Here is a 72,089-nt window from a genome sequence, read left to right on the forward strand (position 1 = left end):
CTGGGGTATTTTGTGATGGCAATTCTAGACCACTATTATATAATGTATACAATAATTATTTTTATATTTAATTGTGCAAAATTCTTCTGTGGAAAGAAAGGTGGCATGAATGTACCACTACTGTTCTCACTACCCTAAGCATATGCAAACATTTAATGACAACTTATGGTTCTGGGGCAGGGAGTATGACCTATAGGGAGAGCACATAAGATTTCTCTCATTTATAAAGCCAAGAATCATCAATGTTGTGTGTTAGAACGTTTTTTCAAGGAGTAGCTGTCTTATTTATTAATAATTATTAATGAAGAATTGATGCTTTTGAACTGTGGTGTTGGAGAAGACTCTTGAGAGTCCCTTGGACTGCAAGGAGATCCAACCAGTCCATCCTAAAAGAGATCAGTCCTTGGTGTTCATTGGAAGGACTGATGTTGAAGCTGAAACTCCAATACTTTGGGCACCTGATGCAAAGAGCTGGCTCATTTGAAAAGACCCTGATGCTGAAGGGATTGGGGGCAGGAGGAGAAGGGGACGACAGAGGATGAGATGGTTGGATGGCATCACTGACTCAATGGACATGGGTTTGGGTGGACTCCGGGAGTTAGCGATGGACAGGGAAGCCTGGCGTGCTGCGATTCATGGGGTTGCAAAGAGTCGGACACAACTGAGCGACTGAACTGAGCTAAACTGAAGAATCTTTATATTTATTAAATGAACATACACTAGAGGGAAGATTGATAATCCAAAAAAAAAAAAAAAAGAGCAAAAACAAAAACCTCACATCTGAATATGACTTCCCAAATAAAGGAAATTAGGAAAGTAAAAAGTTTGAAAACTTTAAGGCCAAGTTAGTGAAAAATCATTTTACATTGTGGAGCAAGCATTTTCATCAGAATAGGAGCTACTGGTGTGTGTATATACATGTGTGTGTGACTGTGTTTTGGATGGGCTATCGCAGTAAAATATAAAAGCATTATATGACACTGAATAACTCATTTTGAGGAATTTACAACATAATTTGAAAAGAAGAACAATAAAAATTAAACCTTTGCCTATATATTAAGTGGTTTGAGCAGAAAACCCCAAATATTTTGTATCTTCTCAGAACATAGCACAAAATCATTCTTCTCACATACCTAAAAAGAGAGTTCAGGGTTAGTGAGTGATCCAGGAAGCCTTCCCTGTGTGTCCTTTGAGAGTCAGAACTCTGTCATATACTTCCTTTTGCTTAACATAACATGTGAAAGTGTTAAGTCGCTCAGTTGTGTCCAACTTTTTGCAACCTCATGGACTGTAGCCTACTAGGCTCCTCTGTCTATAGAATTCTCCAGAAAAGAATATTGGAGTGGGCATCCAAGCCCCTCTCCAGAAAGTGAAAGTGATGTTCACTCATTTGTGTCCGACTCTTCCTGACCCCATGGACTATACAGTCTATGGCATTCTCCATGCCAGAATACTGGAGCAGGTAACCTTTCCCTTCTCCAGGGGATCTTCCCGACCCAGGGAATGAACCCAGGTCTCTCACATTGCAGGCGGATTCTTTACCAGTCAAATGGATTATACTGAATTAGGGTGGAGAAATCCAATGCCTACTCTGATAGTTTTGCTGTCCTGTCTCTTCCCACAGTGGAAGAGCATTTTCCCACAGACCAGACTTGTTAGATTGAAATAAATGGCAACACTATTTCTCATAGCCATTGTCAAGAGTGTATACTATAGGAAATACTTGAGCTGTGAGCATGATAATCAATCTAGAGTAAATGTAAACAAAGCTTATGTGGCTCTTAGGGCTTTGGCATGTCCTTTGAACCCAGCATTTCTCATGCTCTTATTCAAATTTACAAATATGCTCAAATGCATGAAAATTCCAAAATGATGTTTGGTAGAGAAAGGTAAACGTGAGGTGATAGAATGTGCTCATTAATTTAAATAGTTAGTAGATCTTTAAATTTAAATTGCTAAGATTGTCTCTATAAATTATTTTCTGATTCTAGAGGGCTGAGTCTGGCCTTTACCCATTCCTTTTTGATATTATCTGAATGAAAAAATGTCCTGTGTTTGTGTGTTCTGATAAACATAATACCTCAATAAGCAGGTTATGCCACTGCTTGTAAAGCAAAGTTTTCCTTTTTCTTATTGTCTGAATTTCAATGACATCAAAATCAAGAATGTAAGCCTTGAAATGGATAAATATTTAATTTGACATTTCCTTAGAAAATAGCAGTTCACTGCAAAAAGGGGGATCATAACTCTTTCAAGGATAATACATTTGTTATTTTTTCCCACTCAGCATTAGCTTCAGTTCATCATTCTCATTTGCTTCATGAAGATCATAACTTTAATAAAATAGGTAAATGTCTAGAATCAGCACTATTATGGAATTGGTTATTGATTTTATTAGAATGAATGACTCTAAAGAATGGAAAAATGCAATTATGTTGTCGAGGTCTAAAAATTTTTGATATAAGAAAGAAACTTACATTATATTGAGTGACTTTAGTTTGTTACTACCAAAAAAAAAAAAAAGAGCGGGGGAAGCTTTCAAATGAATGATCTGTTGGAATGGAAAACATGACTTTTCCCTTGAAGTATTTTTGTGCCCCATAGTGTGAATTGTTAGCATCTTTCTCTTGGCCTGTATAATCACCCTCAGGTCAGTCAAGGCTCCACCAGATCTGCAGCTACACTCAGCAGAGCCTTTTCCTTGCTTCGGCCCTCCCTAAATCCACGAATGTTCTGGTGTGGAAATTAAACATATAATTTTAATTCATTCATATGAGTGGAAAGCATTACATATTATGATGTATGATAATGTAATCAGTAATTTATTAGTGGATATGTCATTTTTTCCTAATTCCCACTTGAAATGAATAATAGCCTTGCCTCTTCTGCTTTTACATTTTTGTAGAATAGATTTCTGCTTGTCTTCTGTGTTAAAGAGTATTGGTTATTTGTGAAACAATTTGAGATTTAGAGACAAATTGATGTAGAGAACAAAGAACTTAGATTAAGTTGCTGAAATGATGTCCCTATATCCCCATATACTTTAACTGTATTTCCTACAAATAAGGTCATTCTATGACATAACCAAAATACAACTATTAGCATCAAGAAGCTAATGCTCATTCATACTACTATTTAATCCTGATTAAACTTTTACCACATGCCACATTAATGTCCTTTGTATCAGAAAGATTCAATTCAGAATCATGTTCTAAATTTAGATACCATGTTTCTTTGGTCTTCAGTTTTGAATAAGTCTTAATTCATTTCTTATTATTTGTGAATATTTCTGCATAAACTCAGCAATATTGGATGCTAGCATTCAAAACACTTTTTTTTCCACAAGAAAATACAAAGCAGTATCTCTGTTATTTTATATGCATTTTATTTACAGCTAATAAGGTTGAGCCATTTTTTAAAGTTTTTGGTTTTTTGCATTTTCTCTTATCTATTTTTTATCACACTACTATTATTTTCATATCTTGCAGGTACTTTAGAAAATAAATCATATATTTTGCAAGAATTGTCTTTCTATGTTTTTCTCTAAACTTTGTTTACAGCATGATAATTACAAGTATTTCAGGGGTCAAAACCATCAGTCTTCCTTCCTGGATTCAGTATCTTGCTAAAGGATTCTTTTCTTCCAAAGTTTTACAAATATTCTCTTACGCTTATTTTAACATTTTTATTATTTTTTAAACTTAGATTTAAGTCTTTCTAGGAATTATTTGTATATGGTATAAAACATAGGGTATATGTTTTTATTTATTTTAAATGAATAGCTGATTATGTTAGTATTGTTTATTAGAGAAAAGATCTGCTTCTTTCTAAATTAAAATGGCACTTCTATCAGATACTATGTTTTCTATATCTAGCAAATCTATTTCTGGACTCTAGTTTTATGTCATGACCTATTTGCCAAACTGTATTTATATTTTTATTATGGTAACTTTATAATATATTTTAATGATTTCTTTTTTTTTTTAATTTCAATGATCTTGTATGGCAAGTCATCCTTTATGATTCTCTTTTTTTCCCTCAGATGATTTTGGTAATTTTTACTCATTCAGTTTTCCATGTTAATTTTAGAATATTGTTAATAACAGCAATAGAAGTTACAGCATTTGGTTTTTAATTAGAATTACATTAAATCTATACATTATTTTTGGAAAGATTTTATTTTATTATTTTTTTTTTATTTTTAAACTTTACATAACTGTGTTAGTTTTGCCAAATATCAAAATGAATCCGCCACAGGTATACATGTGTTCCCCATCCTGAACCCTCCTCCCTCCTCCCTCCCCATTCCATCCCTCTGGGTCGTCCCAGTGCACCAGCCCCAAGCATCCAGTATCGTGCATCGAACCTGGACTGGCAACTCGTTTCATACATGATATTTTACATGTTTCAATGCCATTCTCCCAAATCTTCCCACCCTCTCCCTCTCTCACAGAGTCCATAAGACTGTTAAAGATATTGTCTATGTTTTGATTTGTACTCTTAGCTTTGAATAACATTTTACCTGATATTAATATGACTCATCTATTTTTTCCTGTTATATATTTGCACAGCAGTTTATTTTCCACTTTTCTTTTAATTTCTTTAAATATACTTCTTGTACAAATCTAGTAGCTGGATTTTGTTTTATAAGCCAATGTTGCCATTAGTCATGTTAAACAGTGTTTTTGGTTTTAATTAAAACCATCCCAATAATTCCAAATTTTACATCCAGATGGCCGGCAAATTAAATTATCATTATTATAATTATGTAAAATTAAATTTTATTCTCTTCCTGTTAATGTGGAAATCAGAAATCAGGGTACTTGCAGAAAGTTCAATGGGAGTGCCAGAAGGAGACAGCTGATCTTTCTGCCTGATTTTTGTCCACAGTGGATTATTTGCCTATTTCTTGAGATCTTAGATTAAAACCCTTTCAATTTGCATCTTTTAAGTTTGTAAATATCAAGATACTTTTTATGGTGTTGGCTTTTGAGAATCCCCTCTTTGTCTATTGTGATTCTTCCTCTCATAGTCTTTTGTACCCCAATGCCAATTCCTCATTCCAAATAGAGCTAGCATTCAGGGCTCATTAAGTAATAATAAAGATTGAATTATTTCTGCTAAAGGGTATTAAGTAGACTTGATAATGGCATAGGACAAATACTATTGTGAGATTAATACTCTGATTACTAGTTTTAATTGATGACAGACCTCATTTGGGAAAAGAAAATGTTCATTCCAGACTGCCTAGTTCAGACTAAATACATATTTAAGAAAAGAAATAATGTCATCCTTTATGATTATCTATACAATTACTTCTGGCTTCAGTACAGAATACTCCTACAAAGAAAAAGAAGTGCTCATGAATGCAGAAAGATTTATGAGCTTCCACTAGAGAAGGACTTTTAAAATAATGATTACTTGTGGTAATACATTTTTTAAATTTTGCATGTAAAATGAATTCTATTATCTCATTGTTCTTGGATTCATGAGAATTATGCAGTATGGAATAAAGATAGGTGCATATGAAAGATTTCAGATTCTAATTGGCATGGATCTTATATTTGCAAAGAATAGGAAAGGATTCAGAAATGTCTCTTGTCCATTTGTTTCCTAAAGCAACTCTTTTCTTAAATATCCTGTGTAATCGATAACGTTCTACATTAAGTTCAGATGTATCATTACACTTCTGCTTTGTATTCTAGAAAAGATCAACACTCAACAGAGTTTTCCCAATAAGACTGTTAGGATATCTGCCATACCATCAGCACTTTGGAAGCATTGATCCCTGGCAGATAGGTCTGATTTATACAGATTATCAGGGCTTAGTTCTGAACTGCATTAATCTGTAGGCTTGCCTCATTTCTAAGAGAAGTATTTAAGGCTACGGAACTTCTTTAAACTGCATTAGCTGCATCCTGCAAACTCTGATATTTCATCCAGCTAAAAATATACATTTTAAAATCTTCTATTTCTTTTCTAACTTTTTAACAGTTTTTAAATCTCATTACTTCAATTCCAATAGTTATGATTTTTTTACTTAACTATATGTTATTTGATGTCTAGCTTAATCAGCAAATACCTCAAAGGAAAAGCAGTGTCCAAAAAACTGGGCTGAACTTAATTATCTTTTCTTCTCTCCAGGGACTGTCAGCCCTTTAAATCCTGATTGCTCTAGCCCATGTGACACCTATAGGCAGCTTTTTTTTTTTTTTTTAAATTGCCTTTTCTAGTTACTCTTGATAGAAGGTATCTTTCTCCTACAAGCTATTTCATTGTAAATCAGAGGTGGAAGACTTACTGGATACATTTCTAAAAACTTTTTCATTGTTAACTTTAATACAAATATATAAAAATAAAACACCTAACACATATGCAGCTTAATTAATTACTGTAATCTGACCACACATTAACATTCTCCCATACCCATGCAGGATAGACTTTTGTAGCCAATTGTTATGTAAGCCTTCCATATGCTCCCTACAATTCTCTCCCTTTAAGAGTGGTCACTACAATAACTTTTATGGTAAATACTTCTTTGCTTTTCTTTACAATTTTATCACTAAGTATGCAGCTCTAAATATCATGGTTTAGTTTGCCCTTCCTCTCATTTTCATTTTTCTCTTCTAACTTATTTCTTGAAGAAATGGGGGCATGCGTCATGTCAGTTTTCTCATGGTCTGGACTTGGGATTGTGTTCATATGGTATAGTTTAAACTGTTCCTTGGTATTTTCTATTTAAAGGGTATAACTTAGAGGCTTATTTGTTGACAAGACTATTGTGAAGCCTGATTGTTTCCTGGTTGCAAAGTTAGCAAGCACTGATGATCATTATTAAGACTTGCAAAATGGTGATATCTTAATTGACCATTTCTTCTTGACTTATTTGTTCGAATGCTGATCTGAAGAGAGATGCCACTTTACTATTTTGTTACATAGAGCTGTAATTTGTGTAGGAAAAATGTGATAAATGTTTCATTCTCTACTTTGTTTTCTAGTTTTCAAAGAGTTATTTCCTACATAAAGGAGTGGAGTATTTTTGGTGTCATTATACACTCTTGTATTTAAACATATTAAGTGTGTTTTGCTGCAGCATAGTTATTACCTTTACTAACGTTCACACTATCTCATCTTGGCCATTGGGAACCTCTTCTACTTGGTTCCTAAGTCCTTCTAAATATCCTCCTAGTTTTTTATTTTTTTAAATGAATTTAATTTTTATTGAAGGATAATTGCTTTACAGAATTTTCTGTTTTCTGACAAACCTCAACATGAATCAGCCATAGGTACACATATATCCCCTCCTTTTTGACACTCCCTCTCATCTCCATCCCCATCCCACCCCTCTAAGTTGTAAACATCCTTCTAGTTTTTAAAAGCTTTCTTGACATCTGACATGAGACACTGCTAAAGCCTTATCATGCACATTTTCCACCTCAAATCTTAGAAGTAGTCACAGATGACCAGAAGTAGTCACAGATGATCACAGAAATACCTGTGAACGTAGCTGGGACCAGAAGCACTGTCCAGATGACCCACAGGCTTGGGAGCAGAAATAACTGTTGTTTTAAGCCACTGAGCTTAGAGTGGTTAGTTGCACAGTCAATAGCTACTGACATAGAAGACAGAAAAAAAGATAGCAAATGAGAGCGAAAAAGTAAAGCCATCTGGCAAATAAATCCAGAAACAGTGAATTGTATCTAACATGATGTTTAAGAGAATAGTGACCATAAGGGGTAAGGCTCATTTAAGATCTAACAGATGTAAGATCTTCATCTAATGTTAAAATCTAACATATTTGCCTGGGCTATAATACATGTTTTTAAATGGAAAAACTAATATAAACTTCATTTAATGTAATAACAGCATCATAGATACAAAGAGAAAAATCCTGTAAGATATCAGAGAAGAAAAAGAGAAACTGCACAGAAATAAGTATGAGAGTGACATTAGACATCTCTTCAGCAGCATTGGCTATTAGGATAGAATTGAGCAAATTTCTATATTCAGTGTGTGTGTGTGTGTGAGTGTGTGTATGTGCATGCACGCATGTGCATATGTATGTGAGAAAGAGAGAGGTTGAATGGTAAGGATGTCAAAGTCTTTAGTTCCTTCTGGGATGCACAGGGAAATATTGTCAGTTATCTCCCAGCTTTAGAGACCAGGATAACTGTATTTGGTCTACTTGGTTTCTCCCTGGTCTCTTGGGAGCCAGGAAGAACCAGCACATCATAGGAAGCTAGTGACCTTCTCAGGAATTCAGAATTCTCTGAAGTCCAAGCTCTTCCCAGAATTTCACATTAATCCAAAACTTAGTTTGGGGTTCTTCTGCTCATGTCAGAGAAATTATCATACCAGTTTTCCCTACTAAGACTTTAACTGAGCCTGTGGACTTATTGGCAGCCAGCTGCTTATATATTCAAGAAGCTCTTTAACTCAGAAAAGTCAGGTATATTGAAGTTAATATTAGAAAAGAAGAGGAAGATAATAAGTCATGTTCCAAATTCCTTCATCAGTTCAGTTAGTTCAGTCACTCAGTTGTGTCTGACTCTTTGCGGCCCCATGAATGGCAGCACACCAGGTCCCGCTGTTTATCACCAACTCCCAGAGTTCACTCAGACTCACGTCCATCAGGTCAGTGATGCCATCCAGCCATCTCATCCTCTGGCATCCCCTTCTTCTCCTGCCCCTAATCCCTTCCAGCATCAGAGTCTTTTCCAATGAGTCAACACTTCCCATGAGGTGGCCAAAGTACTGGAGTTTCAGCTTTAGCATTATTCTTTCCAAAGAAATCCCAGAGCTGATCTCCTTCAGAATGGACTGGTTGGATATCCTTGCAGTCCAAGGGACTCTCAAGAGTCTTCTCCAACACCACAGTTCAAAAGCATCAATTCTTCGGCGCTCAGCCTTCTTCACAGTCCAACTCTCACATCCATACATGACCACTGGAAAAACCATAGCCCTGACTAGATGGACCTTTGTTGGCAAAGTAATGTCTCTGCTTTTCAATATGCTATTTAGGTTGGTCATAACTTTCCTTCCAAGGAGTAAGCGTCTTTTAATTTCATGGCTGCAGTCACCACCTGCAGTGATTTTGGAGCCCAGAAAAATAAAGTCTGACACAGTTTCCACTGTTTCCCCATCTATTTCCCATGAAGTGATGGGACCAGATGCCATGAACTTCATTTTCTGAATGTTGAGTTTTAAGTCAACTTTTTCACTCTCCTCTTTCACTTTCATCAAGAGGCTTTTTAGTTCCTCTTCACTTTCTGCCATAAGGGTGGTGTCATCTGCATATCGGAGGTTATTGATATTTCTCCCAGCAATTTTGATTCCAGCTTGTGCTTCTTCCAGTCCAGCATTTCTCATGATGTACTTTGCATATAAGTTAAATAACCAGGGTGACAATATACAGCCTTGACGTACTTCTTTTCCTATTTGGAACCAGTCTGTTGTTCCATGTCCAGTTCTAACTGTTGCTTCCTGACCTGCATACAGATTTCTCAAGAGGCAGGTCAGGTGGTCTGGTATTCCCATCTCTTTCAGAATTTTCTACAGTTTATTGTGATCCATACAGTGAAAGGCTTTGGCATAGTCAATAAAGCAGAAGTAGATGTTTTTCTGGAACTCTCTTGCTTTTTTGATGATCCAGAGGATGTTAGCAATTTGGTCTCTGGTTCCTCTGCCTTTTCTAAAACCAGCTTGAACAACGGGAAGTTCACGGTTCACGTATTGCTGAAGCCTGGCTTGGAGAATTTTGAGCGTTACTTTACTAGCATATGAGATGAGTGCAATTGTGCGGTAGTTTGAGCATTTTTTGGCATTGCCTTTCTTTGGAAATGGAATGAAAACTGACCTTTTCTAGTCCTGTGGCCACTGCTGAGTTTTCCAAATTTGCTGGCACTTTCACAGCATCATCTTTTAGGATTTGAAATAGCTCAACTGGAATTCCATCACCTCCACTAGCTTTGTTTGTAGTGATGCTTTCTAAGCCCCACTTGACTTAATTCCAGGATGTCTGGCTCTAGGTCAGTGATCACACCATCGTGATTATCTGGGTCATGAAGATCTTTTTTGTACAATTCTCTGTGTATTCTTGCCACCTCTTCTTGATATCTTCTGCTTCAGTTAGGTCCATACCATTTCTGTCCTTTATCAAGCCCATCTTTTTATGAAATGTTCCCTTGGTATCTCTCATTTTCTTGAAGAGATCTCTAGTCTTTCCCATTCTGTTGTTTTCCTCTATTTCTTTGCATTTATCGCTGAAGAAGGCTTTCTTATCTCTTCTTGCTATTCTTTGGAACTCTGCATTCAGATGCTTATATCTGTCCTTTTCTCCTTTGCTTTTCACTTCTCTTCTTTTCACAGCTATTTGTAAGGCCTCCCCAGACAGCCATTTTGCTTTTTTGCATTTCTTTTCCATGGGGATGATCTTGATCCCTGTCTCCTGTACAATGTCAAACCTCAGTCCATAGTTCATCAGGCACTCTATCTATCAGATCTAGGCCCTTAAATCTATTTCTCCCTTCCACTGTATAATCATAAGGGATTTGATTTAGGTCATACCTGAATGGTCTAGTGGTTTTCCCTACTTTCTTCAATTTCAGTCTGAACTTGGCAATAAGGAGTTCATGATCTGAGCCACAGTCAGCTCCTGGTCTTGTTTTTGTTGCCTGTATAGTTCTTCTCCATCTTTGGCTGTAAGAATATAATCAATCTGATTTCGGTGTTGACCATCTAGTGATGTCCATGTGTAGAGTCTTCTCTTGTGTTGTTGGAAGAGGGAGTTTGCTATGACCAGTGCATTTTCTTGGCAAAAGTCTATTAGTCTTTGCCCTGCTTCATTCCGTATTCCAAGGCCAAATTTGCCTGTTACTCCAGGTGAACCTGTTAATAAGGGGAAATTTTTTGATAAAATTTAGGTTTTTCTTTATTTTGCTTTTAAATTTATTTTTGTTTCTCAATCTAGAAAGTTGTATAGATTATCTCTATACACTGCAAATGGTCTCTGAGACCCCTTTCAGGACTTGGTCATCCTGATATCTCCCTTCATATTAATAGAGGACTTGATAGAATAAGATCCACAGGTAGCTGGCCTTAAACAGCTGGTCTTGTCTTTAGGTTAGAAATAGAAGGTGTGCTGGCCCAATTCTCTTCTGTCTAGCGCCAAAACAAAAAATGTTTTCTGCCCACCTTGAAACGTGATCCTCTCTTGGATTCTGCTTATTCTGGTTTTCTTTCTGTCCTTGTATCAGCTTCTTCCTACCTTCTTTCCTGGCTCTGTCCAAATGCTGCCTGCTCGTGCTTCTTAGCTATAAGGCCCAGGATTCTACTCCTCTCTCTTAGATCACAGGTAATCTCAACCTTTACCTGTAAAAAAAAAAAATGTTAATTGTCTCCTCAGAGAACGCTTCCTTTTGTGTCTTGCCTATATCTGCAATGTCTCTCACATTCATCCAGTTAACTGCTCAGGCCAGAAACCTAACATTGTTCCTTTTCTTTCATATCCCAAACATAATTCCATAACAGATCCTTTCATTTCTAGACCCCTTTGCTCTCGTTTAGTGCTACCCATTTAGCTCAGCTCATCATGATATTTTTCTCTGATTTCTGCAGTACTATCAAGCTGGTGTTCCTTTATTCCATTCTTCATACATCCATAAAAGTCATCTTAACATATATAAGATCATCCTATATCTCTTTATCTTGCATTTCAACAACTTCTCACATGTTTATTTAATAACATTTCAATTTTCTATGATAAAATTTAACATTTAAATTTTCTATGATGTTAAATTTTCTAACATTTAAATTTTCATTTAAATCTTCATGTCGACAGATTCTTACATGATCTGGCCTTTACTGCATCTACAGACTTTCTATGTCTCCTTGGGTCACTTGGTTACATGTCACTCACACGGATCATCTTCAGAATCCTTAAATATACTAAACTTACAATTGCTGCAAGTTCTTTAAACATGCTTCCTCTACATGGCATCCTTTCTCTTTTTTATATGTCTGGCTTTTAATTTTCCTTATAAGAAATCTTTCCCCTTTTCCACCCCCATAAGCAATTCAGTGCCCTGTTTTTCTCGTCTATGGTAATTATGAGATAGTTCTTTTTGCTTTTGTTTTCTCATGGCAATGATAGCAGATTTAAATATTATTTAATAATATTAACTGCTTTAAGGTTTAATATGAAGAGTAAATGAGTAAAAAAAAATGTAAAATTGTTTAAAACACTCTGGTTCTACAAAAGACCAGAGATAATACCTTAGGCTTTGCAAGTAGTATAAAATCTATCACTCACTTGTTTTCTTTTTTTTCCCCTTTCTCTTGCTTTTTAAAACAATGCTTCAAAAATTTAAACTTAATCATTGTTTATTGGCTATCTGAAAACAGGATCCTGACTATGTTTGATGATGGAAAACAGAAAAACAAGCCCTGAAATAATGTCAGGTAGAAGGTAAATGCTCAATGAATGTTGGTTATTATTATAAATTATATAATACAGTATTTTATTCATTGTTTATAAAAGCAAATCCCCCATAAAAAGTTAGGCTTCATGAAGCAGAGGGTAGTAGAGTTTGTGTTCACCGTTTTCTCAATACAATGCTTGACACATACAGGTACTAAAATATATTTGTAATATGAGTTGGTGATAACATGGCAGATTATTCAGTGAAAACAAGAAACATATGATATTGGTATTGAGATGATTTGTTCATTCTTTGCAGGGGAAAATAGAAAATACTGAGATTGAGATCACCCCTTATTGTAAAATAAAATCCAGCTCAATCAATGGGTTGAAGTGAAAAATAAAACTATAAAAGTACTGGAAGAAAATTGGAAGATGAAAAAAAAAACCCTCTTGTGGTAAAACTGTCACTATATGCAAATATATATCTATATGCCTATATAGAGAATCCAAAAGTCTCCACACAAAAACTACTAGAACTAATAAATGAATTCAGCCAGGTAGCACAATACAAGATTAATATATGGGAATCTGTTGTGTCTCAACACACTAATGAAATATCAGAAAGAGAAAAAAAATGCCTAGGAATAAACTTAACCAACTAGGCTTGGCAATATAAAGGATTGATTAGGGAAATTAAAGAGGAATTAAAGAAATGGAAAGATGTTCTATGCTCTTGAATTTGAAGAATTAGTATTGTTAAAACTGTCATAGTACTCAAAGCAATCTAGAGATGTAGTGCAGTCCCCATCAAAACCATGACGTTTCTCACCGAAATAGATCAAATAATTCTCACATTTATGTGGAATCACAAAAGACCTGTAATTACCAAAGCAATCCTGAAAGAAAAAAACACACAAAGCTGGAAGTATAACCCTTCCAGACTTGAGACTATACTACAAAGCTACAGCAATCAAACAGTACAGTACTATCACAAAGACGGACACATAGATCAGGGGAGGAGAACAGAGAATCCAGATATAAACCATACATTTACTGTCAGTTAAGCTGCACTGGGGCTTCCCTGGTGGTTCAGATGGTAAAGAGTCTGCCTGCAGTGTGGCAGACCTGAGTTCGATCCCTGGGTCAGGAAGATCCCCTGGAGAAAGAAATGGCAACCCACTCCAGTATTCAAGCTTGGAAAATCCCATGGACAGAGGAGCCTGGAAGGCTACAGTCCATGGGGTCACAAAGAGTCAGACATGACTGAGTGACTTCACTTTGAACTTTTGAATCTTCAACAAAGGAGACAAAAAATATGCAATGAAGAAAAGATAGTCTCTTCAACAAGTGGTATAGAGAAAGCTGGACAGTTACATGTAAAATAATGAAATTAGAACATTCCTCATATTATATACAAAAATAACCTCAAAAGAATTTAAAGACCAAAATGTAAGACATGGCACAATAAAACTCCTAGAAGAGAACATAGACATTCCTTGACATAAATCATATCAATATTTTCTTAGTCTCCCAAAGTAAAAGAGATAAAAGCAAAAATAAATGATACCTAACTAAATTTAGAAGCATTTGCACAGCAAGGGATATCACTGACAAAGTAAAAAAAAAAAATATATGGAATGGGAGAAATTATTTTCAAATAATGTTGTCTATAAAGATTTAATATCCCAAATAGGCAAACAGCTCACAATCAAAACAAACAAACAAACAGACTAATGAATCAAAAAATGGGCAGAAGACCTAAATTGATATTTTTCTAAAGAAGAGATACACATGGCTAACAGGTATATGAAAAACTGCTCAACATCACTAATTAGTAGATAGCTCAAAACCACAGTGAGGTATCACCTCACATCTGTCAGAATGTCCATCATCAAAAAGTCTATAAATAATAAATGCTAGAGAGGGCATGGAGAAATGGGAACCTTTAGACAGTGCTGATGGGAATGCAAGTTGGTACAGCCATTATGGAAAAATATATTGAAGTTTCTTCAAAAACTAAAAATAAACTTACCATATGATTCGGCAATTCCACTCCTGGGTATATATATAGAAAAGACAAAAACACTAATTTGAAAAGATACAAGCACCCCACTGTTCATAGTGACTCTATTCGTAATAGCTGAGAATAGAAAGCAAACTGGGTGCCCATCAACAGACGATTAGCTTAAAAGATGTGATACATGTATTTGAATATTACTCGGCCATAAAAGGGGCTTCCTATGTGGCATCAGTGTTAAAGAATCCACCTGCCAATGCAGGAGACGTGAGAGACATAGGCTCCATTCCTGTGTTAGGAATATTACTTGGAGGAGGGCATGGCAACCCACTCCAGTATTCTTGGCTGCAGAATCCCATAGCCTGGCGGGCTTTGACCCATAGGGTCACAAAGATTCAAAACTGACTGAAGCGATTTAGCATGCGTGCGCACACACACACACACACACACACAGAGCTCTAAAAAGGAATTGAAATATTGCCATTTGCAGCAACAAGGATGGACCCTCAGAATACTATACTTAATGAAATAAGGCAGACAAATACTATATGATATGTGTTAAAAATGATACAAGTGAATGTGTATACAAAACAGAAACAGACTCACAGACATAGATAGCAAATTTGCAATTTGCAAAATCAGGGAGGGACAAATGAGGAGTATGGAACTAACAGATACAAACATCTCTACATGATGTAGATAGTAACAAGGATTTGCTGTGTAGCACAGGGATTTATTTATACAGCATGGTGAGTATGTCAAGGCTGTTTATTGTCACCTGCTTATTTAACTTATATGCAAAGTACATTATGTGAAATGCTGGGCTGGATGAAGCACAAGCTGGAATCAAGATTTCCAGGAGAAATATCAATTACTTCAGATATGCAGATGACACTACCCTTATGGCAGAAAGCGAACAGGAACTAAAGTGCATCTTAATGAAGGTGAAAGAGGAAAGTGAAAAAGCTCATTTAAAGCTCAATATTCAAAAGGTAAGATCATGACATCTAGTCTCATCACTCCATGGCAAACAGATAGGGAAACAACAGAAACAGTGAAAGATTTTATTTTCTTGGGCTCCAAAATCACTGCAGATGTTGGCTTCAGTCATGAAATTAAAAGACATTTGCTCCTTGGAAGAAAAGCTATGACAAACCTAGACACTGTATTAAAAATCAGAGACATTACTTTGTGGACAAAGGTCTGTCTAGTCAAAGCTACGGTTTTTCTCTCCAGTAGCTATGTATGGATGTGAGAGTTGGGCCATAGAAAAGGCTGAGTGTGGAAGAATTGATGCTTTTGAACTGTGGTGCTGGAAAAGACTCTCGAGAGTCCTTTGGACTGCAAGGAGATCAAACCAGTCAATCGTAAAGGAAATCAGTCCTGAACATTCATGGGAGGGACTGATGTTGAAGCTGAAGCTCCAATACTTCAAGTGCCAAATTACAAACCAGAGAAATTTATTTTTTTATTAAATGTCTAATATTATAGAGTCAGGGTGCATGTTGGTGAATGTATAGGGAAAGAGATTCTTTCATGAAATCAGTAGGATTTTAAATTGAGCAGTCTCTTCAGTCAGCTGCTACTAATAGCTGTCATATTTAAGCAGAGTCTTTAAAAAAGAAATTCTATATAGTATTATACACTAGCAATTTACATTTAGAAAACTATGGCAAGTTTATGTGCAAGAATGTTCAGTTGAATATTGCTTATTAAAGCAAAAAACAGGAAAACTCAATTGCCCATCTGTAGGGACCCTCTATTGTGATAACTCCATACAATGTATGGAGGTATGTTAAGCGTTACGCAAACATTACAAAGATGAAGTGAATCCAGATGCACTGATACAGAATGAGAAAGAGTTAAGTTTTAAAAAGCAGTAGTTAGCAGACTGTTCTCAATTTGCAAAGCTTGCATATGATTGTATGAGTTTTGAAATGATTACTGGCTCTGGAGAAAGAGGACTGAGAGAGTCACTGGTATAAGAAGGAGATGAACATTAACATGTGCATAATTTAAATTTTTTCACCATGTTCATGTATTATTTTTTCAAATAAAAATACAGAAATGTTTAAAGAAAGCTTTATTTTTCCTAAAGAATATTTATAGATTGGAAGAACAGACTAAGCATTTAAAAAAAATCTGGCATAATGAGTTCTTATAAAAACTTTCTTGATCATTGAATACTTCAGTATTCTCAGCATAATTCTTCCCATTCTGCCACTTGCTAATTTGCTATTTCCTGAGAATTTCTAGTAGATGATTACTCTCCAGAAGTTGATTTTTCCTTCTTTCTCTATATTTATATATAAGTAACTCTTAATCTCTGTAAATTGATTGTCATTCACAAAGTATATTATCATTTAAAACTGTAGTGAGAATAGAGGATATGGTAAGTAAATTAGCTAATACAGGAAAAAAAAAAAAAAAACTTGGATTTCAGTTTCTCTTATTTTACCAGTTTAGATCCTCAATTACCTCTTCATTGTTCTCAAATTACCTGAAATTTGGCAAATGCTGTGCAGAAGCTTAAATTCATGTAATAAACTCAACTTAGTTGTTTTTTTTTTTTTTTCTTTTAGTTTGGTCAACCTAACATTGAAAGGGAGAAGGCAATAGCACCCCACTCCAGTACTCTTGCCTGGAAAATCCCATGGACGGAGGACCCTGGTGGGCTACAGAATACTGGAGTGGGTTAGCCTTTCCCTTCTCCAGTGCATCTTCCCAACCCAGGGATTGAACCCAGGTCTCCTGTATTGCAGGCAGATTCTTTACGAGCTGAGCCACCAGGGTAGCCCAAGAATACTGGAGTGGGTAGCCTATCCCTTCTCCAGGGGATCTTCCTGACCCAAGAATCGAACTGGGGTCTCCTACATTGCAGGCAGATTCTTTACCAGCTGAGCTATGAGGGAAGTCAATAATTATACCACAGATGTTCTCCCACAGAAGTGAAAGCTCTGAACCTGACATGAGGTTCCCCAGATTAGGGTGATGGGAGGAGGAGCACCCAGAGGTACCAGCCCTTTCCACCATGAAGGCTGCATAAACCTTTTAGACACACTCATCCACTAGTGGGCAGAGAGCAGAATCAAGAAGAACTACAACTGTGCAGCCTATGGAACAGAAAACACAATCACTGAAAATTAGACAAAATGACAAGGCAGAAGAACATGTTTCAGATGAAAAAATAAGATGAAGCCTCAGAATAATGACTAACAGCATCATCTTTTAGGATTTTAAATAGCTCAACTGGAATTCCATCACCTCCACTAGCTTTGTTCATAGTGATGCTTCCTAAGGCCCACTTGACTTCACGTTCCAGGATGTCTGGCTCTAGGTGAGTGATCACACCATCATAATTATCTGGACTGTGAAGATCTTTTTTGTACACTTCTTCTGTGTTTTCTTGCCACCCCTTCTTAATATCTTCTGCTTCTGTTAGGTCCCTACCATTTCTGTCCTTTATTGAGCCCATCTTTGCATGGAATGTTCCCTTGGTATCTCTCATTTTCTTGAAGAGATCTCTAGTCTTTCCCATTCTGTTGTTTTCCTCTATTTCTTTGCATTGATCGCTGAGGAAGGCTTTCTTATCTCTCCTTGCTATTCTTTGGAACTCTGCATTCAGATGCTTATATCTTTCATTTTCTCCTTTGCTTTTCGCTTCTCTTCTTTTCATAGCTATTTGTAAGGCCTCCTCAGACAGGCATTTTGCTTTTTTGCATTTATTTTCCATGGGTATGGTCTTGATCCCTGTCTCCTGTACAGTGTCGCGAACCTCATTCCATAGTTCATCAAGCACTCTATCAGATCTAGTCCCTTAAATCTATTTCTCCCTTCCACTGTATAATCATAAGGGATTTGATTTAGGTCATACCTGAATGGTCTAGTGGTTTTCCCTACTTTCTTCCATTTAAGTCTGAATTTGGCAATAAGGAGTTCATGGTCTGAGCCACAGTCAGCTCCTGGTCTTGTTTTTGTGGACTGTATAGAGCTTCTCCATCTTTGGCTGCAAAGAATATAATCAATCTGATTTCAGTGTTGACCATCTGGTGATGTCCATATGTAGAGTCTTCTCTTGTGTTGTTGCAAGAGGGTGTTTGCATCTAATCTATATAATTTAAATACAATGTTAAATACATAAATATAATGATCTTAAGATAAAATTTGCTATAATATTAAATGATTATTGATAAAATGTTAAATGGTTACTCATACAATTGAACAGTTATCAATAAAGTCTGATGTTTGCTATTTGTCTATGCCCCAACTAGACTACAAAGTGGGAAGAGACTTTTTCATTGTTTTGTTTAGATCCAAGATGCTGCCTGGCAGAGACAGCCTACATGGACAGTAGGGCAAGGATACTGGAAATCAGCTTACTTCGAATATATCTGACTTGCAATCTCACTACTTAGCTTTCCAGGAAATGGACCCTTAGGATACGGGAAAAACAATGTATTTTTCCTCAAGTCCCAGGGTAGGATGGTTGTATACAGCAACTACTTTTGATCTGGCCATCCTGAACACCCTGCATAAACTTTTGAAATAGCTTTTGTTTTTTCTCTTTTTTGGTCGAGCCGCCTGTGGGATCTTAGTTCCCTGACCAGGTGTGGAAGCTTCCCCCTCCGTAGTGGAAGCTTGGAGTCTTAACCACTGGAGCACCAGTCCCTGAAATAACTTTTCACATGTGCCTGCATTTATTTAAAGGACAACGTATTAACATATGGTTTTGCAAATTGCTCATTACACTAGACACCTGGCAAGTAGGGACTGAAATCCAGTTTGTGCTACTAGATATTGCCATCAATTAACCATTGGAAAGAAGGATACAGTCATATCATTTACTTATGACAGAATATCCAGAGTAAGTGAATACAATACTGAAAACTATAAGAGAGTTCAGTATAGTGGCTGTTAATAAAATCAATTTATAAAAGTCAGTGGATTTTTAAAATGTTCACAACATTTAACTACAAAATACAACACAACACACAAATATAAAGCACTATAGCTACAACAAGTACCATACCTAAGAACATGCAAAACAAAATCTTCAAAAGATATCGAAAGAAAATTGTAAAATTAACTGAAGAACATAAAAGAAGGTTTAAATAAATGGGTCAATAATCTTTGTCTTCATGAGGAAAGACTGTACAAATTCAATTTAATCCTTGGTTCATCTGGGGATAAAAAAGAAGTATGAAGGAGTAGAAATGTGTGGTGGTAGAATTAGACCAATGTTTCTAATAAACATTCAGCATTATAGCCATGAGAGGCTAGCCATAAAAATACTTTTAAAAGAAACATTTGTATAAAATCTTTAACAATAGAAGTTAAGACCCTGATGTACAAGAATTAGCAACAAAGCAATGGATCAGAATAGATATTGGAAACCATAAAATACATACAGTTTTGTATAATATAAAAAGACAAAAGTGGCAATTTAGGGAGAACTGGATTATTTAATAACATGGATAAAATTTGTCAAACATTTTTAATAAACAGTGGATTTCAAACTTTTTTTAGGAAAATAAATTCCATATGAATTAAAGAATTAAATATATAAAATTAATCAAAAAACACTATGGATTGATTTTTAAATAATAATTAGGTTTGAAGAGGTCTTTTCAAATAAGTCATATAAATCAGTAATAATAAAATGAAAATTGATAATTTTACTACATAAAAATTATAGTTAAATATAGGAAAAAAGAAAGCTTAAAAATACAATCTGTAAGATGGGAAAAATTGTAATATACATGCTTAAATTCCTAATATACTAAAAGCTCTATGAAAAAGCTAAAAGAAGGTAAGCTCTACTGCAGACAGAATGGGTTTTAGTGATGCCATGATTTAAGCTAGGGCTTTGCTGTAAAATGTCTAAATTTCTGTGAATGAAGAATACAAGTTTGCATCAATATTGTTTATAATTTTTTTTAATATATTCTAATGGTTTTTAATTTATTTAAATATTTAATGCATCTGAAATATACACTTGTAAATCACATGAAAAGCAGTTGGAGCTTTGCTTTCTTCTGGAGGTATAGTTAATTATATGGTTTAATAAACAAATCAGTCAATTCCCATTGAATTGTCATTTAAATTTCCATGTGTAAATATATTTCATATCTGTAGATTTCATTTTGTCAAATTTTCCTATATTACAATAATACCCACACTTATTTAGCATTATTGGCAGATACTGTTGTACTTGTCTTACCCATATTAATTTATTCAGCTTTAAAAACAGCATAGGAAGGTACTATTACTATTTCCAATTTGATAAGTGACGTAGCACTCACGTGGAATGACTTGTACAGGTTTATCCAACTAGTGAGATGCATAGATTCGGGTCTAGACAGACACTCCAGAGCCTGGATTGAGTCACTGTGCTAATCTTGCTCCTTTTATAGAATCAGCACTGCAGTGATGGTCTTGGTACATCCAATGAAGGGATTTTGCTTTAAGGGAGACACTTGTAAGTGGAATTGATGGTCAAGCATCATAGAGTCACAGGTTCATACATTTTCAACTTTAATATGTACTGTCATATGACCTTCATGGTGTCTGTATCAGTTCAGTATTCCCTCTGTGAGGTGGAGGAGGGAGAGAGAGATTGAATGAGAATATATGCACACCACGTGCTTTGTATTGTGCTACGTGCTGTCTTATTAATCTCCATATGGACACTGAGTGATAGATATTTTTTTTTAATTTATTTTTCTAGCTTTCTTTTTTAGGTTTGTTAAATACAGAAACTGAAGCAATGCAAGGTTCATTAATGTCTTGAGATTTGCACAGTGAATAAATGAAAAAAAAAAAAGAGTTGATTCCAAGTTATCTGACTTGAAATCTATATTAATATAATTCTATTTTTAAATTTTGAGACACATACTCCCACTGAAACAAAACTGGAGAAGTTAATATTCAAGAATTTAAAAATCATTATTAATTTTACTCAAATATACCTCAGGATAACAAACATCAAACCAATTAATTTTGACCCTGGTTATAGGAATTTTTTTTTGAAAGGCTTAGATCAGAGGAGTTGTTATTGACCAAAGGTGCCTTTTTCAAAAACAAAAGAAAACAGTCCTTCAATGAAAACGACACGTGAACAAAAGCACAGTGATCTATCAGCATTTGAACCATAATTGGATGCTTTTCAGGTCAAAGGTCACCTCAGAAAGAGAAAATGTATCGCACACCAAATATCTCCCTGCAACTGAGAGCAAAACTCAAGTAAACATTAACATTAATAAGACTGCTGCTGTTTTAATAAGGTGATGTGAGGTGATATTTATTTTTAATTAAATGTTACAATTGTTAATTCATAACACAGTAAAGCTTTAGACACTCCCAGAGATCGGACTCTGGTCACCTTGGAAAATACTTGTGAATTGTTAGCAGTCGTGGGGCCACATTTTAGGGCCCAGGGACGCAAGAGTAACCACTGTCACTGGGGCCCCCGTATACAGGTATGAGGCTGAACCCTAAATAAAGGGTTTTAGAGCATGAACCCTAAGTCTTACACAACAGACATGTAACATTTTTACTCTGTGACCATATTTGGGGGGTTAACCTCAAATCTGTGATCTTTTTGTGAAACATGTGGACACTACATGAAAAACCAGAAGCATATGGCGTTAACTCATGAAAATGTGATGATTAATAACATTTTAGGGAGAAGACAATCATCATCATTTGGAAAAGCTTTTCCACTTTTGTTGATTTGGTATTCTAAGATTGAAACTCCAAAAGGGAATGTAGAAGAGATACCATTATAGCAGACATAAACTGTTCTAAAACCAGTCTTTATTCTATTCAAGAAGATTTTTAAGACTCTATGGATTTGGTACATAAATATGTGAAGTATGGACTGTTTTAACTTCTTGGGAGGTCAAAACAATTGATACTGAACCCAGTTAGTGTAATTTAAGTGAAGATCATGTAACTGACAAGGATGTCAAAGCTCATTGCATCTTACATTGTATCTCTTACCACATGATTGAAACCAGGCTGGCTTTGGGTAGTGTTGCACTTCAATATCTGTGATGATGGTCCATGTGGTAATGGTGAAATGATATAGCAATTTCCAGCCGGAGTGTGTATGCATTGGGCAGGACAATTCAGGGATGAAGAATCTAGGCTAAAATAGTCTCCTAATACTCACAGACAGAAAAATTTAACTCTAGATTTAGTAGAGTTTCTGCTTTAGTAGTTACTGTATTGTGATTTTTTTTTTCCCCCCAACAAGTCAGAAGATATTAGTTTCAGATAATTAGGCTGTGGAGAAAAGAAATTCAGAGCAAAGCTCATATTCTCATAATGTACTCTTCTTGTTTAATATGCTTTTTGAGATGTCTAGATACCACAATAATTTTTATACCACAGGGTATTTCTATTTCCATAAAATGGACATTCAGAGATACATATGTGTTTTAAATTTGAATCTGTTTTGAGTTACCCACATAGTACTTCTAAGAGGTACATTGTAAATATTTCAATCAGATACCTTTCCTCAAAAAATGACTTATTCATTTGGCAGTTTTTATAGCTGCCTCTAGGCTTGATCAAGCCTGACTAAATAGTCATCCAAAAATATATATATTAAGAAATTTATATTTTAATAGGAAACAAAATACTCTAACTCAAAAAGAACAAAAATAAAAATAAAATAAATTAGGTTAAGGTCACTAACTATTATTGGATTGCCGCAAGTACATTTTAACTTTTGCAACATCCCGATCAAAAGATCACTGCATAATTTTCCTGGAAACAGATATAAGATGCCAAAAATCTTTAAAAGATAAATCATTACTTTTACTGAAAATGCATATTTTTAAAGTACAAACAAGATAATTGTGTGAGATCTATACATACTTTCTTCTCTTTGATAAAAAATAGCACTTGGATTTCTTTTGAAGTTCATTTTTAAATGGTAGAAGTTTGAACAAGTTTAACAGTTTATATCAGTCTTATCTGCCTAGGTTCACTCTTGCCTTCGTGAATTGTACCAATAACCTACAACTCTTTGAAATTCAAGTCTGAACTTTAGTAAAATTATAATTTATGACATGGCATTGATTTTTAGATCAAATGGTTGACAATTTTAAAAAACTATTTTTAAATCCGTTAATGTTAATGTATGTAATAGTTTACTAGATTAAAGATAAACTTTTCACCCTTGGGAGGCACTGAGGTGCTCTAATATAGGATTCATGAAACAACAACAACAAAAAACATATCTACTATTATCTTCTTTCATGTTAAAATTCATTTTCTCTATGTGTGAATTGTCTTTTATATTAAGTGAGTTTGAGGGCATTTACACATTCAAGAATAACACAAAATATGTATAGTATCATCAATATCCAAAATCAAAAGAGATTTTTCTCACAGCCCTGAAATTAATCCATATGAATGCATGAGGTGAACGCCTGTGCACATACTCAGTCACAGAGAAACAGTTTTATAAAACAAGACCTTCATGCACTCATCGGTGTATGCATCTAATATCTCACATCACAATGGATGTGAAAGGGAAATGATAATTAAAACTGATCACTAAGTGTTGAGCTGCATGTTATATTCTACTAGGATCAAAGGAATGAGCCAAACATGTCCAGTCCTCAAGGGGTTATCAATTATTAATCTTCCCTGTGTGATCTCCTTCCTTTCTTTCTCTTCTTTTCTTCCTTTTTATTTTTTCTGTTTTTGTTTTTTTAACTTAACCAATGATGTCAATGCTCTGGATTAAAACACCAGTGTGAGAATCAGATTATGCAGAAATATTCTGACATCACACTCAAATTTCACACCCAATTGGTGTAAAACAAATCTGTGTTGGCTCCACTACATTTTAGTTAATTTTTCAACTTACATTTAAGGGGCTTAATGTCACATTTATATGAGCTTAAAGCATGTTCTCCTGCCAGAAAAAATAGGAAATAAATATCATTTTTTATTACATAATTTTACTATTGGCAGTCAGAAATACCTTCACAAAGCAATTGATTCTGTTGTTCAAATACACCCAGAAGGAACAGTTTAATATTAATTATGCTAAAACCAACATCAATTTTTTGCCAAATGTTCTCAAGTATCCAAACCAATGACACTAAATAAACCAATCTGGAAAGTAAATTCATTCAGTTACCTTGAGAATACCCTTTTCAGTACACTCTTTTTTATGGGGTCTCCTTGAGGTAGTACTACCCTAAACTATACCTTTTTTTAGCTGCTTCCCAGTGATTTTTATGATCAAGCAAGTTGATAAAAGCAACCTGGTGTTAAAATTTTCCAGGATAAAATAATCTCTTCCATGTGTTCAGCACTGAATCACTGGTTATGTGTCGTAGGTGCATGAAAAAGCCAGAAAGAAGGGCAGCTTTGAGTTCTAGTTTGAATACTTAGATGTAATGAGTTTTTTAATAAAATGTTAAAAATGTTAAAGAAATTTTAAAATTAAAAAATTTAAAGAAAATTGCAGATACTTAGCTGCCTTATTGGCTTCCCTGATAGCTCAGTTGGTAAAGAATCTGCCTGCAATGCAGGAGACTCTGGTTTGATTCCTGGGTGGGGAAGATGCTCTGGAGAAGGAATAGGTTATCTCCTCCACTATTCTTGGGCTTCCTTTGTGGCTTAGCTGCTAAGGAATCTGCCTGCAATGTGAGAGACCTGGGTTCAATCCCTGGGTTGGGAAGATCTCCTGGAAAAGGGAACGGTTACACATTTCAGTATTCTGGCCTGGAGCATTCCATGAACTATATGGGGTCATACAGAGTTGGGCATGACTGAGTGACTTTCACTTTTAGCTGCCTTATTTCTGCCTCTGTACTGTGTATTATTATTGTTTGTACACAAAGATTTACCATATAAATGAAGTCGTATTTAATCAGGTCATGAAAAACTTCTTTTCAGAGGTATATCATTACTTATTATAGAACTGCATTTTGGGAAACTTGATCAAGTGCCTTAATTTTCAGAATGCAGAAGAGTAGCCAAGACAGTGGAATAGAAGACCCTAAACTCACTCACCTCCTCTCACAAGCACACCAAAATCACAACAATCTGCAGAACAGCCATCATTGAAAAGATTGGAAACTACCAGAAAAGATCTTCTACAACTAAAGACATAAAAAAGAAACCAAAATGAGACTGGTGTGTGGGGGAGTGCAGACACCCAAGATATAATCAAATCTCATACCCACTCCCCTCCCTAGTTCAGTGACCCACAAACTGGAGGATAATTATATTACCAAGATTCTCCCATAAGAGTGAGAGTTTTGAACTGTACATTCAGAACACTTTTGAATTCATTCCATGAGGCTACCGTCACCCAGATGCCAAAATCAGACAATGATATAATGAAAAAAAAAAAAATACGGGCCAATACCACTAATGAACACAGATGCAATTATCCTCAACAAAATACTAGCAAACTGGCTGCCACAGTACATTAGAAGGATGATGCACTATATTCAACTGGGATTTATTCCGGGGACGTAAGAGTTTTTCAGTATCCACAAATAAGTCAGTATTATATACCACACTGACAAATTAAAGAATAAAAACTATATGATCATCTCAACAGATACAGAAAAAGCTTTTGATAACATTTAGCATCAATTTATGATAAAAACTCTTCAAAATGTGGCTATGGAGGTCAACATAATAAAGGCCATATATGACATTTATAATCAACGGTGAAAAGCTAAAAGTGTTTCCTCTCAGATCAGGAAAAAGACAAGGATGTCTACTCTTGCCACTGTTATTCCGCACAATTTTGGAAGTCCAAGTCACATCAATCAGAGAAGAAAAATTAATAAAGTAAATCCAAACTGGAAAATAAGAAGTAAAACTGCCACTGTTTTCAGATGACATAATGCTATGCATGGAAAATCCTAAGCACCCTACCAGAGAAGGACTAGAGGTCCTCGTGAACTTAGTAAAGTTGCCGGATACAAAATTAAAATACAGAAATATGTTGCATTTCTATACCCTAAGAAATAAATATAAAACATAAAAATTAAGGAAATAATCCTATTAAAGAATAAGATATACAGGAAAAAAACCTAACAAGGCAAAATGTGTCTACTCTAAAAACTATAAGACACTGATGAAAGAAACTGAACACAACACAAACAGATGGAAAGATATACTGTGTCCATAGATTGGAAATGTCAGTACTGTTAAAATGACCATACTACCCAAGGCAATCTACATATTCAATGCAATCCATATCCAATTACCACTGGCCTTTTTTACAGAATTAAAACAAACAAAAATATTTGTATGGAAACACAAGAGATCCTGAATAGCCAAAATAATCTTAAGAAGAAGGAAGCTGGAGGAATTACATGCCTTGACTTCAGACTACACTACAAAGCTATAGGAATCAAAACAATATGGTACTGGCACAGAGGCAGACATATGGCACAAAAGCTGACATATCTATCAATGCAAAAGGATAGAAGGACCAGAAATAAATACACACACTTCTGGTCAATTAATCTATGACAAACGAAGTGAAAATATACAATGGAGAAAAGACAGTCTCTTCAATAAGTGGTATTGGACAAACTGGACAGCTACATGTAAAAGAATGAAATTAGAACGTTCCCGAACCCCACATTAAAAAAAAAAATGGATTGAACATCTAAATGTAAGATCAAATACTATAAAACTCCTAGAGGAAAACATAGGCAAAATACTCTGACATAAATCTCAGCAATATATTTTTTTGAATCAGGGTCCTAGAGTAATAAAAATAAAAACAAAAGCAAACAAATGGGACCTAATTAAATTTAAAGGCTTTTGCATAGCAAAGGAAGCCATCAACTAAATGAGAAGACAGTGTTTGTACTGGGAGAAAATATTTGTGATTGATGCTATGGATAAGGAATTTATTTCCAAAATATGTCAGTGAGTATCACCTCACACCAGTCAGAATGGCCATCATCATAAAACCTACAAGCAATAAACACTGGAGAGGGTACGGTGAAAAGGAACCCTCCTACACTATTGGTGGGAAAGTAAACTAGTGCAGCCACTATGAGAACAATATGGTTGATCCTTAAAAAGGCTAAAGAGAGAGTTACCATATAATCCAGCAGCCCTGGGCATATACCTGGAGCTAAACTCTGATTTGAAAAGATCCATGTACTTCAATTGCCTTTCTTTGGGATTGGAATGAAAACTGACCTTTTCCAGTCCTGTGGCCACTGCTGAGTTTTCCAAATTTGCTGGCATATTGAGTGCAGCACTTTCATAACATCATCTTTCAGGATTTGAAAGAGCTCAACTGGAATTCCATCACCTCCACTAGCTTTGCTCATAGAGATGCTTTCTAAGGCCCACTTGACTTCACATTCCAGGATGTCTGGCTCTAGGTGAGTGATCATACCGTCATGGTTATCTTGGTCGTGAAGACCTTTTTTGTACAGTTCTTCTGTGTATTCTTGCTACCTCTTCTTAATATCTTCTGCTTCTGTTAGGTCCATACCATTTCTGTCCTTTATCAAGCCCATTTTGCATGAAATGTTCCCTTGGTATCTCCACACTACTAAAGTAATGCTCAAAATTCTCCAAGCCAGGCTTCAGCAATACGTGAACTTCCTGATGTTCAAGCTGGTTTTAGAAAAGGCAGAGGAACCAGAGATCAAATTTCCAACACCTGCTGGATCATGGAAAAAGCAAGAGAGTTCCAGAAAAGCATCTATTTCTGCTTCATTGACTATTCCAAAGCCTTTGACTGTGTGGATCACAATAAACTGTGGGAAATTCTGAAAGAGATGGGAATACCAGACCACATGATCTGCCTCTTGAGAAATCTGTATGCAGGTCAGGAAGCAACAGTTACAACTGGACATGGAACAACAGACTGGTTCCAAATAGGAAAAGGAGTACATCAAGGCTGTATATTGTCACCCTGTTTATTTAACTTATATGAAGAGTACATCATGAGAAACGCTGGGCTGGAAGAAACAAAAGCTGGAATCAAGATTGCCGGGAGAAATATCAATAACCTCAGATATTATACCCTTATGGCAGAAAGATGACACCACCCTTATGGCAGAAAGTGAAGAGGAACTAAAAAGCCTCTTGATAAAAGTGAAAGTGGAGAGTGAAAAAGTTGGCTTAAAGCTCAACATTCAGAAAACGAAGATCATGGCATCCGGTCCCATCACTTCATGGCAAATAGATGGGGAAACAGTGGAAACAGTGTCAGACTTTATTTTTATGGGCTCCAAAATCACTGCAGATAGTGACTACAGCCATGAAATTAAAAGACGCTTACTCCTTGGAAGGAAAGTTATGACCAACCTAGATAGCATATTCAAAAGCAGAGACATTATTTTGCCAACAAAGGTTCGTCTAGTCAAGGCTATGGTTTTTCCTGTGGTCTTGTATGGATGTGAGAGTTAGACTGTGAAGAAGGCTGAGCACCAAAGAATTGATGCTTTTGAACTGTGGTGTTGGAGAAGACTCTTGAGAGTCCCTTGGACTGCAAGGAGACCCAACCAGTCCATTCTGAAGGAGATCAGCCCTGGGATTTCTTTGGAAGGAATGATGCTAAAGCTGAAACTGCAGTACTTTGGCCACCTCATGTGAAGAGTTGACTCATTGGAAAAGACTCTGATGCTGGGAGGGATTGGGGGTAAGAGGAGAAGGGGACGACAGAGGATGAGATGGCTGGATCGCATCACTGACTCGATGGACGTGAGTCTGAGTGAACTCCGGGAGTTGGTGATGGACAGGGAGGCCTGGCGTGCTGCGATTCACGGGATCGCAAAGAGTCGGACACGACTGAGCGACTGATCTGATCTGATCTGATCTGTGGAAGTTTCCAATGGAGAAGGCAATGGCACCCCACTCCAGTACTCTTGCCTGGAAAATCACATGGATGGAGGAGCCTGGTAGGGTGCAAGTCAATGGGGTCGCTAAGAGTCGGACACCGCTGAGCGAACGCACTTTCACTTTTCATTTTCATGCATTGGAGAATGAAATGGCAACCCACTCCAGTGTTCTTGCCTGGAGAATCCCAGGGACGGGGGAGCCTGGTGGGCTGCCGTCTATGGGGTCTCACAGAGTCAGAAACGACTGACGTGACTTAGTAGCAGCAGCAGTAGGAAGTTTCCAAAGATAAAAACTTGTTAGCTTAACTTCCTGCTTCATGTCTTGGTCACCATTTGTTTCTGCATATTAACTTAAATGATATTTAAGACCACTCAGTCATATTTTAAATTCTCCTTTATGTGTACATGCATTGTAATTTGGTTCAGTCATGTCTGACTCTTTGAGACTCTATGGACTGTAGCCCATTTGGCTCCTCTGTCCATGACATTTTCCAGGCAAGAATACTAGAGTGGGTTGCTATTTCCTTCTCCTGGGGATCTTCCCAACCCAGGGATTGAACTCATGCCTCTTATGTTTCCCGCACTAGCAGGCAAGCACTTTACTAATAACGCCACATAAAGCTTTCACTCATTATTGTTATTATTATTTTGGTCTAGGCTGTGACATTATTCTAGATGTTTGATATATTTATCTCCTCTATTTTTTCCCTAAATTTATAATGTGTGTGTGTGTGTGTGTGTGTGTGTGTGTGTGTAGTGACATCAATGCATTTATGGGAAATTGTGTGAATTATAAGTATAAATATATAAATGAAAAAAAACTAAGGTTTGAATGCTTGTTGCTTTATTTTGTAGAAGCTCTAGAGCAGGGTTTAAAGAAAAATCTTATTTTTACCAAAATTTAGAAAAGAATTATGTTTTCTCAGCATGAATAACTGTTTAAATGTTTCATTATTCAGTGAAATATTAAGTTTTACTAACCTGGTATGTTTGATGTGGCTAAGATCAATCATACAAATTATCAAATAGAAAATTCTTTCAAATAAAAACTTTAAACTTCTTTCAAAAAGAAACTTCTTTTTTTGCCTTTGTGCCATAATCCAATATTGTATCATTTTTCCTGATTCAGAAGATAACTCATCAATCAAATCATTCACCAAAAAATGGTATATTGTAAGAAACATACCAGGTGTGACATGATTTTTAGAAGAAAATATAATAACTTTTTTATTTTACAATTAAAAATTCTTCATCCTTTTGGGTTTTTAAGTGATTTAAATATTAATTCATAAAAAAGCCAAGATAGGAATTTGAGTTTATGTGAAACAAATAATATCTAATACTTTCATAACCCCGAGTAGTTTTTAATGATATATTATAATATTTGTTAAACAATTTTAATCAATGTTTCATTTCTTGAAAGTGTAACAGTTTGTTAAATTTTAAGTTTTTTTCCACTTAGACCAGCAAATGAGTAAGCTGGCACTGTCTCTACAGTTTTACAAAACAGTTCATTGAATCTTTTATGCTGTGCTTTGAAAAAATTTTGGTCAAAATATAAACTAATTCTTAAATCTAAAATGCGTAATCTATTTTTATTTTTTTAAGACACATTAGGTACCCATACAATGTGTAGTCTATAAACTTCTTTTAAAGATTTTGGAGTAAATATTATATTATTCTCATTTCAGAGATGAAGGTACTTATATATAGTCAGAGTTGATTAAGGTCAGAATTTAAGTCAAGGGCTACCGTGAAACTTAACAAGAATCCGTATACTACCTGGCAAATACATGTATATTCTCTACGAGCATATGGATTTTAGAAATGACAGAAAGTAGGCCTACTTTTATCAAGTCTTAAAACATTTCTCTTGAAAGGAAGTTATCCAAGCATAATTAAAACACTCTTCTATGCAGTTAATGGCCAAGAATGGTACAGCTTGAACAACTAATTACCATTTTCAACTGTTCACCACTTTTATACCAAAAGATTATAAAGAAATTTAGCCACCAGGGACACCCATATTAACTATTAACATGATATGTGGAAAATAGTGATACTAGAACAAGATTCCTTACATTAGAAACACTGGAAGAAGAGCTCAATATTATTAATAGTAATAATATAAATTAATTTAATAAAAGATAAGGAGGTATATTTTTAATTTCTTTCTTTTTTCCAGCTTTATTGTGATATAATTGCCATATAACATTTTGTAAGTTTAAGGTGTACAATGTGACGATGTGATACACGTATCTCTTGAGAAATGATTCTACAATAGGCTTTTAGTTAACACCCCCATCACCTCACACAATTACCTATGCGTGTGTGGTGAAAAAAATATAACACCTACTCTTAGAGTAACGTTCAAGTATATAATACAGCACTGTTAGCTATAGTCATCATACTCTACATTGGCCCCCTCGAATGCATTTGTCTTATAATTGGAAGTTTGCACACTTTGAGACACATCTCCCCCTTTTTCCTACCCCCCACAGCTCTTGACAACCACTATCCTCCCCTGTTTCTATGAGTTTGGCTTTTTTAGATTCCACATATAAGTGAGCTTATATCAGGGCTTCTCTGATGGCTCAGTTGGTAAAGAATCTACCTGCAATGCAGGAGACGCCAGTTCGATTGCTGGGTCAGGAAAATCCGCTGGAGAAGGGATAGGTTACCCACTCCAATATTCTGGGGCTTCCCTTGGAAGCTTGTAAAGAAACTCCCTGCAATGAGGGAGACCTGGGTTCGATCCCTGGGTTGGGAAGATCCCCTGGAGAAGGGAAAGGCACCCACCCCAGTATTCTGGCCTGGAGAATTCCATGGAATTGCAGAGTTGGACAGGACTAAGCGACTTTCACTTTCACTGTAAGTGAGATCTTACAGCACCTGTTATTCTCTGTCTGACTTGTTTCACTTCGCATAATGGCCTCAAGGTTTGCATGCGTGTGTGTGTATTTCACATCTTCTTTGTCCATTCGTCCATTGATGGACACTCAGGTTGTTTCCATATCTTGGCTATTTTGAATACTTGAATAATGTTGCAATGAACATAAGAGTGCAGATATCTCTTTGAGATCCTAATTTCATTTTCTTTGGATATATACCCAAAAATGTTATTGCTGGATCAAATGGTAGTCATATTTTCAATATTTTGGGGAACCTTCACTCTGTTTTCCATAGAGGTTGTACCAATTTACATTCCTGCCAACAGTGTGTAAGGGTTCCTTTTATTCCCACATCTTTGACAACATTTGTTACCTCTTATCTTTCTTATAATAGCCATTCTAACAGATACAAGTTGATATCTCATTATGGTTTTGATTTCTATTTTTTTGATAACTAATGATGTTGAGAAACTTTTCACGTGCCTGCTGGCTATTTGTCTGTCTTTTTAAGAAAAATGTCTATTCAGGTCATCTCATCATTTTTTTTTTTAAATATTGTTTATTTTTCAAGGGGGCTTCCTGGGTGCCTCAGATGGTAAAGAATCTGCCTGCAGTGCAGGAGGTCTGGGTTCCATCCCTGGATTGGGAAGATACCCTGGAGAATGGAATGGCAACCTACTCCAGTATTCTTGCCTGAAGAATTTCAGGGACAGAGGAGCCTGGCAGGCTACAGTCCATAGGATCACAAAGAGTTGGAATGACTGACAGACTAACATTTATTTTCAGTCATTGAGTTGTATAAATTCTTTATATATTTTGGTTATTAACCACTTATTAGATACGAGGTTCGAAAATGTTTCTCCTATTCCATAGGCTGCCTTTTCATTTTGTTGATCAATTCTTTGTGTGCAGCAGATTTTTAGTTTGATGTAAGTCCAACTTATTTACTTTTGTTTTTGTTACTTGTCCTTTTGGTATGATATTCTCAAAATCATGACAAGATCAAGGAAATTTTGTCTTAAGTTTTCTCCTAGGAGTTTTATGATTTCAGGTTTATGTCCAAGTCAAACTCATTTTCAGTTCATTTTTGTGAGTCTGTAAGGTAGGGGTCCAATTTCTTTCTTCTGTATGTGATTATAAGTTTCCCCAACAATATTTATTAAAAAGATAATTTTTTTCCACTTTGGCTATTCAAGGTCTTTGTAGTTTCACATGAATTTTAGGATTTTTTTTTTCTATTTCTGTGAAAAATGTCATTGACTTTTTTTTTAATTTTATTTTATTTTTAAACTTTACAATATTGTATTAGTTTTGCCAAATATCAAAATGAATCTGCCACAGGTATACATGTGTTCCCCATCCTGAACCCTGCTCCCTCTGCCCTCCCCATACCATCCCTCTGGGTCGTCCCCGTGCACCAGCCCCAAGCATCCAGTATCGTGCATTGAACCTGGACTGGCAACTCGTTTCATACATGATATTTTACATGTTTCAATGCCATTCTCCCAAATCTTCCCACCCTCTCCCTCTCCCACAGAGTCCATAAGACTGTTCTATACATCAGTGTCTCTTTTGCTGTCTCATACACAGGGTTATTGTTACCATCTTTCTAAATTCCATATATATGCGTTAGTATACTGTATTGGTGTTTTTCTTTCTGGCTTACTTCACTCTGTATAATAGGCTCCAGTTTCATCCACCTCATCAGAACTGATTCAAATGTATTCTTTTTAATGGCTGAGTAATACTCCATTGTGTATATGTACCACAGCTTTCTTATCCATTCATCTGCTGATGGACATCTAGGTTGCTTCCATGTCCTGGCTATTATAAACAGTGCTGCGATGAACATTGGGGTACATGTGTCTCTTTCAATTCTGGTTTCCTCAGTGTGTATGCCCAGCAGTGGGATTGCTGGGTCATAAGGCAGTTGTATTTCCAGTTTTTTAGGGAATCTCCACCCTGTTGTCCATAGTGGCTGTACTAGTTTGCATTCCCACCAACAGTGTAAGAGGGTTCCCTTTTCTCCACACCCTCTCCAGCATTTATTGCTTGTAGACTTTTGGATCACAGCCATTCTGACTGGTGTGAAATGGTACCTCATAGTGGTTTTGATTTGCATTTCTCTGATAATGAGTGATGTGGAGCATCTTTTCATATGTTTGTTAGCCATCTGGATGTCTTCTTTGGAGAAATGTCTATTTAGTTCTTTGGCCCATTTTTTGATTGGGTCATTTATTTTTCTGGAGTTGAGCTGTAGGAGTTGCTTGTATATTTTTGAGATTAGTTGTTTGTCAGTTGCTTCATTTGCTATTATTTTCTCCCATTCTGAAGGCTGCCTTTTCATCTTGCTAATAGTTTCCTTTGATGTGCAGAAGCTTTTAAGTTTAATTAGGTCCCATTTGTTTATTTTTGCTTTTATTTCCAGTATTCTGGGAGGTGGGTCATAGAGGATTCTGCTGTGATGTATGTCAGAGAGTGTTTTGCCTATGTTCTCCTCTAGGAGTTTTATAGTTTCTGGTCTTACACTTCACAGCTGAATTCTACCAAAAATTTAGAGAAGAGCTAACACCTATCCTACTCAAACTCTTCCAGAAAATTGCAGAGGATGGTAAACTTCCAAACTCATTCTATGAGGCCACCATCACCTTAATACCAAAACCTGACAAAGATGCCACAAAAAAAGAAAACTACAGGCCAACATCACTGATGAACATAGATGCAAAAATCCTTAACAAAATTCTAGCAATCAGAATCCAACAACACATTAAAAAGATCATACACCATGACCAAGTGGGCTTTATCCCAGGGATGCAAGGATTCTTCAATATCCGCAAACCAATCAATGTAATACACCACATTAACAAATTGAAAAATAAAAACCATATGATTATCTCAATAGATGCAGAGAAAGCCTTGGACAAAATTCAACATCCATTTATGATAAAAACTCTCCAGAAAGCAGGAATAGAAGGAACATACTTCAACATAATAAAAGCTGTATATGACAAACCCACAGCAAACATTATCCTCAGTGGTGAAAAATTGAAAGCATTTCCTCTAAAGTCAGGAAGAAGACAAGGGTGCCCACTTTCACCACTACTATTCAACATAGTTTTGGAAGTTTTGGCCACAGCAATCAGAGCAGAAAAAGAAATAAAAGGAATCCAAATTGGAAAAGAAGAAGTAAAACTCTCACTATTTGCAGATGACATGATCCTCTACATAGAAAACCCTAAAGACTCCACCAGAAAACTACTAGAACTAATCAATGACTATAGTAAAGTTGCAGGATATAAAATCAACACACAGAAATCCCTTGTATTCCTATACACTAATAATGGCATTGACATTTTGATAGACATTGAATTGAATCTATTAATGACTTTGGGTGATATGGACATTTAAACAATTTTAATTATACTGATCTACCAACATAAGTATCTTTCACTTTCTTTCATCAAATTTGTAATATTCACTGTGAGATCTCTTGACATCATTGGTTAAATTTCAGTTCAGTTAGTTCAGTTCAGTTACTCAGTTGTGTCAGCCCCTTTGTGACCCCATGGACTGCAGCATGCCAGGCCTCCCTGTCCATCACCAACCCCTGGAGCTTATTCAACTCATGTTCATTGAGTCAGTGATGCCACCCAACCATCTCATCCTCTGTCATCCCCTTCTCCTTTCTTCTTTCCAGCATCAGGGTCTTTTCAAATGAGTCAGTTCTTCACATCAGGTGGACACAGTATTGGAGTTCCAGTTTCAGCATGAGTCCTTCCAATGAATATTCAGGACTGATTTCCTTTAGGATGGACTGGATGGATCTCCTTGCTGTCCAAGGGACTCTCCAGAGTCTTCTCCAACACCACAGCTCACAAACATCAGTTCTTTGGCTCTCAGCTTTCTTTATAGTCCAACTCTCACATCCATACATTACTGCTGGAAAAACCACAGCTTTGAATAGTCGGACCTTTGTTAGCAAAATAATGTCAGCAAAGAAGCTCCTTAGTTCTTCTAAAGTTGGTTAAATTTATCAGTAAGTGTTTTATTATTTTTTTCTTTATAATTATCAAGTATTTGTTAGGCATTGTTTCTGATCAGAATGAGACTCCATATTTTAATAAGTTAATCAGATGATTTTATGCATATTGAAGTTTGAGAAAAACTGCTCTTGGGAAAAACATGATAAATGACTTTGGATCCCTGGTTGGTAAAGAATCTGCCTGCAATGCAGGAGACCCTGGCTTGATTACTGGGTCTAGAAGATCCACTGGAGAAGGGATAGGCTACCCACACCAGTATTCTTGGGCTTCCCCTGTGGCTCAGCTGGTAAAGAATCTGCCTGCAATGCTGTGATCCCTGGGTTGGGAAGATCTCCTGAAGAAGGGAACAGCTACTCACGCCAGTATTCTGGCCTGAAGAACTCCGTGGACTATCCATGGGTTCCTAAAGAGTCAGACACGACTGAGCAGCTTTCACTTCACTTCAGCCTTTTGGAAAACAATGTACATGTTAGGCTTTAGATCTTCTCTCTTTCTATTATATCCATTTTTCCTCTCTGTTCTCAAAAAATAAATGATGACTCCACTTATTTCAATTTATTTTCTTTTCAAGCCATAAATTACTGTGGGGAAGGGGGTCAATCTTTTTGGAAAAGAAAGGATTCACCTCTTCCAATATTTCTGGAGTCATGAGAGCTAGATCATTATTGCTTCAGACTCCAAACTTTGTTACTCCCTGAATTCCGGGCAGAACAGATTCACTTTGCCCTTTTGGTAGGGGCGTTGGAACTCTCACAATAATGAATACTTTTGATGTCAAGAACATACAGAGAGAACAGAGTTTCACTTTTCATAACTTATGTTCATAGAGATTTTCCTTCATTGCTGACTCTTTGGGAAGTCTTTGAGATTAAGACTGGGGAGCCGACAATGTTCCCTTTTAAAATATGCGTTATATAGTCTCTCTCCTTCTGTTTTTTCGTTTCCTTCTATGTGGGTTCCAGGAAATGAGATAAAATTTTAATCAGTAAATGTGGCTACTTGTTTAAAGCTTAGGAAACATTTTATAGGCTCCAAACTATTGTTTAAAATGAAGCTTATCTTACTCTCTAAATTTCAAATCTTGTGTTAATCAAGAGTTGCTGATTTATGAATCGTTAATTTTAATAAGCATTACTATTCCCATCCATGTCACTATGGTATAACTCTTGGATCTATATTCATTAAATTGAGTATAGTTATAGAAAATGATCTAAAATAAATATTGCCAACTGTAACAAAGCTGTACAAAGGGAAAAAATGTTGCTTCCTTAGTAATTTTTTCAAAATATTTGGTTAATATTTCCAGAATAAATACCAATTTTCAAAATTTAGTATCTTGGCCTCTTTAAAATCACATCATATTAAATTTGATTTGATTCATTTGGTCATTTGAAATGTAACCTCCAAAAGCTACAATTCTGACATAATTTCAGAAGTTTTTGGCCAAATGAAATATAAAAAAAATCAAAAAGAAAATTGAAAGGTACAATAAGCTACATAATTTTAGGGACTAATATTTTTGAGTTAACAAAAGCCTACAGTCATTTTAAAAGTTATATATACATTTCCTGAAACATTATAGATCAAATTATTTAACATTAATTTTAATGACTGATTTTGACAGGTTTCTTTTATTATGTTTATGGAGACTTTAACACATTTTCTAAATCATAGTTCTCATCGAATGACTGATAGCTTTATTCCAATATTTTTCAGAACTATCCAGGGTCTACAAATAATACAGGTTTCTATGTCACTGCCTATAATCTCCTATGCTTTTGGTTCACTAAGTAAATGAGGACAAGAATGTAAAGTGAGTAGGTCCCACTGAATTGGGCAAAATGGTAGGAGGAAGGTATATTTTCATTCTAAACTTACATCAAAGTCATAAGGTCTTCTGTTCTAATAAAGTTTTTAATCATGCAGTTTTGGGTTATTAAACTTTTAAAAGAACATTAAAACATTTTTTACTGAATATGAAAATAATGCAAATTCATTTTAGTCACTTAGGAAATTTTACAAAAGCATAAAGTAAGAACTTATAAAAATTACTTGCTCTCCCATATCTAGGGGTGGTAAATACCAACATTCGGTGTCTATTTTACTAATCTTGTTTTCCTTTTGGAATTATATTACATACATGCTTTGTACCTGGCTATTGATTGATAGGTAATAAAAAATAACTTACTTTTATTTTGAAATATGTAATTAAAAAATAAAATATATCTGAGTCAGACACGACTGAGCAACTTCGCTTTCACTTTTCACTTTGATGCGTTGGAGAAGTAAATGGCAACTCACTCCAGTGTTCTTGCCTGGAGAATCCCAGGGACAGGGAGCCTGGTGGGCTGCCATCTATGGGGTCACAGAGTCGGACACGACTGAAACGACTTAGCAGCAGTAGCAGCAGCAGGATAAAAATTAAAATATAGTACGAGACAGCAAAAGAGACACTGATGTATAGAACAGTCTTTTGGATTTTGTGGGAGAGGGAAAGGGTGGGATGATTTGGGAGAATGGCATTGAAACATGTATAATATCATATATGAAACGAGTCACCAGTCCAGGTTCGATGCACGATACTGGATGCTTGGGGCTGGTGCACTGGGATGACCCAGAGGGATGGGGAACACGTGTATACCTGTGGTGGATTCGTGTTGATATATGGCAAAACCAATACAATATTGTAAAGTTAAAAAATAAAATAAAATAAATTTTAAAATATAGTATATAATAAAAATATATAAAAGTCTTAAAAATATTTCCACTTTTAGAGGTAACCAGGGTAATCAGAGTTAATAGTTTGATCCACATTGGTAAATTTTCTTTTATGTATTTAAGGTATGTTATGAGTGATATATAAAATAGATGTTCATTATTCCATAGTATAAATCGAGCATAGTCTAACTTTGATAATCAATGTTAGTTTATTTACAAATGTTCCCTATTAAAAGCATGCTGCAGTGAATATATATGCCATATAACTTACACTGACTATGCTAAAGCCTTTGAGTGTATGGACCACAAAAAAAACTGTGGAAAATTCTTAAAGAGATGGGAATACCAGACCACCTTACCTGACTCCTGAGAAACATGTATGCAGGTCAAGAAGCAACAGTTAGAACCAGAGATGGAACAATGGATTTGTTCCAAATTGGGAAAGGAGTACATCAAGGTTGTATACCGTCACCCTGCTTTTTAACTTATATGCAGAGTACATCGTGAGAAATGCCAGGCTTGATGAAGCACAAGCTGGAATCAAGATTGCTTAGAGCAATATCAATAACCTCAGATATGCAGATGACACCACCCTTTTGGCAGAAAGTGAAGAGGAACTATAAGAGCCTCTTGATGAAGGTGAAAGAGAGGGAAAAAGTTGGCTTAAAACTCAACATTTAAAAAACTAAGATTATGACATCCGGTCCCATCACTTCACGGCGAATAGATGGGGAAACATTGGAGACAGTGACTGACTTTATTTTCTTGGGTTTCAAAATCACTGCAGATGGTTACTGAAGCCATAAAATTAAAGATGCTTGCTCCTTGGAAGAAAAGCTATTGCAAACCTACACAGTGTATTTAAAGCAGAGATATTACTTTGTCAAGATTCATGTAGATGTATGGCAAAACCAATACAATATTGTAAAGTTATTAGCCTCTAATTATTAAAAAAATTAAAAAAAAAAGAAATGTCTGTACAGTCATTTTTTTTTTTAATGTTTTTTCCAGTAGTCATGTATGGATGTGAGAGTTGGATCCTAAAGAAGGCTGTGTACCAAAGAACTGACACCTTCGAACTCTGGTGCTGGAGAAGACTCTTGAGAGTCCCTTGGGTGCAAGAAGATCAAACCATTCAATCTTAAAGCAAATCAACCCTGAATATTCACTGGAAGGACTGATGTTGAAGCTGAAGCTCCAATATTATGGCCAACTGATTCGAAGAGCTGACTCATTGGAAAAGACCCTGATGCTGGGAAAGATTGAAGGTGGGAGGAGAAGGGGGCAGCTGAGGAAGAGATGGTTGGATGGCATCACTGACCCAGTGGAAATGAGTTTGAGCAGACTACTGGAGATAGTTAAGGACAGGGAAGCCTGGCATGCTGCAGTCCATGAGGCTGCAGTTGCACACGACTGAACAACTGAACAACAATATCTTTTCTTACAAACATAACGAGTACTTTAGGCATTTCTGGAGGATTTCCTTGAGATAGGATTTCTAGTTTAATAGGTAAAGATACTTTATAGTTTGATACTTTTATATTTTTATACATTTTCTCTAAAATGTTCCTGGCCATTTCACTTACATACCACCATGTTTGAAAACATTAGACGCCTTGCTAATGCTGGAAATCATTTTTGTGTTTGCCAATATCATAGAAAACTTGAATTTCAATTTTGTTTTAATTCATTGGGCTATTATTATGATTCGTCAGTGTATTTTAACATTTTTCATATGCTTATTAAAAATTGCATTTTTTTCTTCTTTTGGCAATTGTTTTTTCTTTTGCCTCAATTTTCTCTCATGTTTCTTGTTTCTTACTGATTTCTTAATCTATTACTTGTGTTGAAAATATTTTCTCTCAGTATATGTTCTGTTCTAAGTTTGTTCTTGGCATTTTTAATAGACATGCATTTAATTTTTATTCTGTAGTATGTTTTACAGCAACTATTTTTATAAATAATACCATTATCCTATATCTATATAACATTCCCCGTGTACCAAGCTATATTTTAAAGCTTTATAAATATTATTTTAGCACTCATTGCAACCAAGTGAGTTTCTATTGTTATGATTTTATCATTGCCATTATAAAAATGAGAAGAATGACACATAAGGGAGTCAATACCATAAGTGAATGCCAGTGGCAAAACTGGGACATGAATCTAGACTGTTGGCTCCAGACCTTTGCTCTTAGTCTCTCTATCACATCATCCCTCATAAAGGAACCCTACGTTCCTAGTTATTCCTAGAGTAGTGGGATTTTATAGAATACATCACGAAAGCTGTAAGTATGCCAAGACTGGCTTTATGTGAAGATGGGCCATGAACTGTACATGTGGGGATATCCATAGATGACCTTCTCCCAAGCAAATTCTTCTAGCATCCCTATTCTATCCTCTGTTGAATGAAATCTTAATGCTTGATGCTTTTCTTCAAACTTTCATGGTTCTTAAGATTATAAAAAAACTAATTGAACATGTTAATAAAGATAATGCTGTAAATATTCATTTAGGCTAGAGGAGTGACATCAGCAAGATGACAGAATGGAAAGTCCCAGACTTTGTTCCCCCATAGAAATTCTGGTTTAACAAGATCATATGGACCAACACATCTTTATGAAGATTCCAGAATCCATTTAAGAAATTTCAGTGCTGTAGGTGAACACAAAGCCTGGAACAGCTACATTGAAATGGTTAAAAAAAAAGCAATTTCACATAAGCTACCACTCTCCTAAGACTGCACAGTTCAGTGCTAGAAAACATCCCAGTCCACAACCTTTCCTTCAGGGCGGAAATTAGAAAGTGGGGCATACCACCAAAATTCCGACTTTTGTAGGATTGCCCAAGGAAATTGCTTCTGTCTGGACTCACTCACAGTGCTGACAGAACCAGAATAGATTGGATTCCTGTGAACCACTGAGAACAAAGGGAAGTACCAGGTGGTTACTTAAACAGATGAATGAATGTAGATAAACAGAGCACCTTTCAATAGATAAATGGATAATGAAAGTATGGTGAAAGTGAAAGTCACTCAGTTGTGTCCAGCTCTTTGTGACCCCATGGACTATACAGTCCATGAAATTCTCCAGGCCAGAATACTGGCGTGGGTAGCCTTTCCCTTCTCCAGGGGATCTGTCCAACCCAGGGATAGAACCCAGGTCTCCTGCATTACAGGCAGATTCTTTACCAGCTGAGCCACAAGGGAAGCGCCAAAATACTGGAGTGGATAGCCTATCCCTTCTCTAGGGGATCTTTCAGACCCAGGAATCAAACCCTGGGTCTCCTGTGTTGCAGGTGGATTCTTTACCAACTGAGCTATCAGGGAAGCCTTGAAATTATTTTTTATGGATGAATAATATTATATTATTTATGTGCATGCATTTATACATTGCAAGTATGGTATATAGAATGTATAAATGTATGTACATAAAGAATGGAGTATTATTCAGCCATAAAGAAGGGAATTCTATCATATTTTACAACATGGACAAGCCCTGAGAACATTACAGTAAGTGAAGAAATCAATTACAGAGAAACATATAATATATGATTCCACTTACATGAAGTACCTAAAATAGTTCAACACAGAGAAACATAAAGTAGGATAGTGGTTGCCAGAGATTCAGGAGAGGGGGAAATAGAATTGCTGTTAAATGGGCTTAGATCTATAGTCATGGGAGATTGAAAACATTCTAGAGATCTGCCATACAAATTATACTTACAGTTAAGAGTCTATACTGTACACAAACATTTGTTAAGACAGTAGATCTCATGTCATATAGTTTTTATCACAATCAAATATATTAATCTATGTTTACACTTTCAGTGGCTATGTTTGAAATAGCTTCCTCAGAACAAGAATCCATTTATACAGTAGATAGGGGGAGCATGAGGGAACTAACCTTAGGGACTTAGGAAGTTTGCCCAGCAGAGCATAAAAAGGTAAGACCTAGAACATCCAATTGGAGGCCCTGCTTTTGTCTTATTTTGCCAGACAAGAGTTTTCTAATTGCCACAAAATGAGTGAAGTTCATGGGCTCATCACTTAAGTGGATCAATGTAGATACTCTGGGTAATTCGGGGTTACACATCAACTCATTCCCATCACTTTGCATGACTTATTGATCAAATTAAATATCCAACCACCAAATTTCCTCCTCATTTTATAACTTATACACAGGCCAACTGCATATGCCTATCTCAATGATGCTAGTGGTTTTATAGACATGTGAAGTAAGCTATTAATTTGGTTAAAATAATGACATTAATTAGCAACTGTAATTTATGTACAAATATAAATATATGTATTAAACCTCATTTACTTTTTAAAAATTTTTTTTGATGTTGACCATTTTTAAAGTCTTTATTGAATTTTTTACAATATTGCTTCTGTTTTATATTTTAAGTTTTTGGCCAAAAGGCCTGAGGGATTTTAGTTCCCCAACCAGGGATTGAATTCTCACACCCTGCATTGGAAGGGAGAGTCTTAATCACAGGACTGCCAAAGAAGTGCCTAACCTCATTTATGTTTGATGGTAAATGTTCAAAATACAATCTTCCCTATTTCAGACAAAGTATCACTCACCCTACTACAACTTTTTGCCTTTTATTCCAAATATTTTTGTTGATGCAGATTAGCATATAGATCTAGTATTCTTCTCTGAAAGAATCATTAAGTATTTTGTCATATTTTATATAGTTCTAAAAATTATAGTTTACAAAATTATTGTTTCTTCAAAGACTTGTGATATTATAAAAACTGCCATCTAGCATAAGAAGTTCAAAAGGGAAAATAACCATCTACTTAAAAAGTTAAGGTTTTTCAAACTAATTCAGTTATGTTATTTAGTGTATGGATAAAGCAGATTAAAACTGCATTGACTCAGAATATTAATGGATTGCATACTTTATTCTTTTACCTTAATATCTGAATTATTCTTTAAAGTCACCAGACAGCTATCAATTCACTTTTAAGTGGTGAGAACTACTCAGCAAAGATTATCTGACAATATCAAATTGTGTAGTTTTTCATCCTTATTACTTCAAGAAGAAAAGAACCATGAAGATAATACAAAGGTAGAGTATTTAAACTTGATATACTAAAAAATATCACTTTTAAGTTTAAACCTAATTTTGTAGTAATTTTACACTTTAATATGCTATCATATGGTTATTGTATATATTAATTTGCTACTTATATTTTTAAAAAAGGAAAATTAGAACACATGTATACCTGTGGCGGATTCATTTTAATATTTGGCAAATCTAATACAGTTATGTAAAGTTTAAAAATAAAATAAAATTTAAAAAAAAAAAAATAAAAAAGGAAAATTAGAATAGTAATTTAAAACCACTGTCTTGCAAAAAGAAAGATTTTCTTCCTCCCTCCACATTTTTATAAATTTTTATGCTCCTTAAACATGAAAAGTGTATTGTCAAAAAATTTTCTTTTCTGTGACAGTTGCTTAAATGCAGGTAGTGTTAAGCAACTGTCAGAGAAAAGAAATTTAGTAGTGTTCTGGAGTTACTTGAAGTTTGCCTTTTTTAGTATTATTCCTAAAAATAGGCTTAATTTTGAAAAACTGAAGAGGGTTTAGAGAGATCAGAGACAGTTGGACCATGGCCATCTTCATCTGCAATTAAAAATCATGCAAGAGGACATTCGGTATAACCATTTTGCACAAATATACATATAAAGAATTTAAGACCGGAAGGGACTTTGAGCAGTCTTCCAGTCCAATATGTGAACACATATTTATGAACATGAAACACATGTATGCACTCTCTGCAGGCTCTGGGCTGGGTATTTCAGCTTTGGAATGCACTCACTAGGATTCGAGTTGAGCAGGACCACCCACAAAAGCAAGGCCACCCAAGGGAAAATTCAAGACCTGGGTAAGCAGAGCTGTCAGGCGTGCCTTGCGAGAGCAGCTGGCCATCCCAGCACCTGCTGCCCAGCTCCAGACAGCTGGGGCTGAGGCCTCACGGGCCCAGCTGCTTTCAGACTGGGCACACACAAAGACCACTGCCATTTGGGCATCTGTCAACTCACTATATTTGGTGGAGAAAGTTTGGCAGGGAGATGTGTGGTCTACCAACTAAAATTTAGGCTGATTAGTCACAAACCAGAGTCATAAAACCATAGGGCTGGAAGGCCTCTCCCGTGAAGGAGGTCTCTCAAAATTTCCTGTGAATTAGAAAAACACAGGGAGCTTCCTGAGAACGCTGATTCCAGATTCCATACCTTGGAGTCCAATTCAGTGGGTCTGTGAACTATATGCCATCTGTATTCCTTAGTAAGACCTTGAGGTCAATACAGATAATATAGTAAACTAATAGATGAACCAAAGTTTCCATTCCAAGAATTTGAAGAAATATCACAGTTTATGACTAATCCATCACTTGGGATCTATGATAAAACTATATTAAAACTAAATATTGCTAATCCTTATCTTATTTACTCACAAGTTAGACAGTGTGAGAATTTACCTGAAATTGGGAATTCACCATTTAATCAATCATTAAATATATGGGATCATCAAAATGATTGTTTTCTTATTTCTTACCAGTTAAATGGAGGGCATGAGTCTTACCATAAAGTAAAAAATATATTTACACATATATAAAATTCTTATATGAGCTCCCCTGATGGCTCAGTGGTAAAGAATCTACCTGCCAATGCAGGAGATGTGTGTTTGATCTCTGAGCTGGGAGGATTCCCCTGGAGAAGTAAATGGTAACTCACTCCAGTATTCTTGTGGCCTAGGTATTCAGTGGCCTAGGAAATCCCATGGCCAGAGGAGCCTGGTGGGCTACAGTCCCTGGGGTTGCAAAACAGTCATACACAACTTAACAACGAAACAACAACAGCAATTCTTATACAATTCCTCTATTTTTCCCTTGAAGCAAAGGGAAAAATAGCAGCAGCAGCAGAAGCCAAAAATTATCACCTTATGAAATTATAGGGATGAAGTTGTCAACTTCATGAACAAATCTCTTTAAATTGCTTTTTCTCAGTTTGAAGTATATAAAAAGTTTAAGGATATGAAATGGAAATCTGCCTTCATGATATAATTTAAGATATGGCAAATCAGACAGTTCTATTAAGAAACTGGATATTTCTGTGTAGCCCGAAAGGGAAATATAGATATTTTGCACTAGTTTCTTTAATGAGAAAAGCATAGCAGGTATGCTGACCCTGTCATAACTTCAGGATGTAGTCTGCCTGAGTGTGAGTATTTCTGGGAAGCTGTTTGTAATACTTTTCACTCCTGCCTGAGGTTTTTACCTGGGCAGAGTGTCTGTGAACCATTCCAAATTAAACTCATACGAATTTTATTTTTCAAGGGAAGTTCATGACTTTCATTAGAATCTTAAAGTCTGAAGCAACAAGATCTACTTCATCTAACATGGTAGTAATTGAGCTTTATAATAATGCAATATGCTTTTTCAAGTAGGAATGAAGAACAGATATATGTAACTTTCATCTCAGTAAATGTAAGCTAATTCAGAAAAGAGTAGGTACAAGCTTTAATTGTGTGTGTGTGTGTGTTTTCCTTTCAGGCAAGTAAAATATTTTCGTCAATTTAAGTACATTTTTTTAGTTTATTAAATGTTTTAAATGGCTTTGGTATATATACTTGGCAAGTTTTAGAAAAGTGTGTTCAGCTAGTTAGTAGTTTCCTTCTCATAAATTTCACCACAGTGGCATCCTATATATTTGCCTCACTTACTACTTTTAGGGAGTTGGAATTTATCTACTATTTCATCTAATAATGTGTGCCCTCTCACATACCTACATACATGTACAAAACACACACAGCACATACACACACACTAATGTGATATGAACATACATTTGGAAGACTCTATTCCTTTTTATTCTCCTTTCTCTTGTGACTGTGACAGGATATTTTCTGGTTCCTGCTTTGGAGAAAAGAGTAGAATTGAAATCCTAGAATCAGCCAGGTCTGAACTGGATTTTAAAGTGTCTCTGCCATATGGAAACAAGAAAGAACTGCCATTCATGTTTCTAGAGCCCTGTGATGGATGTGCTGTTTATGCAGGGAAGAGGGGGTGGTAGAGAAAGGAGAACTTCTCCAGAATTTATGAAGTCCATTGAAGCCCACTTATGAGGTTTATACTTTTGCCAAACACTCCAAAATATACACATGTAGATACCTTAGTGAATTTTTGAGCTGGTGAAGACATAGATGTTTTGGGATAATGGAAGCTCTGCACCTCTCTTCCTACAGAGAATATGGGAAAGAACTTAAGACTTTAAGTCCAAAACAATTTGAATCAGAGTTCTGATTATGATTCTTACCTTAGAAAACTCTCTAAGTTTCAGTTCCTTGCTTATAAAATTGGAAAAGTGACACTTGTCATACCTACTTTAAAATCTTTGAGAGTCTCAAGTAAGATAGTGTATTTGAAAATTTTTGTAACCCAGGAAACTTTATAGAAATGTATGGTGCTTTCTTTATTTTGGTCTCCTCTTGATGTTGACAACTATTTCACCCTAACTATGACAGCAAAACTATCAATCATTATGAATTTTTTCTACTTGCATTACTTAAAAATTCACCAATGAAGAGATTTCAAATTCTTGGTCAAAGCTTCCCACACCTGGGTAAACCTGTCAAACTGTCTCCTTTGCATATCACCTCTGAACTTCTCTGGCCTGAAGTGCCAGAATATTTTGATGCCTGAATATCCATCAGGAGAAACTCTAAATTTTTATTCTCTCCATTCATTAGCTAAATCGAATCCCACCTAAATCTTATTTTTATCTCTTTTCTTGAACTTCTGACCTCATCTCTGAACTGATACAAGCTCTTCCTCTGTTGCATTATAAAAGAAGATTAGTTATTTTGTCTTGGAGACTAACCCCTCTCTAGTTCGATTTTATGCACTATTTCTCAGATGTTCTTTTTAATTTTTGTCTTAGGTAAAATCTTAATATAGTTGTGTCATATTTCATTTACTGCGAAATCATTTATGTTTTAGGCTAATCAATACTAATTAATTATATTAATCTCTAATTAAAGATGCTTTCACTTTATCTTCTTGTTTGAGGCTTTTATTTTTTTATGACGAATGTACGAAAACATACAGACACATTGAATTTTTGTAATTGTTCAAATGATCTCACAGCAAAGGAACAGTGTAGACATGTTTGTGGTAGAATTCAAATCATGATGAAGGTATCTGTTATGTCAGACCCTCTAAGGTGGAAGATGTCAAGCCACATAGAATTTCACAAATGTAGGAACAAAGTGAGGTATAGTGGAGTCCTACTGCCCAAGGATAATTTTTGGGTAATCTTTATATGACGTTAAGAATATAAAATATACAGAAATTTCTTATTGTACTTGAGGTTACAACATGAATAGAGGAAGCAGAGTCCTTAATGTACTAGCTACATTTTTTCCCCCTAGAAAAGGATAACCTAGAAATTTACTGTCATTTGTACCATTTGGATACAACATGCTGCTATGTACATTCATTAAACACTTGGGGCAGAAGAGAGAAATATGTCCTGAGAACAAGATTTTTAGAGCCAGAAATTAATGTTCTTCAGTAAAGACAAAGATATTGAGTAAAATACATGATTTCCTAAAAAAATAAGAGCGGTTGATAGCATTTTACCCTTTTCTACATTCCCATGCTAACTTCTTGTTACTTCAAAAGCATGTAGCTAGCACACCATGTGCTGCTGCTGCTAAGTCACTTCAGTCGTGTCCGACTCCGTGTGACCCCATAGACGGCAGCCCACAAGGCTCCCCGGTCCCTGGGATTCTCCAGGAAAGAAAACTGGAGTGGGTTGCCATTTCCTTCTCCAACGCGTGAAAGTGAAGTCGCTCAGTCGTGTCCGACTCTCAGCAACCCCATGGACTGCAGCCTTCCAGGCTCCTCCGTCCATGGGATTTTCCAGGCAAGAGTACTAGAGTGGGGTGCCATTGCCTCCTCCGAGCACAGTATAATCTGTGCTTAAATACTATGGAGTCAATGTGCGTTAAACTCAGGGTAGCATTGACCTATTTGATTCCAATGACAAATTTTGGTTTTTTCTTATTGTTGTGATGGAAGACAATTAACTAGAAATCTTGGAATCCTTTTTCCACTGGAACAGAAAATAAAGTTTTCATTGGTCATAGAAGTCAGAATTGGAGCTGGTCCCTTTCTCCCACTTTAGTTGTTGAGTATTCTTCATCATTGCAATTTTCTTCAATTGTACAAACAATAAAAATAACATTTGAAATTTTTACTTTACTGGACACCATGCTATATGTTCTTCATTTTGCCATAACAATAATTCATTGAGATTGGTACTATTATTAGTTTCATTTGTGTAATAGGAACCCTAGAATTATGAAGTTCAAATAAATACATTTCTGAGAATCTCACAGCTAGGAAATGGTGTAGCTGGAATTCAAACTCAGGATTTGGACGCCAGGAAAATTAAATTGAGGCAAGAATGACATAATGGGTCAAAGGAAGCCACCAATAACTAAAATAGAATATAAGAATGAGACTTGGAGGCTGACTGTTCTGGAAAACAAAACAAAATAAAACAAAGAAAATAAGACCTGAGTCTTTAACTTCATTTTTGTAATAGATCTACTTATTTCCTATAATAGTTGAAGGAGTCAGTGAAGAGCAAGGCAAGTATTAGAGAAACATAGAACCATGTCTTTAGAAATAGCACCACACACAGTGATGTATAACATGGGAGGCTGTAAAATTCCCTGCATTGATATATATAAAGGAAATAGAAGACAGTTTTCTAGGTTTGAAATTTCAGAGATTTACATAGAGATGAGGTCCCATACCATTCTGAGATTCTCCCAGTGAAAGATCAAATAAGACAGTTGCATGGGTTAGAAATTTTGGTCTTCAATATGAAGTTGTAAATATGGTAATATTTGTCCAGAAGATTTAACTAAGGCCCCAAATAATGACATATGGGGCAAAAGGAAGGCAACAGTAACTAAAATAGAAGCTCAGAGGCTAACCGCACTGGCCTGAATATTGGTGAGAACTTGAGAACCCTCCAAAATACAATAAAGAGTGTCCCCACCATAGTGCTGTGTAAGCTGTTCCATGGATGAAAGCCAAGCTTAGTGAACTCTGCTCCATAAATGGAAACTGGGCCTTAGTCAGGCTTCTCTGCCTCCTATTAGATAGATGGGATTAGAACTCTTGATCCAAAGCAGAGGTATACTTAAGAAATATCTTCCTTAAGAAGTGGTAATTAACAAGTCCATCAACAATTTTAAAGAATATATTCAATTAATGAAACTATTCCTGGGGAAATTTAATGCAAGTTTTTGAGAAATTTAAATGTTAGTCACTTTATTTTAGTACTAGGATTAATCTGTTTTATCTACAAGAAAGCTAACAGTTCTAAGATATCATTTATTTTCATCTAGGTTTCTTTTTTAACACCAAAAATATTTTGCATTGGGGTATAGCCTGATGCTGGGAAAAACCTAGGGCAGAAGGAGAAGGGGACAACAGAGGATGAGATGGCTGGATGGCATCCCTGACTTGATGGACGTGAGTCTGAGTGAACTCCGGGAGTTGGTGATGGACAGGGAGGCCTGGCATGCTGCAGTTCATGGGGTCGCAAAGAGTTGGACACTACTGAGTGACTGAACTGAACTGAACTGATAGCCAGTTAATAATGTTGTGATAGTTTCATCAAGGTATTTAAATGGCCTTTAGGCTTACAGAAATGTTTGATTCCAGCAACTAATTTTTTACACAATGTACTTGAAATCTTCAAGGGAATGTATTCTATTACAGAAGAAATAGAGCACTGAAAAATTGAAGTTGTCCATTCGAGGTGGGCTTTCTCTGCTAATTTGAACATGTGGTAATAGGTGAATTATGTCATCTCCCGAGGCTAATTTTCCATTTATGAAAAAGTCAGGGTTATTATTAGATGACCTCTGAGGCATGTTACATCTCAAAGATTTTATAACATTCTCAACTGTTATTCATTAGTTGAAAGTTAATTTGACTAGGTAAGCTTTCTGTTTGATATAAAGAGCATTATTATCTCCAAGAATATTAAAATTGTTTTAAAATCTCACATAATAAATTTGATGCCTATTACTAATCTCCACTACTTTGGCCACCTGATGTGAAGAGCTGACTCATTACAAAAGACCCTGATGCTGGGAAAGATTGAAGGCAGGAGGAGAAGGGGACGACAGAGGATGAGATGGTTGGATGGCATCCTGGACATGTTTGAGCAAGCTCTGGGAGATGGTAAAAGTCAGGGAAGCCTGTCATGCTGCAGTCCATGGGTTCACAAAGAGTCAGACGCAACTGAGAGACTGAACAACAATAACATTAATTAGTGTGTGTGTGTTTAGCTCCTCAGTTGTGTCCAACTCTTTGTGACCCCTTCAAGGGTAGCCTGCCAGGCTCCTCTGTCCATGGGATTTTCCAGGCAAGAATGCTGGAGTGGGTTGCCATTTCCTTTTCCAGGAGATCTTTCCCACCCGGGGATGGAACCCAGGTCTCCCCCATTTCTGGAAGATTCCCATTATTAATTGTTCTTGGTGGCTACAGTGAGTTTCAAAGGATAAAACTGAAAACCATAACAAATAGATACATTGGCATATTTAACCACCAGCTCTGTTGATATTGGGTTTTCCTTGTGGCTCAGCTGATAAAGAATCTGCCTGCATTGCAGGAGATCTGGGTTCGATCCCTGGGTTGGGAAGATCCCCTGGAGAAGGGAAAGGCTACTCACTTCAGTATTCTGGCCTGGAGAATTCCATGGACTATACAGTCCATGGGGTCATAAAGAGTTGGATGCAACTGAGTGACATTCACTTTCACTTTTCACTTTCTGTTGATATTTATCTTTGTAAATTCACATTAATTGAGGTACCTGTTCCGAATATTAGAAACTTCTGTGTAACCCTGTGGAAAGAAACGAAAGAAGGAAACTCAGTGTTACATTAATTGGAATCAGTATTACCAGTTGCATAAACATGCTGTGGTCAATAATTTTAGTCCCAGCTGGAAAATAAATTGAGAGTAAATTGAGCAGTTGATTGTCCTAAGGTAGCTTATTGCACTCATGTAAACAAGCATTAACTGATTTTTTCCTGTGTCACTAATTCTCAAATGTGGCTGCACATTGCTATCACCTGAGGAATGTAGAAAAATCTCTAACTCCAGATGTGCTTCATAAAATTAAATAAAGTTTCTAGACATGGGGTCTATGCAATGAATATATGTGAGACAATACCTTTTTGAGATTCTGCTTCATTTCTTTTCGATACATACCTGGAAGTGGGATATAATAGTTCTATTTTTAATTTTTTGAGGAACATCCATATAGTTTTCCACAGTGGCTGTACCAATTTACATTGCCACCAATACTGCCTAAGGGTTTTCTTTTTTCCACATTCTTGCCAACATTCATCTCTTGTCTTTTTCAAGATAGTATTCCAACAGATGAGAGGTAATATCTCATTGTGGTTTTGATTGTATTTCCCTGGTGATTAGTATTGTTGAGCACTTCCTCCTATACCTACCCGCCATATGTATGTCTTTTATTTGACCAATTGTTTCTTCCATTTGATTTAGCCTGCTAGTGATTTCTGTTTGGTATTTTCTTATATTTTCTATCTCTTTGTTAAAATCCTTGTTTTGTTTATGCATTGTTTTCCTGACATGAGGGATCATCTTTATGACTCTTATTTTGAACTCTGTAAGGTAAATTACTACCTCTGTTTCACTAAGTTCTGTTTTTTGGAATATTTTTATCTTTTGTTTTGGAAACATGCCTCTGTTTCTTTACTTTCCTTTTAACTCTGTGTTGTTTTCTACTCATGAGATAAAACAGCCACTTGTCTGTGTTTTGATAGGGTAGTCTCATGTACGAGATGAAGCTTGTTGTTCAGCCTAGCCCAAACTCTTGGTTGTCCCCTAAACAGTTGCTATTGTCCAAGATTTCTTCTTTGTTTTTGTGGCTCTAGTATGTTGAGGATGTGCCAAGACCTGTCAGTATTTCAAAGGGGAGGATCCAAGTCAGCACCTTGACATAAGCTGATGGAAACTGGGCCCTCAGGAAAGAGCTGGGAGAGCATGTAGTTAGGGCCCTTCCCGGGGGAGACTGGGAGATGTGTGGTTATTAGTATCCATATGGGTGATGTAGGTAATTTCTCATTTGCTCAATGCATAGGAGTTGCTCTGCTAGTTTCTAGATTTCTTTTAGAAGAATTTTCCATATGTGTAGCTCTAGGTTCAGTGTGTCTTTTGGAGGAGATAAGTTCAGGAAGCTCCCATGTTTCCTTCTTGGATCAGAACTGATTTTTCAGCCGATGAGCTTTGCTTTCTCTCCAAAAGATGATCACTTCTATTTCTACTTCTTCTAAATGCAAGTCCAAAGTTTAGTTAAATCAAATAAATTGAAAAATTTAATACTAACTCTCATGAAATTTACCTTTTCTTGACAAGTGGGGCCTGTGACTTTTATATTTAATCATTTCTTTATTTCCCATTTTTACTGTATCCAAAGAATCCTTGTCATCATTCAGAAGCTTTCAGTTCCCTGGATTTTCAGTCTTCTAATCCCGTTAGGAGACTTTGCTCTGAGTTTCTGCTCTTTACAACTCTATATATTTTTAAAATTATATTGAACATGAAGTTTAAAAAATTTTTCTAATACATTACTCATGAGTATTTCAACTCTTTCATTTTGACTTTGCATTGTATATTTCCTCTGTAAGAGTACTGGATCATTTCATTCTACAATAAGATAACAGCATCTTTTCATAATTAACTAAAGCAAATTTATCTTTATTTTACACAACCTCTTCAGGCATACTATATCCATTCAGATTTTACAATTTTGTTTTATTTTATTCTTTCCATTATTAATGAATGATATTATGTTTATTTTTTTAGATAAGGTAGTGCTTTTGGGAAGGAGAAGTCAATGGCACTCTACTCCAGTACTCTTGCCTGGAAAATCCCATGGATGGAGGAGCCTGGTGGGCTGCAGTCCATGGGGTCGCTAAGAGTCGGACACGACTGAGCGACTTCACTTTCACTTTTCACTTTCATGCATTGGAGAAGGAACTGGCAACCCACTCTGGTGTTCTTGCCTGGAGACTCCCAGGGACGGGGGAGCCTGGTGGGATGCCGTCTATGGGGTCGCACAGAGTCGGACACGACTGAAGCGACTTAGCAGTAGTGCTTTTGGGAAGCTTTACTTTTGGTCTTATTCTCAAGGAAAATTTTACTTTTTAATATTATTTATCCAGCTTTTCATTATTTTAAAAAATTAGAATTCACAACATTCTTTTTGGGTTTATAAATATTTGAAAACAGAAAGTAAGAATAAATACTCAATCTTCAAAGAAAGTTATAGTTACAATAAAATACTCATGAAAGCCAAAAGCTGAAAAAATATTCTCTAAATGTGAAAAGTAACCTCAAATTGCAAACTGAAAATAGTTACAAGCTAGGAGACAAGTCTTTTAATTCAGAAACTTAATTGGGTAAATGAAGAAACATTTTAGATTCTTCAAAGCATCTTTTTAGATAAACTATTCAGAATGAATTGTTGGGAGAATAAATTAAATATTTTGAAACTCAAACAGCAAGAAGCATACAAATAGTTGAAAGGTAAAATCAAATTACTGATCATTTAAATAAACAAGGGGATGTTATAAGATGACTTTAAGATGATGCAAAGATTACAGCCAAGCATAACTAATATTTTAAAACCGCATTGTTAAACTTAGCAGTCATATCTCTTTGTTGTATTCATAGTCAACTCACGTGTGTGTGTGAGTCGCTCAGTCCTGTCTAATTCTTTGCGACTCCATGGATGGTAGCCTGCCTAGCTCCACTGTCCATGGGATTCTATAGGCAAAAATATAGGAATGTGTTGCCATTCCCTTCTCCAGGGGATCTTCCTGACCCCTGGATCAGGAAGGGATCAAACCTTGGTCTCCTACATTGCAGGTAGATTCTCTACTGTCTGAGCCACTTCAGTTCAGTTCAGTTGCTCAGTCGTGTCTGACCCTTTGCAACCCCATGAACTGCAGCATGCCAGGCCTCCCTGTCCATCACCAACTCCCGGAGTTCACCCAAACCCACGTCCATTGAGTCGGTGATGCCACCCAGCCATCTCATCCTCTGTCGTCCCCTTTTCCTCCTGCCCCCAATCCCTCCCAGCATCAGAATCTTTTCCAATGAGTCAACTCTTCGCATGAGGTGGCCAAAGTACTGGAGTTTCAGCTTTAGCATCATTCCTTCCAAAGAACACCCAGCACTGATCTCCTTTAGAATGGAGCCACTTAGGAAGTCCAATTAACTCATAAGTTATATATAATAGAACTTAAAACAAACCTCCATTTGCTTTTTAGCAATCATTTTATTGCCCATTGTCTGGCCAGAAAAGTCAGAGGGATTTGCCACGCTTAATTGTATAACTCTTGAGGACAAGAATCATGTTTCCTATATCTTATGTATCTTCCATGGAATTTAGCACATCAGGAGCTTTAAAAATACTGTCTAAATGCCTCTTCCTGGTTTACCACATTAGTACATATTCCATTCCTGTTTCAAGCAATGGGTCTTCTTCCTCATGACAGGAGATTTCCCACAATGCTTTAATTTTTCTTTTTTTTTTCCTTAAAATAAGCTCAAAAGCATGAAGGAATTTCTGCAGTATATGTTTATTGCATGTTTCTATTCTGCCCTGTCAGTTGGGCCATGAACCCTCAGGGAGTAAGAATGGAGAGGAAAATATTCTCTTTCCTATTTCCCTCCATCAAGCGCTTCCCTTCTTGTGTGTATAAACATCACCCAGAGAGGAAGATTATGTAATCTTGTAGATGCAAAAGGCTCAAGAGATGGGCTATATTAAAAATAGACAACCCAAATGTGGGAAAGCCCCAGAATTATCAGTGTCTTCAAAAACAAACTGTTCACTCTGTAATGTGCTGCTCTTAACAAAGTGCTTTAAAATAATCTCCTTTGATTCATATGCCAGCCTCTTGAGGTACAGGGCATGTCTTATTGTGTCCATTTTGTAGATGTGGAAACCAGAGCTTAGAGAAGTTAGAAAACTCCTAAAGTAGCAGTTGTGGAGTGTGGCCTCATGTTCCATGTTCCGATTCCTGTTCTTGGGTTCTTCCACCATGTCATCCTGTGAGCAGTCTATGTACACCACTAGAATAGTAGGTAAGAGTTAAGGTGAACCTATTATATGGCATGTCTGTTAATGTACATGTATGTTTATGAGCTTGGTTGTGGTTATACAAATTTTACTATCAAGAATAACTAAAGGCAGGCTTTTTTGGAGATTTGGAACTCTATGAAGCAAGGATCAGAATGAAAGATTCAAAATATATTCAGAGGGATAGATTTCCCTGTGGTCGAGCTGCATTCCAAATATGTGAAAAACACGACATGCAATAAATTCTGGCTAAAGTGAGTTACCTTAGTAACTTCCTTTCTCTGTTTCCTGGTGACTGGCAGCTAGAAGTTCGTAGAAGCTTTCAAAACCTGGGAATGATAGGCATCCCCAAGTTCAAAGACTCCCTTGAACCTTCTGGACATACAACTGCAGCTAGAAGTCCTGTTGAAACAGGCTTCCCTGGGTAATTTCCAGTAAAGTTGGATACACAGCACTGTTAGAACTAGCTTCCTCAAGGTTGCACATCGCTGACATTCTGTTCTCAGCTAGATTTAGGAGAACAGAGGCTGCCCGAGAGACTGGCCTGAGGCGTGTACACCTGATATTTCTTACCTGAACCACCTGACCGTGGTCACTACTTCAGCACTAATGGGCCCTCCCCCACTGACACAGGTGTGAGGCACCGCTGGGTGTTTCTCACACATAATTGAAAACACATCTGTGCACGAAGCTTGGAGGGGATGTCTTCCTTACAGAAACAAACTTTTGCCACCTTTCTGAAAAAACAAGTCTTCAGGATTGTTTCTACATGAGCCAATTCCTTAGGGACAGACTGTTATCCTTGATATTAAATCGTATATATTACAGAGCTGTATGTTCACGATAATTGGCTAAGTAGACCATGGTCGGGAATAGAAAACTCTGCTCAGAATTAAAGGATGACACAATCTTTTCTTGATTGGTTTTAGTGAAAAATGAGATTGGCAGAAGCAGTGCTACTCCCCTGGGAATTCCCTTTGATTTTTAAAGAGGGAGGTGAATATGCTGAGCAGGAATGATCATGTCTGAAAGATGAAACACTTTTAAAAATATTCAACTTGTGATCCCTGGTTCTTAGAAAAATAGTAAGACTGTAAACAACTCTTAGTCATACTCTTAGAATCAGAGACTCGGTGACTTGCTCAGGAAGCTCAACCACACTCAGTAGCCCCCAGGGTTTAGGGCCAGTTGTTCAAAGCACTTCACTGGATTTCACATACAGATCACTCTTTGCCAGAGTTATTAAGACAACACCAGGGTCTTTAAAGACGTTATATCACAGAAACACTGGCCTGTGTTGAGAAGTGGCCCAAATGTTGGAGACAACAAAGAGCAGTCTTTCACCTCACAGAAACTTTCAATCCAATGGATCTCAGGCAAAGAGATCTTCAGGAAAGATACTGCTGAAAGAGGGGCCAACTGCTTCAATATCTGACTCCTCTTTAATTGGATTCAGTGCCCAGGTCAAAGTTTTCCCCTTTATGTCTTCATGCAATCAGAAAGTTAATAGTCCTGATTTATCCTCCCAAGGGGTCCTTCTCTTCATTTGAGGCTAGAATTAACCAGATTTTTTTAAAGACTATAGAGGTAGAGTGGCTTGAACATAGATTTGGGAGATTTATAAGTTCTTCTAGTGGAAATGGTAGGAGAATTAGAGATATGTAGAAACTGTAAGAAGTCTGATCATCTTCCTTAAAAAAATTGATGACTTTGCCACGACATGCTGACATCTCTTCAAAGGCAGGCATGGGTTTCCAGTGTCTCTCTGTGTCAAATGTTCCCTATTTTCCTAGGTAAATTTTGTATCATTCCTGTGACTTTTTTCTCTGCAGTTAAAATTACTTATTAAAATTTTATTTGAAAATAATGCAAGGTACTTTCTGGAGCTACAAAAATATGCAATAATATTTTACAGTTCCTATATTAAGATGCTCAGATTTAGTTTGCCAAATAATATGAAAGATCACTTGTTCCTGTGTGTTGTATATCCACTCAAACACACGTAGACTCAAGTTTGGAGCCAAAATATTTTTTATCCCTTACTCTTAATTCATTTGCAATTTTAAACTTCCTCCTTCGGTGAAACAACTCAGAATTTCTCAGAATTTCTAGTTCTCAGAAATTTCTCAAAATCTTCCAGTTTTGTAAGAAGATCATGATTCAGTTCAGTTCAGTTCAGTCGCTCAGTCATGTCCGACTCTTTGTGACCTCGTGAATCGCAGCACGCCAGGCCTCCCTGTCCATCACCAACTCCCGGACTTCACTCAGACTCACGTCCATCGAGTCAGTGATGCCATCCAGCCATCTCATCCTCTGTCGTCCCCTTCTCCTCCTGCCCGCAATCCCTCCCAGCATCAGAGTCTTTTCCAATGAGTCAACTCTTTGCATGAGGTGGCCAAAGATAGGCTAAAAACTAACCTATACATATCAATAAAGATAACAAAAATTTATATGCTGTATTATTATACGAGTTTCAAAGGTACTTCATGAATACCACGATTCTTACAACATTTTTATGAGAATTCGTGGAAACAAAAGTCATTCCTTTTGATTTTTCAATAGAATGGTGTATTTTTCTCAGGGCACAAAATGAATTAGCCCAATACATTTCTTGATTTGTTTGGAAGCAGTTTTTCATGTCTAACATCTGTAAAGTCTCACTCATGGGCAGACACACGCATACATTCTTCTTTTATTCTTATGCTTTTGATTCTTCTTAGGAATTTTATATCTAGCATACTAAATATTTTCTTTAATTGTTATCTATCTCCTTCACTAGAATTCAGGCTCTATCAGGATAAGAGTTTTGTGTATTTTGTTTATTGTACTTCAGTACCTAGAATGTGTCTGGTCTACTGTAGATGCTCAATAAACATTTGTTGAATGAATATGTGACTGTTCCTAGAACCTCAGCACATTAGTCAATGGCATAAACTCTCTTAATTTGGTTTTATTTCTCTAGATGATGTCATCATAGCATGGGTGGGGGGGGGTGGCAGAAAAAGATTGGTTTACTCCATTGTGAAGTCAACAAAACATATTGATCAGTGTTTTTCAGGGCAAACACAGATTGAAAGTTAAGACTTCTTTTAAGGGAAAGCCAAAGAATTGATGCTTTTGAACTGTGGTGTTGGAGAAGACTCTTGAGAGTCCCTTGTACTGCAAGGAGATCCAACCAGTTCGTTCTGAAAATCAGTCCTGGGTATTCTTTGGAAGGAATGATGCTGAAGCTGAGACTCCAATACTTTGGCCACCTCATGCGAAGAGTTGACTCATTGGAAAAGACTCGGATGTTGGGAGGGATTGGGGGCTGGAGGAGAAGGGGACGAGAGAGGATGAGATGGCTAGATGTTATCACCGACTCGATGGACATGAGTTTGAGTAAACTCTGGGAGTTGGTGATGGACAGGGAGGCTTGGCGTGCTGTGTTTCATGGGGTCGCAGAGTCGGACACGACTGAGCGATTGAACTGAACTGAACTGAAGGGAAAGCAATAAGACATGTCTACTATGTATCCAGATTTAAAATGTGTGTGCGTGCTCAGTCGTGTTTGACTCTTTATGGCCCCGTTGACTGTAACCCTCCAGGCTCCTCTGTCCATGGGATTTCCCAGGCAAGAATACTGGAGTGGGGTGCCATTTCCTACTCCAGGGGATCTTCGTGACCCAGAGATGGAACCCACATCTCTTGCATTGGCAAGGTGGATTCTTTACTGCTAGCACCATCTGGGATATACCTCATTTAAAATGAGGTGTATCTTATAGACAGAATGATCTTTGTAAACTGAACCTTTTCTCAAATATAAACTTCATGGTTAAAAAATCACAGAAAAAACTTGTTTATAACACATTTTACATCTGATTTCTTTCCCTTTAAGACATACATGAGTAATGTTCAAGGGCATTATTTTTTTTTAAATGTAATATAGTTTAAATATTTTAAGAAGTACAATAATGCTGTTTCAAAGTTTTTAAAGTAGACATATTGAATATCTTGCTTTCTAAGTCACTTCAGTCGTGTCTGACTCTTTGTGACCCTATCAAAGAATTAAGTCTTTAGGTATATGCTTATCAAATTTAACTTACAGTACAAATTTGTGAACCTCCCTGCTTAAGTCAAAGGAGAACTCTAAATAAAGAAGGATTAAGGGACAGAATTCTCAAGATTTGACTTCTGCTCCATTATGAAACATAATATAGGCAATTGACTCAAAATCACGGCTAAGAAAGCAACTAAAGCTAAAATGTGTACTGAAGTCAAATTTATAATTAAAATATTTCTCTGCTGCTGTTTGCTTTAGATTTAGGTATTAGTAAATAGAATTTAGAAAGCTAAGAAAATAATAGCATATTTACAATGAACTTGCTTAAGATTCCCATGGTATCCAATGCATTTATAGTTTAAACTTAATTCAGAGTTCCTAAATGAGCAGAGTCGCTCCTTTGAGAGACCTCTTACCCCATGTAAGGGCAATTCTTCACTTAATGGTGGCAGCAAGTTTGCAATTGCTTTCTTCATAAAGATTCTATGATTATGAATTTATGGGGAAAAAAGTTATAATTGAAAATAAGGTGATAATCTCAGCATTTATTCAACAGTAAGTTGAGAGCAATTTCCATTTCCCTCATTAATCTACACACTATAATTATGTTATGAGGATTATGCCTCTGTCATAATTCAGGACAAGGGTGTGCACTTGATTTATAGAGGACTTGGAAAGAAAGTTCCACCCAGAGGTGATCAATCTAAACTTGCTTCAATAACCCAGATATCGCTCCTGTTATAGGGCAGTAAAAAACTATGACTAATTGATTTACAGAGAGAATCAGGAACTAGGAGCTTCTCTCTATTCTAAAACAAACTTTTGTTGATGCAAGATCACACCAAAACATAAATGTATGTGTCAAATGTGTTTTTTACATGTTATGATGCTACTCCCTAATCTGTGCTACTTTTAAATTTACACAGAGTAAGTCACAAAATGACATAATATTTACTTTCATCTTTTCAGTCCCAACTTAAACTCTGCTTTACTTTGGTAATATTTAAAGCAGTCTTTGACCTAGAGCCAGACATCCTGGAATGTGAAGTCAAGTGGGCTTTAGAAAGCATCACTACGAACAAAGCTAGTGGAGGTGATGGAATTCCAATGGAGCTATTTCAAATCCTGAAAAATGATGCTGTGAAAGTGCTGCACTCAATATGCCAGCAAATTTGGAAAACTCAGCAGTGGCCACAGGACTGGAAAAGGTCAGTTTTCATTCCAATTTCAAAGAAAGGCAATGCCAAAGAATGCTCAAACTACCGCACAATTGCACTCATCTCACATGCTAGTAAAGTAATGCTCAAAATTCTCCAAGCCAGGCTTCAGCAATACGTGAACCGTGAACTTCCTGATGTTCAAGCTGGTTTTAGAAAAGGCAGAGGAACCAGAGAACATCCACTGGATCATGGAAAAAGCAAGAGAGTTCCAGAAAAACATCTATTTCTGCTGTATTGACTATGCCAAAGCCTTTGACTGTGTGGATCACAATAAACTATGGAAAATTCTGAAAGAGATGGGAATACCAGATCACCTGATCTGCCTCTTGAGAAATCTGTATGCAGGTCAGGAAGCAACAGTTAGAACTGGACATGGAACAACAGACTGGTTCCAAATCGGGAAAGGAGTACATCAAGGCTGTATATTGTCACCCTGCTTATTTAACTTATATGAAGAGTACATCATGAGAAATGCTGGACTGGAAGAAACACAAGCTGGAATCAAGATTGCCGGGAGAAATATCAATAACCTCAGATATGCAGATGACACCACCCTTATGGCAGAAAGTGAAGCGGAACTAAAAAGCCTCTTGATAAAAGTGAAAGTGGAGAGTGAAAAAGTTGGCTTAAAGCTCAACATTCAGAAAACGAAGATCATGGCATCTGGTCCCATCACTTCATGGCAAATAGATGGGGAAACAGTGTCAGACTTTATTTTTCTGTGCTCCAAAATCACTGCAGATGGTGACTGCAGCCATGAAATTAAAAGACACTTACTCCTTGGAAGAAAAGTTATGACCAACCTAGATAGCATATTAAAAAGCAGAGACATTACTTTGCCAACAAAGGTCCGCCTAGTCAAGGCTATGGTTTTTCCCGTGGTCATGTATGGATGTGAGAGTTGGACTGTGAAGAAGGCTGAGTGCCGAAGAATCGATGCTTTTGAACTGTGGTGTTGGAGAAGACTCTTGAGAGTCCCTTGGACTGCAAGGAGATCCAACCAGTCCATTCTGAAGGAGATCAGCCCTGGGATTTCTTTGGAAGGAATGGTGCTAAAGCTGAAACTCCAGTACTTTGGCCACCTCATGTGAAGAGTTGACTCATTGGAAAAGACTCTGATGCTGGGAGGAATTGGGGGCAGGAGGAGAAGGGGACGACAGAGGATGAGATGGCTGGATGGCATCACTGACTCGATGGACGTGAGTCTGAGTGAAGTCCGGGAGTTGGTGATGGACAGGGAGGCCTGGCGTGCTGCGATTCACGAGGTCACAAAGAGTCGGACATGACTGAGCGACTGAAATGAAGTGAACTGAACTGAAAGCAATATTAAGAAGTAAATGATTTGAATATAAAATGACTGCATGATTACAATTACTGTAACCATGAATATTGTATATGTATATGAATAGTTTTTAACTCTTTATTTTTGTATAATGCCTTTTAGGACTAATGTTCTGAGAATCAAACACTTAATGCTCTAAGAGAAGAGCTTTCTCTGTCTTCATTTTGCATTAAACATAACAAGTCACCATTTTGTCCCCGAGATTCCTCCTTGTTTTCATTTTTTGCTTTTCTTCTAGTTACATTTCTCAGTATTCCAAAGTTCAGAATGTAACAGTTTCCTCGAATGTGCTTTGAGAAGGCTTCCATGCTTTATTAATTTTTATATTCCACAATCCTAAGCTAGAACATTATAGTAATCAGCGTATGACTAATAGTCTGGGGAAAACATTAACTTCCATAGCTAGCTTTGTAGGTTTTACATAATTATTTATGGCACCTAATTATTATTCTCATTACTAGCACAATATTGTACTAAATCATTTTTATCTCTGGTATTGTGGATTTTTCAGTCACTAATTATGTGGCTTTGTTTTATGTGCTAATGGCACATGTCAAATGTAGATTCTGTAAGATAATGGACCTGTTTCCAAATTTATTACTGTGCTTCTGTTGGCTTTAAATTTTTTTCTAATTATGTTATCCTCTGATTGAAAGGAAAGGAACATTTGTTTAAACTCACATGAATCATTTCTAAATTGATAGCTCAGAAAAGTATATGAGAAACACTGCTGCTCTCATTCACTATTTTTAAATAAAGGCTCACCTAAAATTTTGATGTTGAAGTAGTCAGAATGACTACATCACTTTCATTTTTCTATGTGCCAAGCTATCTCACACAATGATAATTATCTATATACAAATTACTAGCAAAAAATATAAGGATTTAGGAAGGTGTTTCCTACCCACCAAGGAACAATTGTTAGAAGTACTGCTGTTTTTACTCCCCCTCCCCAAACACTGGTACCTAGCCAAAAAAAAAAATAAAAGAAAAGTGTAAACTAAATTTCCAAAGTATAATTCAATTAGTAAATAAAGAGTTCACACTTTTTGAACTAAATTATTCAATATTTCTCGAGCACATGGTAGGAAATAAAAACAAAAAGATTTATAATGTTAAGGCACAAAGGGTCCTGACAAAATATCAGTGTGAACAAAGGAATAAAAAATAAGCATTTGAGGGTAGAAAATTTATGCATCACTAATTGTCTAATATTTTTCTTTAATTGAAAGTTCTGACATGGTGGGAATAATTTTGTTTCCCTTCAAGTGCTCTTGTAAGTCCAATGTTTTCTTTTTCTCTGATAAACTATTCTGGGATTATCATTTTGCAGCTGCAGAGGAAAGTGACTTCAGCAGTGTTCCACTCTGCATGCAGTCCAGGGACTTATTAATAGTCAGTGGGGAATTCCACATGCTCTCATATCAAGGATCTGACTTGAGAACCAAAGAGGAGGGGCCTGGAGAGGAAAGAGTCCAGTATTTGCTCATATATTATTTAAAAACCCTTGTTAGTGCTTCAGATGTCAGATTACTGAGAGATGGGGAAAATACCTTCGTCTCTAGTACATAATGAATCTACCCCTTAATAGACTGGGCATGCACAATAAAACACAATCGTGGTTTACCTATATATAAGTCAGGTGACTTCTCCCCAGGCAGCATTGTGTGCAGGAATGAGGTGAGTGCTTGGGAATCAGAGATGCACTCGAAAGTAAGAAGTCTGCAAATCATTCCCAACCGCTATAGGACTTTATTTCAATGCATGTTGGGTTCTAATAAAAGTATTCCCACTGGGCCCAATTCTATACTGTTTCCTGTCATAAAACTCCTACATATGTCACAGGAAACCAAGGGAAGAAACCCCTAGAGAAGAAGGAGTTGATTTAATAACAAATCTACTTCTCAGTATCATGAAGACATACACCTGTGCTTTCATAGCTGCTGAAAAATTAGAAACACAGCAGACCATCACAGCCTTGTGTCCTGGATTCATAAACAGCAGAGTATGTATTAGCAGATGATTACCACAGCACTGCACTTCTCCCATTTTTGTCTTTCATACTCTAGACAAAACCAACATGATAAAAGAAGAGCCAGCAAAGATTTATGTGGCATGATTAGAAGGAGATTAAGAGATGGACCCTCACCTCCCATTGTTTCTCAAAGCTGTTTGAACTTTTCAATGCTGAAGTCTTCCTAAAGTACCTTCATAAAAGGCTGATCATTTGAATTGACTTCATAAACTTTTAGGATGCCATCACATTATTCCAAATCCCTCCAGGTTAGCAACATTTGATGTTTCAGAGGACAGCAGCAATCCAACTGAGGTCTCCTGCATTGCAGGTGGATGGTTTCCTTACCAACTGAGCTCTCAGGGAAACCCCAAATAGAAGGGTAGCTGGACCAGCCTCACCGTCATTCCATCATTGGGATGAGTTCTGGCTAGAGGCATTTGTCAATGGTAGTAACAGTCAGTTTACTGATTTGAAGGAGAAAAATATGAAAAAATATTACAGCAATACTTGAAATGACTATTGGGAATCCATACTTAATTTAGTTGTAACATCTGTCATTTCTACATATTTTAATAAAACAATTAAGGTTTTTGTTTCAATATCATTCTAGTAAAACTATTAGAAGTTATTAACAGCTTAATAACTGACATGTTTAATCCTTTGGCCTAAAGACTGACACTTTTAATCATGTTTTCCATTCTTTATTATCTTTGACCCATTCTTTATTATCTTTGACCCATTCTTTTTGATACTCTCTCTCATCCTTTAAATATCCTGGCACTTTAGCTCTTTTCCTTAAAAAGTGACAGAGTGGGTCTGGACTTAAAAGAGCAGGGATCAGGAGGAATCAAGGCTACAAGTTACATGCATTGGAAGGTGGCTGCTTACTATAAAAGCAAGCAATTAAGCAATTGATTAAGAGAATAAAGAGAAAGGATAAATCCCTGTATTATTTCTCAGAATATATATCTGCCTATTATTTGATGGATCCCAAGAGAGTTTTCTTCCTCTGTAACAATTCAATGTTAAAAGCATGTGGAATTTCTCAAGCTTCAACTTCTTAAACTAGTGAGTATATATATTCTTCCTTCTATGAAGAACCATAGGAAATGTTAGGTAAAATATTTAGAATTCCCTGACACTTATAAACAATGTTCCCAATACTTTCAATTAGGGATTAGTTTTTCCTTTCAAGAGCTTTGAATTGGAATTCAGAATAGAGGGATTTCTATGATTCTGGAATGCCTTGAATTCACAAGTTCTGCATTGCAGAGTAAAGGGTGTGAAAGGTCTTGTAAATATCTGGTGAGTAGCCTGAGTCATTCAAACCAAAATATCTCCCCTTCTGGTATTTTGGCATGAACTGAAAATGCCCCAGGCCCAGGCCTTGACTTTTGATTCAAATGTAAAAGATTAAAAATAAATGTAACATATAGGAATGTCTTAAGCATCCTCCAGAGCCCAATATTTTCCATAAATACCTTTTATAAAATGGGAATTTCCTATGTGTCTTGAATGAGGAGAGTGTAGTGTGGGCCTGATGTCTGAGAGGGCCTTGGGGTGGGGCAGAAAGTGAGAAAAAAAAGCCATCTCACTACCACTGCTTCCTAATTTAAGCCAGTAGGGAGCAAGGAGTGTGTTGCATGTTAAGTGGGAATTCCCCAATTACTTCCTATAGCTGAGTGTCTGACAACTAGAAGTATAAGATCTCTAAATTGGAGGGTAGGAGAAGACTCTACTTTGACTAACTTTTAAACTTAAAATTTTAAACCTTTGCTGTTTTAATCTGGTCAGAATGAAAATCACAATCACAGAAAACTAACCAGAATGATCACATGGATTGCAGCTTTGTGTAACTTAATAAAGCAGTGAGCCATGCCCAGTAGGGCCACCCAAGACGGGTCATGGTGGAGAGTTCTGACAAAATGTGGTCCACTGGAGAAGGGCAGAGCAAACCACTTGAGCATTCTTGCCTTGAGAACCCCATGAGCAGCATGAAAAGGCAAAAAGATATGACACTGAAAGATGAAGCCTGTGGGTCACAAGGTGTCCACTATGCTACTGGAGAAGAAGGGAAATAGCTCCAAAGGAATGAACAGGCTGAGCCAAAGCAGACACAATGGCCAGTTATAGATGTGTCTGGTGGTGAAAGTAAAGTCCAGTGTTGTAAAGGGCAATATTACATAGGAACCTGGGATGTTAGGTCAATGAAACAAGGTAAATTGGAAGTGGTCAAACAGGAGATGCCAAGAGTGAACGTCGACATTTTAGAAATTAGTGAGTTAAAATGGAAAGGAAAGGGTGAATTTAATTCAGATGACCATTACATCTACTACTGTGGGCAAGAATCCCTTAGAAGAAATGGAGTAGCCCTCAGAGTCAATAGAAGAATCCAAAATATAGTACTTGGGTGCAATCTCAAAAATGACAGAATGATCTCGGTAGTTTGTTTCCAAGGCAAACCATTCAATATCACAGTAATCCAAGTCTATGTCCCAGCCACTAATGCCAAAGAAGCTGAAGTTGAATAGATCTGTAAAGACCTAGAAGACCTTTTAGAACTAACACCAAAAAAAAGATGTCCTTTTTATTATTATTAATAATAATTTATTATTCCAGGGACTGGAATGCAAAAGAGGAAGTCAAGAGATGCCTAGAGTAAAGGCAAGTTTGGCCTTGGAGTACAAAATGAAGCAGGCAAAGGTTAACAGAATTGAACACACTGATCATAGCAAACATCCTCTTCCAACAAGAGATGACTCTACACATGGACATCACCAGATGGTCAATACTAAAACCAGAATTATTATATTCTTTGCAGTCAAAGATGGGGAAGCTCTATACAGCCAGCAAATAAGACCAGGAACTGACTGTGGCTCAGATCATGAACTCCTTATTTCAAAATTCAGACTTAAATTCAAGAAAGTAGGGAAAACCACTAGGCCATTCAGGTATGACCTAAATCAAATCCCTTATGATTATGCAGTGGAAGTGACAAAGAGATTCAAGGGATTAAATTGGATAGACAGAGTGCCATAGGAACCATGGATGGTGATTCATATCATTGTACAGGAGGCAGACATCAAAATCACGACCAAGAAAAAGAAATGTAAAAAGGCAAAATGATTGTTTCAGGAGTTCTTACAAATAGCTGAGAAAAGAAAAGAAGTGAAGGGCAAAGGAGAAATGGGAACATAAACGCATCAGAATGCAGAGTTCCAAAGAATACCAATGGGAGATAAGAAAGCCTTCTTAAGTGAACAATGCAAGGAAATAGAGGGAAACAATAGAATGAGAAAGACTACAGATCTCTTCAAGAAAATTAGAAATACCAAGGGAACATTTCATGCAAAGATAGGCACAATAAAGAAATGGTATGGACCTAACAGAAGCAGAAGATATTAAAAAGGAAAACACAGAAGAACTATACAAAAAAGGTCTTAATGACCTGGACAACCACAGTGATGTGATCACTCACCCAGAGCCAGACATCCTAGAGTGTGAAGTAAAGTGGGACTTAAGAAGCATCACTACAAATGAAGCTAGTGGAGGTGATAGAATTCCAGCTAGCTAGTTCAGATCCTAAAAGATGATGCTGTTAAGGTGCTTCACTCAATATACCAGCAAATTTGAAAACTCAGCAGTGGCCACAGAACTGGAAAAGGTCAGTTTTCATTCCAATCCTGAAGAAGGGCAATACCAAAGAATGTTCAAACAACCATACAATCGAACTCATTTCACATGTTGACAAAGTAATGCTCAAAATCCTTTAAGCTAAGTGTCAACAGTTTGTGAGCTGAGAACTTCCAGATGTTCAAGCTGGATTTAGAAAAGGCAGAGGAACGAGATATCAAGTTGCCAACTCCGCTGGATCATAGAAAAAGAAAGGGAATTCCAGAAAAAAATCTACTTCTGCTTCACTGACTAAGCTAAAGCCTTTGACTGTGTGGATCAAAACAAACTGAGGAAAATTCTGATAGAGATGGAAATACCAGGCCACCTTACCTGCCTCCTGAAAAACCTGTATGCAGGTCAAGAAGAAAAAGTTAGAACCAGACATGGAAAAATGAACTGGTTCAAAATTCAGAAAGGAGTATGTCAAGGCTGTATTTAACTTATATGCAGAGTACATCATGTAAATTGCCAGACTGACTGAAGTTCAAGCTAGAATTAAGATTGCTGGGAGAAATAGCAATAATAACCTCAGATATGCAGATGACACCATCCTTATGGCAGAAGCAAAGAGGATCTAAAGAGCCTCTTGATGAAGGTGAAAGAAAGGGAAAAGGCTGGGTTAAAACTCAACATTCAAATAATGAAGATCATGGCATCTGGTCCCATAATTTCATGGCAAATAGATGGGGAAAAATGGAAACAGTGACAGACTTTATTTTCTTGGGCTCCAAAATCACTGCAGATGTTGACTGCAGCCATGAAATTAAAAGACAATTGCTCCTTGAAAGAAAAGCTATGACAAACATTTACAGCATTTTGAAAGCAGAGATGTCACTTTGCTGACAAGGGTCCCTATAGTCAAACCTATGGTTTTTCCAGTAGTCAAGTACGGATGTGAAAGTTGGACAACAAAAAGGCTGGGTGCCAAAGTTGTGATGCTTTTGAAAGTGTTGGAGAAGAGTCTTGAGAGTCCCTTATATGGCAAGGAAATCAAACCTGTCAATCATGATGGAAATGAATCCTGAATATTCATTCGAAGGACTGGTGCTGAACTCCAATACTTTGGCCACCTGATGCGAGTGGCCAACTCATTGGAAAAGACCCTGATGCTGGGAAAGCCTGAAAGCAGGAGTAGAAAGGGAAGACAGAGGATGAGATAATGCATGGCATCATCAATTCAATATACATGAGTTTGAGCAAACTCTGGGAGACAGTGAAGGACCCAGAAGCCTGGCGTGCTGCAGTCCATGGGGTTGCAAAGAGTCGGACACGACTAAGTGACTGAACACATCACACATATTTTCATGGGAAAAGTGCTTTACAAGTTACCCGATCTCCTCTTTTATTTTTATTTAATTTTTGTGGGGTTTAAACTTTTTTGAGGTTAACATATACACAAAAATTGCTGAAATTTTACATACACATTTACCCATTTCACCGTGACCTAGATGAAATATGGAACATGAAGTGTACTTCAAGTTTTCTCCCATGCCTGCATCCACCCCCAGTTAATAATATACCTCTAAAATTAACTTTTATTCTTATGTTTATCACTATTAATCATTTTTGAATTTCATATAAGTAGAATCTTATGGTATATATTAATTTATTTTGGATATTTTGGCCTGCATTGTGTCTGTAAGACTTAGTTACGATATTGTGTCTCACAGTAGTCTGTTCTTTTTATCTATTGTGTAATAGTCGTCTATGAACATGCCAAAATTCACTTGTCCATTCTACTCTTGAAGGTCAAGTTAGTAGTTTTTTATATTATTAATAAAGCTGCCATGAACATTCTTATACATGCATTTTGCTGCACAAATGCCTTAATTTTTCTTTAGCAGATATCTAGAGAAAAATTTCTGGATTATAGAATAAGTGATGTCTGTAGGTAGTGCCAAGAAGCTTTTCAGAAAGGCTGGGCCATTTTACAATGCCACTGTAAAATGCATGAGAGTCTGCTACTGCTGCTAAGTCGCTTCAGTCGTGTCCGACTCTGTGCGACCCCACAGACGACAGCCCACCAGGCTCCCCTGTCCCTGGATTCTCCAGGCAAGAACACTGGAGTGGGTTGCCATTTCCTTCTCCACTGCATGAACGTGAAAAGTGAAAGTGAAGTCGCTCAGTCGTGTCCGACTCTTCTCGACCCCATGGACTGCAGTCCACCAGGCTCCTCTGTCCATGGGATTTTCCAGGCAACAGTACTGGAGTGGGGTGCCATTGCCTTCTCCCGCATGAGAGTCTGGTTGCTCTGTAACTTCACTAAAATTTGTATGATTCAACTTTTATGTTAAAGTGACAGTAGTTTTTGTTTTTAATTGCTATGTAGTGTTCTAAAATAAATATTTTATAACTCATATGTCTAGTCTATATGATATAGAATAGATATAATTCACATATCTGCATACTACTGAAAGACATGTGAGTCCTTATCCATTATGGTAGAGTGTAATAGTATTCCTCTGGGGCTTCCATTTTTGTTTCCCTGAGGATATATTATGTTGAATATCCCTCTCATATTCTTTTGCAAGTGGAAAAAAATGTCCCTAAAACACATGTTATGGGTTGAATCATTCTCCCAAAATTCATATGTTGAAGTCCCAGATCCCCATATCTCAGAATGCAACGTTATTTAGAAAATTGAATTGTTACAGATGTAAAGGATAAGGTCATCCTAGACTAGAGTGAGCTCCAGATCCAATATAACTGGTGTTTTCTAGAAAGGGGACATTTGGACTTAGAAACATACATAGGTAGGAAGTTATGTAAACAGATACAGGGAGAAAATGGCCATCTACAGGTCAGAGAGAGGCCTGGAACACATCCTTCCATCACAGTCCTCAGAAGGAATCCAGCCCGATAACATCTAACTTTCAGACCTCTAGCATCCATAACTGTGAGATAAGAAACTTCTGTTGTTGTAAGGCTGTGAGGCACACAATCCACCGGCCAATGCAGGAGATGCAGGTTCCATCCCTGGGTCAGGAAGATCCCCTGGAGGAGGAAATGGCAACCCACTCCAGGATTCTTGCCTGGGGAATCCCATGGACAGAGGGGCCTGGCGGGCTACAGGCCACAGGGTCACAAAGAGTCGGACACGACTTAGCAGCTGAGCACACATGCACACACCGTTTGTAGCACTTTGCTTTAGCAGCCTAGCAAAGTAACACAACCAGAAACTGGGTGCTCACCACTCTGCCCATGGTCGATAAGCTACCGATACGATGCTCCCTGTTTCTTCTAAGGGGAAATGTCCCTTATGTTGCAGCCTGAATGGCAGCATTCTTCCTCAGGATACATTTTGGAGCCTGCCGTTACAGTAGGGAGTTGGCACAGGGATGACGTAAGATGGGACTGAACATCAAAGATTTTCATCCTGAAGCATTAATGGAGCAGGAAACAGTGCTAGGCAGGGCTCATGATAAGCCCATTTTCTTAAATAAACTTTGAGATGATGTTCCAGCCTTGCTTTCTGCTTTTCCATTTCTTTCTTTTTTTTTTTTTTTTGCTTTTCCATTTCTGTAAAAGGAAAATGAATTTTCCATTTGGCCGTTATTGAGAATTATCTGCACTTCACAATGCACTAAGACCAAGAATCTTTATTTGTGGGCTTCATTA

Source organism: Bubalus bubalis, chromosome 9, assembly GCF_019923935.1.
Source record: "Bubalus bubalis isolate 160015118507 breed Murrah chromosome 9, NDDB_SH_1, whole genome shotgun sequence".
Classification (NCBI taxonomy): Eukaryota; Metazoa; Chordata; class Mammalia; order Artiodactyla; family Bovidae; genus Bubalus; species Bubalus bubalis.